This window comes from Erithacus rubecula (genome assembly GCF_903797595.1).
Source record: "Erithacus rubecula genome assembly, chromosome: 29".
In the NCBI taxonomy this organism is placed as follows: Eukaryota; Metazoa; Chordata; class Aves; order Passeriformes; family Muscicapidae; genus Erithacus; species Erithacus rubecula.
This window is the reverse complement of record NC_136681.1, coordinates 4471436-4539888: the sequence shown is the minus strand read 5'-3', so window position 1 is coordinate 4539888 and position 68453 is coordinate 4471436. Positions and strand designations below refer to the sequence as shown.

The 68453-nt window shown below is 54.6% G+C and overlaps 1 protein-coding gene across 2 annotated transcripts; it reads left to right on the top strand.

Annotated features, from left to right (window-relative positions):
* Positions 1 to 19346: 19346 nt before the first annotated feature.
* Positions 19347 to 68171, top strand: ZMAT4 (zinc finger matrin-type 4). 2 transcript variants are annotated; one of them, XM_079328840.1, is made up of 9 exons: positions 19410 to 19511; positions 33951 to 34052; positions 45636 to 45725; positions 50146 to 50302; positions 55405 to 55454; positions 55571 to 55610; positions 56110 to 56325; positions 63012 to 63108; positions 67735 to 68171. In XM_079328840.1, exons 2-9 carry the CDS (start codon positions 33951 to 33953, stop codon positions 67748 to 67750), a joined length of 768 nt encoding a protein of 255 aa, XP_079184966.1. In that variant the 5' UTR covers positions 19410 to 19511; the 3' UTR covers positions 67751 to 68171. The 2 variants fall into 2 exon arrangements, with proteins under 2 accessions (XP_079184967.1, XP_079184966.1); XM_079328841.1 differs by lacking the exons at positions 55405 to 55454; positions 55571 to 55610 and having other exon boundaries at positions 19347 to 19511.
* The last annotated feature ends 282 nt before the right edge of the window (positions 68172 to 68453 follow it).

Genomic DNA, 68453 nt, shown 5'->3' with positions numbered 1-68453 from the left:
TGGCCGAGCCTGCCCGGGTGATGATCTGTGCCCGGGCTGGGGCTGAGCCTGCCCGGGTGATGATCTGTGCCCGGGGCAGGAGCCTGGCTGAGCCTGCCCGGGTGATGATCTGTGCCCGGGCTGGGGCTGAGCCTGCCCGGGTGATGATCTGTGCCCGGGGCAGGAGCCTGGCTGAGCCCGCCCGGCTGATGATCTGTGCCCGGGCTGGGGCTGAGCCTGCCCGGGTGATGATCTGTGCCCGGGGCAGGAGCCTGGCCGAGCCTGCCCGGGTGATGATCTGTGCCCGGGCTGGGGCTGAGCCTGCCCGGGTGATGATCTGTGCCCGGGCTGGGGCAGAGCCTGCCCGGGTGATGATCTGTGCCCGGGCTGGGGCTGAGCCTGCCCGGGTGATGATCTGTGCCCGGGCTGGGGCTGAGCCCGCCCGGGTGATGGATCTGTGCCCGGGCTGGGGCCGCTGCGGCTCCCCGCGGGATCCCAGCGCTGCAAACAGCTGCAAACAGCTGCAGACAAACAGCTGCAAACAGCTGCAAACAGCTGCAAACAAACAGCCGCAGACAGCTGCAGACAGCTGCAAACAAACAGCTGCAGACAGCTGCAAACAGCTGCAAACAGCTGCAAACAGCCGCAAACAGCCGCAAACAGCTACAAACAGCTGCAAACAAACAGCTGCAAACAACCAGCTGCAGACAGCTGCAGACAGCTGCAAACAGCTGCAAACAAACAGCTGCAGACAGCTGCAATCAAACAGCTGCAAACAGCTGCAAACAAACAGCTGCAAACAGCTGCAATCAAACAGCTGCAAACAGCCGCGCTGCGAGCAAGGGGCGAGCACGGGGATCCGCTGCTGCCTGAAGCGCTCTTCCTTTAGAGACACCCAGCAGATATTCCCAAAGCATTCTGTGGAGAGGAGGGAAGCCAGGGCATGGCTGGAATGAGCCATCCCTGATGCAGGCGATGCAGCGTTCTGTGGGGTGCAGCACTCTTTGGGGTGCAGTGTTCTTTGGGGTGCAGCATTCTTTGGGGTGCAGCGTTCTGTGGGGTGCAGCATTCTTTGGGGTGCAGCGTTCTTTGGGGTGCAGCACTCTTTGGGGTGCAGCACTCTTTGGGGTGCAGCGTTCTTTGGGGTGCAGTGTTCTTTGGGATGCAGCACTCTTTGGGGTGCAGTGTTCTTTGGGGTGCAGCGTTCTTTGGGATGCAGCACTCTTTGGGGTGCAGCACTCTTTGGGGTGCAGCATTCTTTGGGGTGCAGTGTTCTTTGGGATACAGCACTCTTTGGGGTGCAGTGTTCTTTGGGGTGCAGCGTTCTGTGGGGTGCAGCGTTCTTTGGGATACAGCACTCTTTGGGGTGCAGTGTTCTTTGGGGTGCAGCACTCTTTGGGGTGGAGCGTTTTTTGGGGTGCAGCACTCTTTGAACTATTTGTGGGACCTTTGATGTAATTTAACGTGTCTGAGGCCATGTGCAACAGCGATGGTTGCTTTGGCCTGGCCAAACTGATGGTGCTGGCTGACATGTTCAAATTTGTATGTTAAATGGTCTTTAATAAAATATTAATGTCAGGCTAAATTTTTATCAGTCCTGCTTCTGGATTAACTCTTGCCAAGAGTAGAGGCATGACTGTGTGTGACACTACATAACTGATTAAACACTGTCCTGCACAGCTGAATTGGTGCAGCCCCATCTGCCTGCTGAATTTCTCCACCATTCCATAGTCCTTCATTTGTCCTAAGTGTTTATTTAATAGTCCTGGAAAACCTTTTAGGCTTCCTGGGTTTGGTGTGTGCTAAACAGCCTGTCACTTCCAGTGGTGCCTGCAGCCCTGTGCTCCCCAGAGCTCAGGATCTCTGCAGGGTGTGGGGCTGGGCTGGTGCAGCTGCATCATCACGTTACCTCAGCCCTGTGCTCTCCGTGGCCCCACAGTATTGGGTTCACAAATTCATTTTCCTGCACAAAAGCTTTTGGTTACTTTGGGATTAGGGACTGTTTGGAGTTCATTGTTTTCCTGAGCTGCCTTGTTTTGCTGTAATGCTGAGACTCCTGGGCTCCAGGAACCTAATCCCCCTCCTCCTCCAGCAGCCCTGCTCTGCGAAAATCTGTTCTCTGCTTAAGTGCAAATTGTTGATGGGAGATAGCAGCGGGTCTTTCTGCTTCCATTTAACGTGTCAGCAGAGAAGGACATCTGCTTGCAATTATGGGCATGGCCTTGCTGAAGGATTGGCCTGGTAGATTTTATAAGGTAATAGGAAATCTTTAGCAATTCATAAGTCCTTGTGTCAAAGAAAGGAATATGTTTCATTTAAAATTTTCATGTTTTATTTTTACAATTCATGGGATAAAGCATGAGATTGATATCAAGGGAAGGATCCATGTGCTCTCTGCGAGCAATGAGTCCTGGATTTCCTGTGCAAAAGGCTCAGAGCAGGAGAGGGCCCGTCTGGGGAGCTGTGGGCTCTGCTGCTGGTCCTTTGCTGCCCTCTGTGATCTGCCCACAGAGCAAATAATTTTGGAAATTATTTGGTGTTGGCTTTGCAGCATGATCTGAAACAGGAAAAAGGTCCTCAGCACAGTGTAGAGCTTTGGAATCTCTTGGCTGGGGCAGGTGGCTGCAGAGGAGCTGCTGTGCACCGGCACATCCTGAGCTGGTGGGAGCCCTGTGGGCTCATTCCAGCACATTCCCAGTGGCTGCAGGAATAGCCCTGGGTGCAAACCCCTCTGTTCTCACTTTCTCCCACCCCAGAATAAGCAGAGCTGTCTCAGTGCTGCCTGGAGCAGTAGAGGTGCTCCCACTCTGTGTGTGCCCAGGGAGTGCAGCCTGGGGAAACACTGGGACAGGTCTGTGGCCATGGGAAGGGCTCCCAGAGGCTGGAGGAGGCTGCCCCTGCGCCCTGCTCCTTCCAGCTGGGTGGGAGCTCCTGCCTGGGGCATGGGGAGGGGGCTGCTCCCTGCCCCAGTCCCTCCACCTGCCCCAGAGCTGCTCCTGGCAGGACACGGCTGTTCTTGGCTGTGCTCAGTCCTGTTTGTCAGCCCACTGAGACCTGCTGGAATTTCCTCTGAGATTAAGGGTCTTAGAGCACGTTCAATATCATTAAACAAACAAGAAAATAATGACAATAATGATCTGTGCTCAGGAATGCTCCCAAGAGTAGCTAGAATTGCATTCAGTGCCTTTTAGCTAAGAAAGCTCCTGACGCTTCAGCTTTGGCAGATTCACAGGGACAGCATCCCTGGCTCTGGGAACTTCCTGTGCTCTTTGGTCCATCAGTTCGTGCTCCCTGCTGTGTCTGGATCTGGAGCTTCACCTCTGGGGAGAGGTTGAGAAGTGTGTCAGGCTGCAGAGACAGACATTCCCCTAGGAATGGCAGCAGGTGGAGATGCCCACTGTCCAGAGGGGCTCCAGGTTCTGGCAGCTGCTCTCCTTGCTGCTGTGGAGTTGCTCTTCCTTGCCACAAGATCACCAAGGTTTGGCATTGTTCTGCCAGCACATCTGGTCTGCTCTGGGGATGGGAGCGTGTCCTGGGCTGGCAGTGCCTGCACACGTGTGGCTGCCAGCCCAGGGAGATCCAGAGGCAGCACGGGATTCAGACAGACTTGGGAACAAAACAAAGACATGAGGAGGGTGGAGGAAATTCTGAGCTAATTTCTAAAATGCCACGAATTTCTGGGGGCAGCTGGAATGGCCAAATCTTTGCAAAGGCCAGGACAGAAGCCCCAGCCAGGGATGCAGTGTGCAGTGCCCACAGCAGGACAGCAACTGGCTGTGTGTGCCAGGGGCTGGTGGCTGCCCAGCCTGGGGACAGCTTGTTCCTTGCAGAGCAGAGACAGTCTGGTTTAATTTTAAACTCCCAGATGTTCGTTGTGCTACCAGCATTTCTTTTTACTGAAGTAAATCCAAACTATTCATCTTTAAGTTCTCAGACATGAGACGTGGGGAGGTTTGTCTGCAGAGCCCAGCTAAGCCTGGCCTGGTGGGATGTGCTGTGGATGTGCTGTGGATGTGCTGTGGCATCCCTTGAGGACCCAACACCTGCCCTGGTGCTTCTGTACCCTGGGCTGGCAGCCTCCACCTGAGTCTGCAGGGCTGCACCCAGGGAAGGTGCAGGCTGGTCACCTCCTGCTGATCTGGAGCATTAGACTATGCAGGATTGAGTTGGATTTCTTCCCCTCTCCCCAGTTTTTTAGTAGCTGACAGTTGTTACCAGCGTGAGGTACTAACTTTTTATTTTGAACATGAGTTCAGGCTCGTTAATCACTTCCAAATGTCCCTGTCTAAGGGCGATATTGTTTCAGCTTTCAGCCACTAATTTTTTGAAATCTCTGAAATAAGACTCTGCTCTTGAACATGTGCTGGAGAGTTGTTCTTTTCCGTTGTATTTTAAAAATATACATGTGGTTTAATTCAACAAGAGGGCTAGAGGGGACATTTTTCCTCCAGTTCTTTCCCCCTCTTTTTCTTTAGGGCTGTGTCTGCCAAACCACCCAGGTCTGTGCCAGCAGCAGCCCCTGGATGATCACAAATGCGTTTGGGGGCTAGAGGTGTTTCAGAGCTGCTGCCCTGGAGCACAGGCTGAGATGTCCCCAGGGCCAGGGAGAGCTGCCACAGCCGGGACAGGGAGCAGGGCTGGCTCCAGCAGCTGCAGCAGGAGTCCTGCTCCTCACTCCTGCAGCAAGCAGGGCTCTGCTCTCTGGCTTTGGCATCTGCTGGACAGGACAAAGCCCAGCTGTGGTGGGGAGTGAGGCTGCTGGGCTTGGAAAGTCGGTGAGTGCTGCAAAGGACAAACAGCAGTGAGCAGCTCCAGCAGACACTGAGGATCTGGGGATGTATCAAAACAATGGGATATGGTTATTCAAAAATGTGAACTGCAGGAAGGAGTCCTGCCAGGCCTAAAGCCCCAAAGGGACTTGGTTGTGTCTGGGCTCAGGGAACCCAAGGAAACATTCATTTCTGTGGCTAAACTGGCTTTTATGTGTCCTGGTTTTGGTAGGGCTCTTTAGGAGGTTTGGGTGCTCCACAGGGTCTGGCAGTTGCAGGAGCTGCTTCAAACCCAGACATCAGTCAGGGACCTCTGGCTTCAGGGAGACAGAAATATTTTAAATTATTTCCACTTGATTTGTAAAGAAGGGAAGTGGTAGGGGAGGGAGACGGGGAGAAGCTGTTGGTGCAGCATCCAGCAGGAGCAGAGTGGGAGCAGAGCTGGGCTGGGTTCCACCCCAGCTCCCTCCTGAACAGCAGAGCTGTGTCCTGGGCAGAGCCCCAGCCCAGCTGGGCCACTGTGGGCTGCTCAGGGACCCACAGAGCTCTGCCCTTGCTGGGGAACTGCTGCTAATGGAAACTCATTCCTGCTCCAGCCCCTGAGCCTGCTGAGGCTGCTGTGTGCTCTGGTATGGTGGATATCATAAATAGATGTTGTAACTGAACACGGAAGGGTTTGTGCTGAGCAAGGGCTCTTCTCATTAGATGAGAGCAATGAACGAGGAGGGGACAGCTCCTGCCCAGGCCACGGTGTCCTCTGATGGCTCTGACACCCCACAGCCTCCCTGCAGCTGCTGGGATGCTCCTGGCACAGCTCTTCTCACCAGCCAGCCCTGCCAGTCTTACTTCTACCTGCAAGAAAAGGGTCACTGGTGCGTGTCTCCAACCAAATTCTTTTTTCTGGGCACAGAGAGCAGCCAGCAAAGCAGCCTTCCCACCCCCATGCCCCGGGGCTGTAGCTGAAAAGGGCTCTGCTGTCCAAGTGAGAGCTGGATGCATGCTGAGGGGAAACAGATGGTCTCAAGATCAAACCCATCACATGAATGAGAAGCCAAACTGCTGATGGATGGGGCAGTGTTCAGCCCAGGCATGGAGCCATATGTGCTGCTGTCCTTCCCAAGATGGGTCTGCTGGTGACCGAGAGCCTTGGGAGGGTCCAGAGGAGCCTGTCTGAGCAGAGCTGACCCGGCTGGAGCTCCTGCTGCACCCCAGCACTTCAGCTCTGCTGCAGGGCCACTGCTCAGCACAGAGCTGCAGCTGCATTTACTCTGCAGGGTAGGCTGGGCTCGCCCATGCCAGGCAGGTTTGGCTGCCAGCTCTGGTCTCTGGGCTGACACCCCCACTGCACCCCTCCCCAAAAAAGCCATGTTTCTGATGCTGAGCTCTGGGCAGCAGCCCGATGCCACTGGGAAAACGTGCCCTTGGCCAGAGCCTGGGCTGGTGGGGCAGGAGTGTGGAATGGCAGAAGTGCCACTGGTGCTTGTGTGTGACCATCTGACGTGTGGCAGACACTTGGAACAGGCAGCAAGGCTGCACTGGGGAGCTGGGACTTGGCCTGTCTCAACAGTGTGCTTTACCCCAAGCCTCAGCAAACCTCCAAGAGGAAATTTGATTTAAAATGGTTCTTCCTGACTCCCAGAAGGCCCAGGAGGGAAGAAGGGCTGAGCAAGGGTCACTCATCACCAGCTCATTAAAGGCAGAAACCCAAAACCCCGGGGAACTGGGGCTGGAGGCAGCCCCTGACACGGGTCATTGGCTGCTCCACGCTGGGATCTGGCACTTGGGAACACACAGTGTGCCCCAGAGCCACCTCCAAATGGGATGGGTTTGTTATTTTTAGCATTACACACAAAGTGTTCCCTTTTCCATCTCATAGGACCAAATCCAAGGTGGTGTTTACTCTTGGAGATGCAGATGCTTTGTTTCTGTAAGATCTTTGGATAGAGTTTTGTATTTTCATTTGCATTTCTCATTTATAACTCAATGCAGGGTTTTGTGTTGAGAGTGTGCACGGCCTGGGGGAGGAACATCCCTTAGCACTGTTCCTGTGGCCTCAGTGGGATCGCAGTGGGACTGAGTCAGCTGGGAAGGCAGGGGGAGAGGGGGTGGCTGCTGCAGGGGCACCTGTGCTGCTGCCCACCCCAGGGCAGAGCAGGGACCTGCACGGGCACTTTCCCACGAGCATCCTCTCCTGACAGTGTCAGCTCCTGCTCCTGTGCCTGCCTGGGGACGCTGCCAGCTCTGAAGCTGCCTCTGAAATCCTTCATTTCAATCCTTCAATCCTTTTTGACCAGGAGCATCATCCCCTTGCACTGCCTCTGTGCAAGTGCAGTTTTTGAGAAGGAAGAGGGAAGGAGCCACCAGCATCCCTTCTCCCCATCACCATTTGCACATCAATGTGCTCTCCCTTACGGGGTGAATTCAGAAAAAATCACATTTGCACTTGAATACCCAGCTGACATCTGGGCCAGCAGTTGATGTCTCAATCCATCTCGGAGGCTCACTGCTCCAAGCACTTAACCCTTGCCCAGATGTGCCTGTTCTCTGCACTGTGCAGAAAGGCAAAAGTGGCACAGGGTGGAATGTGTTGGAATTGGCACTTTGGAAAATGCTCGCTCTGCTGGAATGTGCTAACATCCAGCTCACACAGAAGGGCAATTAACTCTATTTATGTTCATGAGCCTGAATCTAAAACTGGCTTCAGAAAGCAGCTCACTCACATTAAAGGGCTTTATAATCATTATGCTAAAGTATTTCTTTTGAAAACATTTTCCGTTTCTTAAACAGTTAGGATATTTATAAAATATGGCATCAATTACTACATATTTCTTTATTCTTACTGATTAAACAACCTATAATTATATTTAAGCCTCTTATTTGTATATCATGGCAGCATTAAGAAAAGCTCTGTGATTTGTCTGCATGGGCTTTTTTCCAAATATCAAAGAGCTGCAGTGTCTGTGCTCCCTTGGAGCATTAAGGTGGTGGTGCTGCCCAAGCAGCAGCAGCAAGGTGCCACTGCCCCAGGCAGCTCTGGCAGTGCACTGGGACAGGTGACACTGGGCTCTGTGCTTCTTGGACTCTGGGTGCAGGGTTTACAACAGCTCCTCACAGCCATTTACTCACAGAAAAACATTTTCCTGATCCCTTTTGCTTGCTGTGAAACAGTCAGTGTTGGAATGACCAAATGCTCTCTGGCAGAGCATTGTTCACAAAGGCAGTGTGGGCTCAGCCTGGCTGCAGGCACGGGGTGGGACAGTGTGGGGACACGGTGTGGGACACGGTGTGGGACAGTGTGGGTGTGGGGACACGGTGTGGGACAGTGTGGGTGTGGGACAGTGTGGGACAGTGTGGGGACACAGGGTGGGACAGTGTGGGGACACAGGGTGGGACATTGTGGGTGTGGGGACACAGTGTGGAACAGTGTGGGGACACAGTGTGGGACAGTGTGGGTGTGGGGACACAGTGTGGGACAGTGTGGGACAGTGTGGGGACACAGTGTGGGACATTGTGGGTGTGGGGACACGATGTGGGACATGTGCAGGGCCACGGTGACTTCCAGCTGGTGGCACGGCCAGGTCAGGCAGCAGGAGGGACGGTGGAGGGGTGAATGTGCTTTTCTGGGCAGGATTCATGGCTGGGGCTGATGCCTGCAGCCTTCCTGCAGCTCAGGGGGACCCTGACAGGCACGTCCCACACGGCAGCAGGGCAGAGATGCTGTGAGTCCAGTTGGCTGAGTTCAGCAGATACAGAGATTTTGGTCTGCCCCGTGTCTGAGAGCACAGGGCAGTGTCACCTCTAGACCTCCAGTGGTGGCTCTGCCCTGTACCTCTGATAGAAGCAGGAGCTGTGCTCAGCTCCACTTTCTGAGTGTTTCCTTCCCATCCAGCACAGAGCTGGTGCCTAATCCTGGTGGTTTGTCCAAACAACCTGCAGGTCTCAGGAACAGGGCATTTCTGTGCTCAGTAGGATTTGGAACCGTGTGTGCCTGGGTGAGGTAAGGGCCTGTGTGCCGAGGCAAGGCTGGCAGAGATCAGCTCAGCACGTGCTCTCCCAGTGCAAAACTTCCTTCTTTGTCTGGGAGGAATTCCCAGCTTGTCCTGGTGCAGTGGCAGCAGCACGGACTGGAGGTGGTGGAATAGGGAGTGGAGGCAGCAGAGGCTCAGCTGAGTTTGGCTCCTTCTGCTGGGATCTGTTCCCAGCTCAGCCTGGCCCGTGCTGTGGCTGGCAGCAGAGCAGCAGTGTGGAATTCCCGATGGCAGTCTGGGTCTGCTGGGCTGGAGAGGCACAAGCCATTGTTCCTGTCGTGGCTGGAGAGTCCCAGCACAGCGACTCCCTGCTCTGCTCATGGCTCTGACGTTGTGCATTGTTCCTGCTGACCTTTGTGGCCCAAACACTTCCCCTTTCTTGTGAAACTAGGGCTCTCTGCCTTAGAAAATCTTCAAGATGGAGAAGTCTGTACAGTAGGAGAACTGAAACAGTTTCATTTTTCCACCCTGTTTTTCTTCAGTGGCCCTTCTGCTCACTTGGGATGGAAGTGATGCAGTTATCTAGCAGGAGCAAACAGGCTGCTCCAACTGAGAACTTGAGTGACTTCCAAAATCCCCATACTATATTTCACAAGCCACATCTGATCCTTGGAGCTCCTTGTTTTCTGTGACTACACCTTATCTGCTGTCTTTAGTCATCCTGTCCTACCTGGGGCTTCTTCTAAGTGCCCTTGCACTGGGCTCCTGCATCTGTGTGGTACAGGTTGAGGCACTTCTGAAGAAGGGCATCCTCAGTTCATCCAGGTGAGCACACGTGCTTTCCCCCACAAGGTCCTTTTCCTCGAAGCAGGGCACCTTAGCTCCAGCTGGGAGCACAGAGCTCCTGCTCTTCGATAAGCATCTCTCAATACCTGAGCTGTTTCCTCCGAGGAAAAAGGATTCAATGGCAAGATACTTGCATCACTTTTGTGCAAATATCAGATTACAGCATAGAAACCTGATTGTCTGCAATTAGATGACTGAATTAATAGGAAGACAGAGAGAATCCTGTAAAAGATGAAAGAGGTTCATTGTCTGCCTGCAGATACTGAAATTTCACTCTCAGAAAAGCACTGTTATGTCTTCCAGAGTGGCACAGAATTTGATCTGCTCTTTCTTTCAGCCTTGGGATGGGGTCCAAAGTTAATTCCCTGCAGATCACCTTTCCTTATGAATAAGAAGAGCTCCTCCTGCAGTACCTGTGCTGGGGAAAAGCAGCTGCGGGCGCTGCTGGGGCTGCGCACTGAGGACGGGGCAGTACCGGGAACGGGGCAGTACCGGGAACGGGGCAGTACCATGGACGGGGAGCAGTACCATGGACGGGGCAGTACCGGGGACGGGGCAGTACCGGGAATAGGGCAGTACCGGGGATGGGGCAGTACCGGGAACGGGGGCAGTACCGGGTTCGGGGAAGTACCGGGGACGGGGCGGTACCGGGGACGGGGCAGTACCGGGAATAGGGCAGTACCGGGGATGGGGCAGTACCGGGAACGGGGGCAGTACCGGGGACGGGGCAGTACCGGGAACGGGGGCAGTACCGGGAATAGGGCAGTACCGGGGACGGGGCAGTACCGGGAACGGGGGCAGTACCGGGAATAGGGCAGTACCGGGGACGGGGCAGTACCGGGAACGGGGGCAGTACCGGGAATAGGGCAGTACCGGGGACGGGGCAGTACCGGGGACGGGGGCAGTACCGGGAACGGGGCAGTACCGGGAACAGGGGCAGTATCGGGAGGAGGCCCCGCCCCGGTGTAGAGGCCACGCCCCTTAAGGGGAGAGGCCCCGCCCCAAGGGAGAGACCACGCCCCAAGGGCGAGCGGGGATTTTCCCGGTTTCATCTTCCCTGGGCTGTGCTGCCTCCTGCTGCCGGCCTGGGGACTCCCGGCACGGTCCCCGTCCCGTCCCTGTCCCCTCGGGATCCTGTCCCTGTCCCCGCCGGGTCCCTGTCCCTGTCCCCGTCCCCGGCCCCGTCCCCGTCCCCTCGGGATCCTGTCCCTGTCCTTGTCCCCGCCGGGTCCCTGTCCCTGTCCCTGTCCCCTCGGGATCCTGTCCCTGTCCCCGTCCCTGTCCCCGTCCCTGTCCCCGTCCCTGTCCCCTCGGGATCCTGTCCCTGTCCTTGTCCCCGCCGGGTCCCTGTCCCTGTCCCTGTCCCCTCGGGATCCTGTCCCTGTCCCCGTCCCTGTCCCCGTCCCTGTCCCCGTCCCTGTCCCCTCGGGATCCTGTCCCTGTCCCTGTCCCTGTCCCCGTTCCTGTCCCCGGAGCCGCGCGGTGGCGCGTTTGTCCCGGGAATGGCATCGCCGGTGCCGCCCCCGGCCGGGGCTCCCCCGGCTCCTGCTCACCCCAGCTCCCTGTCTTTGCCAAACTTCCTTATTTTTGTTACTTATAATGTATTTATATATTATCTGTGTGCATATGCAATGCATTTATAATAGATTTCATTATTTTTAATTGCCGCTGTGGAGTGAATCTTGGCAAGATCCATTTGCCCTAAATATTGTATTTTTTAAAGAATAAGCCTAAACAGCAGCAGCAGCACTTTGCTTCTCCTCTGCCCAGGTAGTAAGAGATAATTCGTGAGGGTGAGAAAGCGCCGCTAAATTCTGCACCTGTCCCGGTTTTTGGGATTGAGCACAGCTGTCAGAGCTCCCAGGCTGGCCTAATGAGGTCGGTGCCTCTCTGTGGTATAACCAATCTGGACATACGAGCTGCTGCTTTATTCCTTTCACTAATTGCTTGTGGCTGTTAAAGCTTTTCATGCTTTAAAAAAGTGAAAGTCAATCCCCAGAAAATTCAGGAACTGATAACAGTCTCTGTGCTGGAAGGAGTGGAGATGAAAAGACTTTTGATTTGTAATTTGTGGTTCAACAAACTAATTAAGAAAGCACAAAAAATAATGGAAGCTTTGTTGATTTTACTTCGCAGAAAATCCAAGCTGGTTAATTTTTGCTACGTGGATTTAAATGCAGAATGTTGTGTGCCTGAGACCTCCCCAGCCTCACTAGGGAGAGGGTGGGGAGCTCCCCTAAAAGCTATAATTAGAAAGGCAGAGATTTCCACACGAGTTTTTATTTTTGAAGTGTTTTAAATGGCCTGGTCTCATCCACAGAGCTCCCTCCCTCTCTCCTTCCCGCCTTCTTCCCTCTCAAGTTTCTCTAATGTGGGTCATGCCTCCACGCTTGCAGGTGGCACAGCACAGAATCTGCATTTTTCTTTTTCAAAGTTAAAGTGTCTTTGAAATATGGTTTTGCATCTAATGCAGAATGTAATAAAAAGACTTTAAAGAGCTTCTGATGCCTCGTGGAAAAGTGAAAAACATTCTGTTGAGAAACAATCCTGCTAGGCTGTCTTATCTGCTGCTCCCTTTGCTCGTTTTTGATAGCAAGGGGCACTATAAATATATGTAACTATACATAAAAATGAGAAACCTTGGCAACCACAGAGAAGGTTGGCTGTTTTCTCATGTTCCTTCACTGTGGGCAGGTGGGTGAGGGTAGACAGAGTTCATCAGCCTCGTTTCCTCTCTGCAGCTCCTGAGCCGGTGCCGCAGCCGTCGGTGCAGCGTCGGACTGAAAGGGACTCACGTACCAGGGGATTATTTTTTCCTAGACGTATTTGTTAACCCTCTAAAAATAGTGACAGTGGTTTCTGGAGCACTCTGACAAGGCTGGAACAGAAATGAAGCGTGGCCTCAGAGCCAGAGGACAGGAGCTGCCATATGGAGATGGAGCCAGGGCTGAGAGCTGCAGCTCCCCGGGGAAAGGGCAGGGAGGCAGTGCAGGGGATGGGGGTACGGGGGGATGGGGGGATGGGGGGATGGAAGTGAAGGAGTGAAGGTGCAGGGGTGAAGGGGTGAAGGTGCAGGAGATGTCTCCCTGTCTCACTGCAGAGCAGTGCAGTGTCCTGGTGTCACACTGGGCTGCTGGGTCACTCTGAGGGTCCTGGGGACAATCCCTGCAGGGCACACAGACCTCAGGGACTTCCCTGTGATGATGTCAGAAACCCACAATGGTTCCTTTAACCTGCTCTGCAGAACACAGGTATGGCCTTGTGGAACTAACAGAACTGTTTTCATCATAAATGGGACCCCACACAGGCAGATGTCTGCTGCAAGGAGCAACTTTGATTGTTTCCCAATGACTGGGCAGAAAAACCTGCCTGATCCCTTCCCTTCTGCTGGCTCTTGCAAAGAGCAGCTGTGTCAGAAGTGCAGAGTCTGCTGAGAGGGGCTCAGCCTCTGTACTGTGGGTGGAAAATGCCCATCTTGGGGCCCAGGCTGCAGAGAGGAGCTGGGGTCCCCTAGCCCATTGCTGGGATCCCCTGCCCCATTGCTGGGGTCCCCTAGCCCATTGCTGGGATCCCCTGCCCCATTGCTGGGGTCCCCTAGCCCATTGCTGGGATCCCCTGCCCCATTGCTGGGGTCCCCTAGCCCATTGCTGGGATCCCCTGCCCCATTGCTGGGGTCCCCTGGCCCATTGCTGGGGTCCCCTGCCCCATTGCTGGGGTCCCCTGCCCCATTGCTGGGGTCCTGCAGATGGATCCCACAGTGCTGCATTGCTGAGCTCAGCGCTCCTTGGATGTGGAGTTTTCCAGTAATTTTCCCAGGCAAATGATGCACCTGCCATAGCCTCAGGAGAAAATGTTTATTGCCATATCCATCCACTGTTCAGGAAAAGAAAGCTATTTTGGCACTGAAATACTGTACTCCCCTCCAAAACTGCACCTGGTTCATGCTGCCATAAATGGTAAAACTTAAACCACAGAAGGGGGGCTGGAACCTCCATCAGGTGTTGCAAGAGGTGCTTTCCTGGCATTAGCATTTTCTGAAGTAAGAGCCCTTGTACAGAAATTCTTGAGTGGATTGTTAGCAAGTTTATGGAACAGAACTGTTTGGACACAGGACAGCTGGTTTCCAGCTGGGGTCTGCCAGGACTGCCACAAGTGGCTGAATGGTGTGTGACAGTGTGAGGGTGCAGGCCACGTGAGAAATGCAAAAATGCCCCTTTTCAGTAGGACAAAGCAAGCAGTTGCCTGGTAAAGAAGGGAATCCAATTTAAAAATCAATGTGAATCAGGTCTGGACACTGCAGAGTGGCACTGTGAGAGGGTACAAAGCATGGGTAATGTTTACATGGATTTGCAGCTCTGTGAGATGCCTCCCAAGGCTGATGGGATTCCTTTTAGGACTTGAAGTATGTATGGTTTCCAGATGTCTCTTATTTAATATTGAGAAAGACCCTTTTCTTTTTTTTCTTTCCTGCACTTGTGACTTGATACTCTCTGAAATTATGAGGTGACATACAGGTATGTTTTGCACAGAGCAATCCAGCCGTGCTGGGTGAGTGGGTACAGACATCTGCACAGTATCATTCCCCTGTCACCAGCTAATGGTGGCATAATTAGAAAAGTCATTAATCCTTGCTCAGCAGTGCTACAAACTATTTATAGCAAGGTAGAAAGCCCTGCACATGAGGCTGGGGCGGGTATGGAAATTGCTTCTGATGCCACGTGTGTCGTGGGGCCCAAATCAAGAGGGTAGAAATTTGCTTCCAGGAGAGATCTTCCCTTTCTGCCCCTATGGAGACAGTGCAAACTGTCTCCTCTGACTGAGACATCTCCCTCCGGGCTAGCTATGGGCAATTCCTTTCCACATCCCCTGGCTGTCACCACCCCTGGCTTGGGGGTCCCTGTCCCCCCAGCTGCTCTGCATCTCCCACTGCTGTGGGCTGTCCTGGCAGAGCACTGATAGCCACCAGCCTGCTTGCCCAAAGCCCCAGGCACTCCCTGAGCTGGCAGCACTGCAGCAGAGGCAGGGAGAGCAAACCAGGAGCACATCTTCGTGTCTGCACTCTGCCCGGGGCTGGCAGATTGCACCTGCATCCCACCTCCTGCTCCTACACCTGGGCTCAGCCACCAGGGAGCTTTGGAGATGCTTTGGCTGCTAAGAGCCCTTTGCTCACTGTCTCCCCTCCTGGGGGCTCCAGCAGCAGCTGTACCTGTTCCTTCGGTGTGACACTGCTCCAGGCTGGCGCTGGTGGCGTGGGCAGAGGCTGCTCCCGCCTTCCTGAGCCACAGGAGAAACTGGGCCACCGGCGAAGCTCAGTGAGTCACAGGCAAGGGAAGCTGCTATTTACAGGCTCCAGCTCAGATCGGCCTAAAGTCCATGGCTTTCCTGTACAGGAGTCAGTATCTCTGCTTGAGGGGTTCAGGCATCTCCCCATGCCTGGGCTGCACCTTGGTGAGGGGTGGGAGGAACTTGGAACTTTGTGCAGCAGCCAAAGAGGCGGCAGGGGAGAAGTGCGGGGTGCTGGACAGGAGCGAGGAGCCTGCGGAGCTGGGGCAGGGGCGGCACCGCCTGCGAGCAAGGGGAGGGGTGAGGAGGGGCTGGGGAGGGGATGGACAGGGGATGGACAAGGGATGGACAGGGGATGGACAGGGGATGGGGAGGGGATGGACAGGGGATGGACAGGGGATGGACAGGGGAATGGACAGGGGATGGACAGGGGATGGACAGGGGATGGACAGGGGATGGACAGGGGAATGGACAGGGGATGGACAGGGGATGGACAGGGGATGGACAGGGGAATGGACAGGGGATGGACAGGGGATGGGGAGGGGATGGACAGGGGCTGGAGCCGTGCTGGGGTCAGCTGAGGTGCCATCCTCCAGAGAAACGCTCCCGCTGTCAAGTTAAACACTTCACTGGGTTTTGCCTAGTGAGGCACAAATCGCCTGGCTGTGTGCTGGCAGTCAGGCAGCAGCACAACCACAAGGGAAATATGTTTCTGTCTGGGCTCGCTGCATCTTCCAGGCTTTGCTGGAACGATTTCTCAAAGAAAGCATAAAATTATTTCAGCCTCTGAGATTAGTGGATCAAGCCTTGCCCTCCTCCGAGACTGAATCCCTCTAGAGAGGCCGGTGGGCAGCTGCTGCTGGGGTGGGACAGGGCAGGAGGGACAGGACTGTGGTGGGACAGGGCAGGAGGGACAGGACTGCTGGAAATGGGGCGCCCTGTTCCACGCTGCTGGAAGTCCCTGCGCTGGCCGTGCCTGTCAGAAGCAGCACTCGGGCTCTGTGCTGTGCCTGGATCATAAAAGGTGACCTCGGAAATTGCATTTCCAAACATCTTCCCGTCCCTGGGAGCCGTGGCATTGTTCCCGGTGTTTCAGGCTGGGACTGCCTGGGGCTCTTTGTTCAAACTCCCCGGGTGCTGCAATTCGAGCACAGCTGACGGTGCTTTGCCAGGGCCTGGGATCCTGGGAGGCGGCTGCGGATCAGCCTTTTGTTATCCCGGGGATTAAACACTGCAGCTGGGGACGAGCTGATGGAATCACTGTAACTTATCCAGGGACATCCCGCGGGCACGTTTAGCAGTGTGCTGGAGCCAGGGTCAGCCACTCCTTCAGATTGTTTCAAGCAGCACGGGGCGGCAGGAGAACCCACGAACCTCGGTGAAGAGGCACAGAATATTTTAAACACGCTCAGCAAACTTTGTTTTGCAGAGAACCTGCTGCTGCCGGCTCTGCTCCCAGCGCTGAATGTCCGAAAGAAGCGCCAAGGGCATCAGCAGAGACTCTGAGAGGGGCACAGGCACGGGAGGGATGCTGGGCACACCTGGGCAGCCCCACACCTGCTCACGGTGCAGGCTCTGGGGGATCTGATGAGGTTTTCTCAAGCCTCTGCCTCCTTCCAGCTAAACCCAAGAGCTGCTGTGCCCAGCAGCAGCGCTGCTTTGTGCTCTGCTTCCATCTGCCACCTCTGCTCTTCCTGCAGACAGGAATTGGATTTGGGAAAGGAGTAGAACTGCAGGTAGCTTTCATCTGCCCACGGCTGCTTGCACTGGTGGCTGCTGTGTTTGTCCCACGTCCCACTGGAAATGGGGTCCCAGCTCAGGCAGGGTTTGCTGCAAGGATGTCTCTGATAAACAGGGGAAGTAACTGTGCCCTTGCCCATGGTTTCTTCATTCCCTCATGGCTGAGAGAGCAGGCAGTGGAACCTGGAGAGCCCTGTACAGGCCAAGGGAGGAAGGGGAAATAGAAAATGCCATCAGGAACAGCAGATGTTGCTGCATTGCCAGAGCAGCGTTTCTCCTCTCCTCAGAGTTCACAGGCTCCGAATCCACAGGCTGATGCCTGACTGTTCCAGGGGAAGGCCTGGAACCATGTCCCCTGGAGTATGTGCATTCACCACATGCCACTTGTTTTAGTGGAATGAGATAGGAAGTGGATTTTTAAGGTGCAAGGTGCAGCTCCCTGCAGTAATCCCCCTGTCTGACAAGGTGACCTGCTCCCAGTCCTGGTGCTGATGTGCTTGGGCAGGTTGTGCAGTGTCCTTTGGTGGGTCTGATGTGCAGGCACTGAGGTGTGAATGCCACAGGAGCTGAGCACACAGCATGTCCACAGCCTTTCCAGAAAGGAATCAGCTCCAGTTTGTGATTTGCTTTGTTCCATGTCTGTGGTAACCTCTCCTTCTTTAGAGAATAAGATTTTAAAGAGCTTATGAGAATGATCAAACCCTTCAGCTTCACTACTGTGATTAATCAATCACAGCTGCTGCTTTACAGCTCCTTGTTTTGATGTGTTTTGGGTTGTTCCAAAGTTAGCCCATCTCAGGGCCAAGAAATATATTCCTGAGCCCTGCGGGGTGCTGGGATAGAGCAAAAGCTGAGTTTTCAACATAATTTCCAGCATTTCTTGTGCCTGTGCCAGTTTATTGTTTTATTTACTGTTGTTTTATTTATTGTTTACTGCCAGTGAGCATGGGGAATTATGCAATCCCCTCAAAAATGTGAGGAAAGGATTTGAGAACCAGTTCTTCCCTTAATGGTAGCTGCATCATTGCAAATATTGTCTGATCTGCCCTTCTTAGCACTGAAGTATCTGAGACTCCAGGTGGCATTTCTAAAGAGTTTGTGTCAATTTTGGAGGCTTAGTTGCATGGCTTAAACACTCCTTAGTACTTATTTTTTTTACAGCTAAAGAGCCAAGCAGGATCATGAAGCTCAGATAGTTTGTAAAACTGCTGTCAAGCAGATTAAGCTGGAAATGGAAAATCTGTGGCAAAGTCTTTTCTTTCTAATATTTGTGTGATAGAGGGTAATTTAAAGTCCATTTCACCACTGAGGTGAGGCCCCAGGTACCAGAGTACCAGAGGTATCTGGTAGCAAAAGGACAGAGACGTGGCTCAGCCTGCTGCATTGCACATCCAAAAACCTTTGATGGGAGAGGAACCCGTCCCGTTCCCTGTGACAGGAGAGGAACCCGTCCCGTTCCCTGTGACAGGAGAGGAACCCATCCCGTTCCCTTTAACAGCAAAAGAACCCATCCCGTTCCCTTTAACAGCAGAGGAACCCATCCCGTTCCCTGTGACAGGAGAGGAACGAATCCCGTTCCCTGTGACAGGAGAGGAACCCATCCCGTTCCCTGTGACAGGAGAGGAACCCATCCCGTTCCCTGTGACAGGAGAGGAACCCATCCCGTTCCCTGTGACAGCAGAGGAACCCATCCCGTTCCCTTTAACAGGAAAAGAACCCATCCCGTTCCCTTTAACAGCAGAGGAACCCATCCCGTTCCCTTGGCGTTTGCTCTGCTCCAGCTGTTTTGGGGAAGCCGCTCCTGCCTCGCACTGTCCCCACGTGCTGAGCGTGGTGGGCGCCTGCAGTGCCAGGCACGCTCGCTCCATAAACCCAGGGTGTTAAAGAGTGTGTCATCTGCAAAAGTAAAGAGTCTGGAAGGATGCTCTCCCTGGCGACTGTGACACCCTTCACAGCCCCTGCCCTGCGAATCAGATATGCACATCCTTCTATTTTCGCAGTGGGGAAAATACAGACTCACAGAATGGCTTGGCTTGGAAGGAGATCATCCCGTTCTGACCCCCTGACAAGGGCAGGGACACCTTCCACTGGATCAGACAATTCCAAGTCCCGGCTGAGCTATCCTTGAGCACCTCCAGGGATCCAGGGGCAGCCGCCGGTTCCCTGGGCACCGTGTGCCAGGCTCCGCACCGTCACAGGGAGCAATATCCCAGACACCTCATTCAAATCTCCCTTCTTTCCCTTCAAAGACATCTCCTCGTGTCCGGTTGCTCTCTGCCCGTGTCAAACCTGTCCCGGGGGTGGCGGCCAGACCGGACAGGTCTGCTGCGCCCCGAGCTGGGGGGACTGGGGGCGGCGGACCGCGACGGGGGTGATGGGGATGGGGGTGATGGGGACGGGGATGATGGGGACGGGGGTGATGGGGACGGGGGTGATGGGGACGGGGATGATGGGGACTGTGAGGTCGGAGGCGATGGGACCGGTGGCTGCGGGGGCTGCGGAGCCGGGGGCGATGGGGGCGATGGGGGCGATGGGATCGGTGGCTGCGGGGGCTGCGGGGGCTGCGGAGCCGGGGGCGATGGGGACTGTGGGGCGGGGGGCAATGGGGCCGGGGGCTGCGGGGTCTGCGGGGGCTGCCGAGCCGGGGGCGATGGGGGCTGTGGGGCCGGGGCGGCCCTGCGGAGCCCGGCGGAGCCAATGGCGCTGCCGGGGAGGAGCCGCGGCCCCGGCCCGGCCCCGCCCGCCGCCCCCCGCCGCACTCGGCCTGGGCTCCCGGCGCGGCGGGACGGAGCTGCGGCTGCGGCGGCCCCGACCCGCACCGGAGCCGCACCGGAGCGGCGCCCCCCGCCCGGTGAGCGGGCTCGCCGCCCGAGGCGGCGGCCCGGCGGCTCTGCCCATCGCCCCCGAGGCTCCGCCGCACCCCAAGGTACCGGGCGCCGACCCGCCGGCCGGCGGGGGCGGCTGCGGGGATCTGTTGATGGGAGTTGCGGGAAAGTTTGCAGAGGAATCGGAGTCCGCCAGTGGCGGTGCCGGTGCGGCGGCGGGAGGATGCGGTACCGTGGGATCGGTGCCGGGGCGGCGCCGGCGCCGGTGCGGATGGAGCCGGGGTGCGGGCTCGCCCCGCCGGGAGCGGCCGTGCCCCCGCGACGCCGGTCGGTGCTGACCGGCGGGCGCTCCAGACCGCGCCGAGCCCGGGGCGTTCTCCGGCGGAGTTTTTGGGGAATGCTGCATCCACCTGTGAGGCGGCGGCCGGAGGCAGCCGGGCCTTCGGTGCGGGACTCGCGGGGAGCGGCGCCGGTGCTGATGGTGCTGCGGCTCGGTGCCGGTGCGGCTCCCGCTCCGTGCCGCTCGCTGCCGGTGCCGCTCGGTGCCGCTCGGTACCGCTCGGTTTCGGTGCAGCTCGCTGTTGGGGCGGTTCGGTGCCGGTGCAGCCCGGTGCCGGTACAGCCCGGTCCCGGTGCCGCTCGGGGTTCTTCACCGGAATGAGCTCTGCACAGCTGTCCCCGTGCTCCGGCGTGGGAACGGGCGCTCCCGGGGCTGCGGGGTACGAGCATCCATGTCGGTAGATGCAGGAAAACAAGCCCGTTCTCTGCGTTATTTGGGAAGTTGGGAGAACTTCGAAGCCGCCGGGGCTTGGAGACCAGAAGCGCAGTGTCCGGGCGGCTGTGGGCCGGGGCCCCGTGCCGGGGGCAGCCCGGAGCGGCTGCGGGAGCGGCTCGGTCCCTGCCCGGCCCCACCTGCTGCACTGGGGCTGTCCGCGGTCAGAGCCCAGCCAGAGCTGGAAATGACCCCTGGTTCGGGTCACAGCTGACCCCTGAGCTGTGTGCATTGCCAGCGGTTCGAACGCCTCAGTTAGTGACCCCGGGCTTGGGCAGTGCCCCCCCGGTTTCTGATGCCAGTCGTTCTTGGGTGCCTGTCCTTGGGGCAGTCACACACTCCTTGTAACCTCCCGTGATGCTGAAGTGACCTGAGCGTGTGGCAATTGGCGAAGAACGAGATTTGCACAGGGCGTTGAGTTCAAACCCATCAGTTTGCATTTTCTTTGTGGGGTTGTGCAGTTTGCTCCTGTAGGAGCACGTGCAGTCAGACACAGGACGGCCCCCGAGGGTGAGAGGGGAGCACAGGGATGCTCCGGGGCAGGAGCAGCCCAGGAAGGGGAACGCTGGGCAGAGGAGCTGCAGCTTTGGGGAAGGCAGGGGATAGTGACCTGGAGCTTTGCCTGACACCCACTGCACTGTGCTGTGGGCCTGATGAACAATAGAGGTGCTTTGCTAAAGGGTCTAGACTTACTTACTGTAGGAAGGGACAAGAAGGAGAGGCAGCACAGGAGCTTTCTAGAGTACAAATGGGTCTTTCCCCCTGGTTTTATCAGAAGCAGGAGGTGAGGAATCCTTTGTTACTCTCAGAGCAGTGTAGACCTGTAGCTTATAAACCTCCTGATGTAAGTGTCCCTGTACCAGCACCTCCTGCATCCCTGTCCCTGGAGAAGATCCTGCCTTTGGGCCACATCCTGGGGTGGGACAGTTTCAAAATTTGGGGTAATTTCCAGTCCTCACAGTTGATTTTAGCTGACCATTCTTAGTCACTTCTGAGTCTGAATAATTGATCCTTGTCCATACATTGCACCGAAGTTCTCTGTTTCAGAACTCATTTCCCTTGCCTCTGGGTTGCTCAGTCTTAACTTTCCTTCTGCATCCAGCCTTCCTCCCTTGGGCTTTTCTGCCTTCCCCTGCCCTGGACAAGCAAGAGCAGGTGCAGTGCTGCTGCCTTTCACTTTTCCAGGTGTGCTGCACCTCGAGAGGCCTCCCCAGCCATTTGCAGCATTGCTGGCTGCCCCCACTTGAAAAGCGTCTGTGTCAGGAGTTGTTTTGCCGATATTTGCCTGGATTTGTTTCATTTGCTGCTTCCAGTTTGCAGAGGAGTCGGTGCAGCCCGTTGGTCCTTGCTGACTGAGCACCTTGCTCACAGCTGCCTTCCTCTCTCTGGGGATTTACAGCTCCTGCACCACCTCTCCCCCTTTGCTGGGGATTCACCTGGGAGTGCTGATGCCTGGTCTGGTTTGGTGGGGGATTTGTAATCCCTCCCTGCAGGGAGGGAGGAAAGATCCCCAAGCCCCCCAACAGGCAGCCAGTGGTTAAGGGCAGATAACAATAGTGAGGGCTTGCTGAGAATTATTCCTTTGCAAGAAGCAGCTTCTGGTCAGAAGTTGGAATCTTTTTGAGACCCATGAGTCTCCAATCAAACCCTTTTCCATTGCAAGGTGCTCTTTTATGATTAGGTGGACTCTTCAAATCCTCTTGGGAATGGCTGTGGGGTCCTGGGGCTGGTCCTGGCTGGTCCTTGCACTGGTGCCCTGGGCACTTTTGGATCTGTGACTCTCACTTTATCTGGGTTAAGCTCCCAAGGAAAAAGGTGTGCCTTGAGATCCAGAACTGGTTTGAGGGATCAGAACTGGGCCAATTTCTAGGCCAGAACGGGGCTTTGGGTGTCCCAAGGGCAGATTTGGGTACAGAAGCAGTTGAAGGTCGAGGTTCCCACCTCCCTTCCTTGCACAGGTGGCTCTGCTGAAGCAGTGGATTTATCTCCCTGACATCTGCTGGGCAGGTAGCAGGACATATGGCAGGACACAGCTCTAGTGCTCCTTTCAGAGCATGAAAAACACCCCTTGTGAGGAGGGCTGGAGCTGTGAAATGCAGATGAGGCTGGCCCAGGAAGAGCAGCAGCCTCGGGGAGTGGAGAGGAGCTTTTCCCGTGCCTGGCGCCTCGCCCTGTGAAGGGAGCTGTGTCTGCATGCCCCGGGGCGAGTTCACCAGCGCGGCTTTGCTGCAGCCCTCGGGCACCGCGGGTGAGCCTGGATGGAGGGATGGCTGAACGGGAGAGAGCACCTCTGCCTCTTGCTTTCTGTGATTTCCTGGGTGCTCCCCGTGCCCTGCCCTGTCCTGCAGCAAGCTTGAGAGCTTGAGTTGGTTTGGAATGGTGAGTGCATTTTAAAAGTCAAGAGGTATTAAATCCATGTTTTTCTGGGCTGTGGCTCGTTTCAGAGCTGTGCACAGGAAAGCAAAGGGTGTTCAGGGGTGGTTTACACTCTTGGCTTGTGCCTGCTCAGCCCGGCTCGTTCTCAAGAGCGTTTGGGATTTTGTGTTTCTGCTCACCCTGCAGCAGACACAGGCAGTGCTGTCTATTCTCCCTTTGCACCCTGTTCTGCTGACACCTGCGTTTTCCTGGGCTGGAGGTGTGAGTGCTTTACCTGCCACCCCCTCCTGCTCCTGCAGAGCAGACGATGGATTTCTGCAGGGGCCAGGGGAGCCGTGCCACTCACTTCTTCCTTATTCATTAGAAAGGAATAAAGTAGCAGAGGGATCAGATTTTGAGAAAGACCCAGAGTTCCAAAACGCTCCCAGAGGATAGATCCCTAATTACTCTCTAATTGCATTAGAGTTTAATTTGTTGTTGTTTTTACTGTAATGTTCCCATTTTCCTCGACAGTTTGCTCTGTTTCATTAACTAGAAATGGCTGGAGATGAATATTTGCAATATGAGAAGTTGCCTGTTGTGCAGTGCCTGACAGGTTCCAGGCCTGTGTTGTGCTGTCAGGGTGACTCTGCCAGCCCTGGCTGCCTGACCCAAGCCTGTGTGCAGGGCTCACTAAGGGCAGAATCTGCCTGTACACACAGCTTTGGTCCTGCTCTGGTGTCTGTCCTGCTTCCAGGAGACATGGGCAGAGCTGAGCTGAGTGTCCCCAGAGCAGCTTATGGGCAGCTGCTCTTCAAAAGGCTTGTTTAATCCATTTCTCCTGAGCACAGCAGGGAGCAGGTCTGGAAATGAATTTGGGAAGCTTCAAAAAGGGTTTTCAGGAGCTTCATTTAGAAAGCAATAGGGGAGAAGAACATTGCTGCTCTTAATTCTGAAGCAGAAATATATTTGCTTTGCCTTGTTTAAGGGGAAATGGTGTAGAAGGTATAGCTAAGCTTGGACCTGCTTTTTGCCAGCGCATCTTTGTTGGTGAAACAAATCCTGAAGGTGGAAGAGTATAAATAAACCTTTCCAGTTCATCATCCTCAGCCCCTGAGACCTTTAGAGACATCACTTGTCTCCTGCTTTGCTTGCTTATGTGTCCCATGCATGTTCCTTGTGTGTGCCACACAGGGCCCCTGGGTCCCCCTGCCCGTGTGGCTGGAGCTGCACCCACAGCCTCAGACAGTGACAAGAGCCACGAGCAGACACGGGGAGCTGCACTGGGAATCAGAACTGCTCCTAAATTTGGTCCAGCCACCTCAAAACAGTGGGTGGACCTGGTGGTGAAGTGAGACATTGGTATTTAAAGCTGTCTTGGGGGATGCAGCCAGAGACATGGCACTCAGCAGCGAGCTGTGAAGGTGAGACATGCTCTGGTTTCAGAATCACTGAGAGAACGGGAGAAGCTCGGGGTGCTGGATCTGCAGCACCTAGAGCCCAGGAATGGGATGGAATTGAACGCTGCATTTGGAGCCATAAATGAGAGGGTTAAAGCTGCTGCTGTGCAGAATGCTGTGCAACCCCTCCATTATTTGATGTACAATAATCACCTGTGAGCTGGTTGTGTGAGGCAGAAGCTGTTGTGGTCTCTGTGGTACCAGGGGCTCAGGCTCCCTGCTCCCAGGGCACTGCTGGTGTCTGCCACGTCTGTGCTTCCACCTCCGGGTTTCAGTCTTGGCTTCAGTGACACCACGGGGCAGAGGGAAGCCAGAGTGTAGTTTGACTTAAAATGAAAACTAATTAATCAATTCTGTGTTTCCCACCCTACAGTGCCACTGGTGAAAGCATCAAGATGATAACTGCAGATTCAACTGCTCATTTGAAAATACCGAGCAATTAGACAAGTTTATGACAATATTATTTCCTGCCACCAGAGATGATTCACAATACTACTAATTGTAGCAATAATTAATCTGTCTAATTTTCAAGCACGCAGCTGTGGTTGGTGGTAGTCTGGCGGGGACAGGAGCCACACAGAGTGTGGGACCCGTTAATTTCTCTGTTTAATTAGCAGAGCTCTTTCCTGCCCTGGCAGCTTGCTGTGCCTTTGTGGGAGGTGTGGGCTGCTCCCCCTGCTCAGCCTGGGGGTCCCAGCAGCTCCCCTCCCCTGGGAGCTGAGGACAGAGGGTGTGAGCAGCCAGGTCACAGTGCTCTGCTCCCACAGTGGCTTGGACAGGACATTACAAAGCAGCTGGGATGTTGTTGGGATGTACAAGAAGCATTTTTGAGACCCTTTTGCTCCCAGCCAGACCGTAAGGCTGACAGCCAGGGGTGCAGGGTAACCTGCAAGCTCCACTTGGAAAACTGAGGGGATATGAAACACATTCATTTATTTTAATGCCTTTCTGTTGCTTCTGAGTACCACAGGGGATGCCTAATAAATGCTGTAGGAATTGGAGTCCCCGGACTGTGCAGTGAAAGGGAGACCTTTCCAAATCTCTGAGTCACAGCTGGGCTCTGAAAGGAGCAGCCCCAGAGCGTGCCCAGCTCCAGCCCTTCTGCACTGGCAGTTTAATTTCTCACAAAAATGGAACAATTTCTGTTTCTGGACACCCTCTGGCACATGGGGCTGGAGCACTGTGGTGGGCATTGATAAACCATTTCTCATCACTCTTCTATTGATAAGGGGCAGAATGTTGGTTTTATCCCAGAGGAGAAAATGAAACATGAATTATCTGAGCGGCTTGCTGAGATGCTCCCAAGCACAAGGAAGACAGGTCTGACATAAAACTTAAAAGTCCAGCATGCTCCTATTTGTGTGGCATAGTGGGAGATGCTTCTGCTTCTTAGAAGACAGCAAGTGCAAACAAAAGGAGGGATTTGGTTTTTTTTCTTTTTTAAATCAAAGATGGGCAAAGACACAGAAGGTGCTGTAGGAAGGATGTAAATGTTTATGTTTTATTTAAGATAAAGCTCCTTGCTTGCTGTTGCTCACAAAGCTAATTGACAGATTACATGATAATAAGAAGGAGTTTAATGAAATCTGCTGATACCGTTCAGAGGATGAGGAATTTGGATGTGCAGTTAAATGAGGCCAGAGCTGCTCTGTGCTAACTGGGGGGCTCTGCAAGCATTTGTATTCCTGGTATCTTGTTTCTAAATCATCTCATCGATGACAAGAAGCTGTGCTGTAGCAGGGAGCTGTGGCTGAAGGCAGCAGAGTCTGTCAGTCACCGCAGGCCAGAGCTGCTCAGGTGGCACCTGAGCTCCTGTAAATCCTCACCAGGTGGCACTGGGTGAGTCACCTCTGGCTGGCAAATACAGGGTGGGAAAGGAGCTCAGCCTCGCTGCAGACCATGGATAGCCAGAGCATCTCTGCCTCTGCTGCCTCTGGCTTGGTTCAGCTCTGCTGGGCAGGGAGTGCTCAGTGCTGTCAGTAACCTGGCCTGGGGTCAGTGCTGCTGGGGCTGGTTGTGGTTTTGGGAAGAGGTGCTTTAGCTTAGCCAGCTAGGCAAGCATGCAGGCTTTTACCAGGGATCCAGAATTAAAATAATCCCCCCTCAGCGATGGACAGATTTGTTCTCTGGAGGCTTCTCCTAAGTCTGTTGCCACCTTACATGGCTTTTCCTCTTGGGTTTCTGAGCTGAAGCTGATGGGGACTGACAAGCCCTGATTATGCAAAGTACCAGAGGCAGGGCTGGCATTCGGCTTGCCTCGCTTCCTGCCGTTCTGTACATTGTTGCGAGCCCCTGGAAAAAGTAGGTCCTGCTTTTCCAGAATGAGCGGTGGGTGCAGGGCAGGGCGGCCTGGGAGCCCGCTGTGTCCTGGCTGGTGCTCCCCTGGCAGTGCCCAGCCGTGCCCATCCCTCACCGAGCCCATCCCGCCCCGTGCCCATCCCTCACCATGCCCATCCCGCCCCGAGCCCATCCCGCCCCGTGCCCATCCCGCAGTGCCCATCCCTCACCATGCCCATCCCGCCCCGTGCCCATCCCGCCCCGTGCCCATCCCGCCCCGAGCCCATCCCGCCCCGTGCCCATCCCGCCCCGTGCCCATCCCGCCCCGTGCCCATCCCGCCCCGTGTCCATCCCTCACCGTGCCCATCCCGCCCCGTGCCCATCCCGCCCCGAGCCCATCCCGCCCCGTGCCCATCCCGCCCCGTGTCCATCCCTCACCGTGCCCATCCCGCCCCGTGCCCATCCCGCCCCGAGCCCATCCCGCCCCGTGCCCATCCCGCCCCGTGCCCAGCGCACAGTGCCCATCCCGCCCCGTGCCCATCCCGCCCCGAGCCCATCCCGCCCCGTGCCCATCCCGCCCCGTGCCCATCCCTCACCGTGCCCATCCCGCCCCGTGCCCATCCCGCCCCGTGCCCATACCTCACCGTGCCCATCCCTCACCGTGCCCATCCCGCCCCGTGCCCATCCCGCCCCGTGCCCAGCGCACAGTGCCCATCCCGCCCCGTGCCCATCCCGCCCCGTGCCCATCCCGCCCCGAGCCCATCCCGCCCCGTGCCCAGCGCACAGTGCCCAGCCCGCCCCGTGCCCAGCGCACAGTGCCCATCCCGCCCCGTGCCCAGGTGTGGGTGTGTGTTTTTGTTTTTGGGAGCTCCGTTTCCATGGTGACTGTGGCATCACGGCAGCCTGGCTGTGCTGCTCCCCGCGGTCCGGCGGTGGGAAGGGTGACAGGGGACAGCCCTGTGCAGCTGCAGAGCAGGCTGGGCTGGGCAGGCATCCTCCCCGGGCTGGGCAGGCATCCTCCCCAGGCCTGCCTTCTCAGGGGAATCTGCTCCTGCAGGAGCTGAGTTTGGGTCAAGGTCCCTCGTGCTGAGCCCTGATGCACCTGCACCCGTCTCTCCCCTCTGCACCCGACTCCTGTCTCGGGTGCAGACCCTGCAAACCTGCACAGCTCTGCTTTAACTTCCCTTCAGGAGCTCTCTGGGCTGTCCCCACCGTGAGGGTTGAGCTGTGCCACCTGGCCGTGCTGGAGTCAGTGACAGAGCCCCGTCCTTGAACTGTGCAGGACACGGCATTGACACCCTGTGGCATGAGATGTGATTGCTCTCCCTTGAGTTATTACAAACTGTATTAAAACAGTCACAATATATCAATCTCGTTTTTTAAAAAGGTATTTTTATTCAAATAAATGCGTTTGCAATTAAACCCTGCTACAGAATGTCGTGTGAATAATCAGAAAAATTCATGTGCTTAGTGGGATGGTTGCATTTGTAGGGAAGGAATGATGCTGCTGGCAGGACTGCAGCGTGGCTCCCCCTGAACTTGGCAGTGCCCTTCCCTCGTGTCCCCTGAGGCACTCGGGGGCATGGAGGGCTTGTCTCCGCTGCTCCTTTGCTCTCTGATGCTCTGACTGTAATTTGCGTTTTGTTCCCACTTCAAACAGGCGTCAGGTCACAAAGTCTCTGGCTGGGTTTAGTGCTGCACGTAGGCTCGAGTCTCTTGCCTTTGCTCCTGGTTCAGGTGGGGCTGCAGGGCACACCTGGGCCCCTGGCCCTGCCCTGCTCTGCCTGCAGGGAATTCCTGCCTCTCCTGGCTTCCCTCTGCCTCAGAGCACTGCTGTTCCTGATGTGTTCATCAGGCTGCTCTCTTGGTTCTATTTGTGGAAATGGTACCTTGATGATGAGGTGAGGAGATGGGAACATCTGGCAGCTTTCTCGCTGGCCCAGAGCTCATGAGTCTTGGGAAATCAGCAACACGTCCCTGGCAATTTCCTCCCCACAGCAGCAGGAAAGCTGAGAGGCTCTTTTCAAAAGCACCATCTCCATCCATGGAGAGGGCACTGCTGTTGTGTCCTGGCAAACACAGGATCCCAGAATGGTTTGGGTTGAAAAGACCTTAAAGATCCTCCTGTTCCAGTTCCCTGCCAGGGACAGGGACACCTTCCACTAGCCCAGGTTTCTCCTGGCCTGTCCAGCCTGGCTCCTTGGGCACTTCTACCGAGAAGTCAACCCCAGTAAATATCAGCTTGCCTGGTTTCAGGGTTGGAAATGGTGTGAAGTGAGGCACTTGGGGTGCTGAGGCTCTGTGTCCCCATGTTCTCCACAGCCTCTCCTCTCTGCTGACACATGCAGCAGCCACGTGCAGGATCTCTCCTGCTCCCCAGCTCATGCCACACACAATCTTGTTCTGATTTTCAGGGCTCCAATAAAGCGTGTCAAAATGCATCAAAGGCTCGGTGCAGAAGTGAAGCAAATTGACTCTGTAGAGGGTTTAGGGAGTGGAGGGAGTTGGGATAAACCCCAAACCAAACAAGAACTGCAGGGAAGGTGGAGCATGGTGGAGACAGCAGATGTGAGCACAGCTGGAGGGATGTGGAACATCTTTGATTCGGCAGAGGATGGGAAAACCTGAAAATAGAGCTCACATCCTGTGGAGGTGGGCTCCTAGGGACACACTGCCATGGCTCTGGGACTCAGGATTGTCTGAGCTCTCCTGCACTGCCCTGCTGCACCTCTGGGCCTGTGAAGGGACAGCAAGCAGACTCAGGTGAGGTTCAGGCTGTGAATTTGGGCTCTTGCAGCAGCTGAGGCTGGGCTGCAGGTCCAGTCATCACCATGGGCTGTCCTTTCTGTCTGTGCTGCCAGGGAGAGCCAGAGCACAGCATTGCCTGGACTGCCCCATGCCAGCCCTGCTCCTGGCTGCTGGGGCCTCCAGCACCCAGCCTGTCTCAAGGCAATCAAAGCAGGAGGAGAATTTTGCTCATGGGACAGGCTCAGCCATTGTCTTGTCACGCTGGGAAATCAGGCACTTCAAAAGGCAGTTTTGCATTTCTTCAGATGCCTCGATGTAAGTGCAGTGACAGAGTTGCTCAAAGCACATTAATTATTAGTAAAGGCTTTTTCTCTTTTTATTGCAAGACAAATTAAACAACAGACGAAAACAGGAGGTGTTACATGAGATGTTAATCCATGTGAGAGTGACAGCAGCAAAAGCCACAAATAATTTATAACATGAAAATCAGGACATTTAATTTTTGGCTTGTTGTTGGCGTTTGGCATCTGTACACGTGCTCAGTTGCCGCTTCTCTTGAGCTCCAGTGGCTGTTAATTTTGGAAAAAGTGATTATAGGCCTTCAAGAGTAAATCACATAAGAGACCACAATTTTTTTAGCTCTTCTTGACTGGAAAAAACCAAGTTGCTGAACCCTGTGTTTCCTGTGGCCCTCCCTGTCCTCGACTAGCAATAGAAGAAATGAGTGTGTCCAGGAATTTCAGGGCACCTCCAGCACTCTCCTGTGTGCCAGGGACACATTCAGAACGTGACCCCACCTGGGGGGATTCAGCTGCTGAAAGCATTTCCTTGGAAAGGAATTTGGCTTTGCACGGTCTCTGATGTCAGCTGTGGGTTGCTATCCCTAAAATCAGTGCAGCTTAGTTTGCACCTCAGTGGACATTGCCCAAACCTGGTGCCAGTCTGATCAAATGGATTTTTCCCTGAGCTGCTACAGTCCCTGAGGCTGCTGAGGGCAATGGAGCCATGTGGCTCCAGGTGTTGCAGGGAGGGTTTGTGGCACCTGAGCCGTCCCTGGAGGTGGGCAGGGCTGTGGGTCTGGAGCAGGGAGGGCACTGGCCCTGCAGGGTGGCACAGGAGGCTGAGATAACCCCACTGGAGCACACAGAGCAGCTGCCATCTCTGTAGAGACCCCCCCATGTCCCCACCTGGGGAGCCAGCAGGAGCTCCAGGTGTTAATCTCAGGTGCTCCTCTCGGTGTCAGCGTGTGCCCAGGTGACAGGGTTATGGCCCCCACGTTAATTCCTCAGTTGTCAGCAAGGAAAGTCTCTGAGAGCATTGAGGGCCGTGTCCCACCCTGCCAGCCCTGTGGCTGCCCCGAGTGCCCCTCACAGCCAAGGACGTGCTGGTGGCTGGGGCAGCAGCCCCCCCTCCCCTGCTGCGTTCTGGCAGATGGGTGGGGGAAGAGCAGCTGGGGCTGGGCAGTCCTGGAGTAGCTGGGCATGTGTGGGCAGGGAGAGAGCCACAGTGGTATTAAGTGATTAGAAATACATAAATATTAATTGCTTGTGAACTCCCTCTATCACACTTGCAGGCAGAAGAAGTTAATAAATCACTGCTCGGATTAACCCACAGAAGGGCAATGCAGAATGTATCTGAGATGAGGCAGAAATGGGGAGGGGGCTTTTCTGGAGAAGGGGGAGTGCTGGTTTTAGGCAGGCACCCACAGCACGGAGCTGTGTTCTTCTCTTTTCAGGCTTGTGTCTGGAGCCTGCCTCCTGCTGCAGGGGGAGCCTCATCCAGCCTGCCCGTGGCATCCTGCCCCTGTCCTGGAGGCTGCAGGTGTTTGGTTCCTGCACAGATCCCCAGGGAAATCCAGCCCTGCACAGATCCCCAGGGAATCCCAGCCCTGCACAGATCCCCAGGGAAATCCAGCCCTGCACAGATCCCCAGTGAAATCCAGCCCTGCACAGATCCCCAGGGAATCCCAGCCCTGCACAGATCCCCAGGGAAATCCAGTCCTGTACCTTCCCTGAGCTCTGTGCAGGTGCAGCCAGTGCCACCCTGGGCACTGGGGCAGCTTTAAAACCTCTGTGCTGGGGAGGGGTATTCACCTCACTGCCCCTGCATGCATTCCTGCATTCATTCATCTCACTGCCTCTGCATGCAGCCATGCATTCACCTCACTGCCTCTGCATGCAGCCATGCATTCATCTCACTGCCCCTGCATGCATTCCTGCATCCATCTCACTGCCCCAGCATTCCTGCATGCATCTCACTATCTCTGCATGCATTCCTGCATCCATCTCCCTGCCCCTGATTCCTGCATCCACCTCACTGCCCCTGCATGCATTCCTGCATTCACCTCACTGCCTCTGCTGCATTCCTGCATTAATCTCACTGCCCCAGCATTCCTGCATTCATCTCACTGCATGCTACCTGGACATTCTTTGCCTGCTTTTGCTCCTCTGTTGCATTTCTGTGGGACAGGTAATTATCTGTTTTCTCAAGTGTTTGAATTTAAACTTGTCCTGGGGCTGTCTTGGTTTCAGTGGCAAGTTTGCAAGGGTGATTTCTATAAATGGGTACTGGTAGTGTGTGGAAATCTTCCTTGCTAAGGTGAATATATTATTTTTTGTCAAAATTTAATTTTGCCTAGAGCAGCTATTGTTACCAGAGCTTTCTAATTATTTTAAGTAGCCAAGCTTACATATGCTTGAATCCTCCCAGCAGTTTAGCCTAATATATTCATGCAAAAGCATGAAGGAGGTATTGCTTCCATTTGTTCTTTTGTTCTTCCTAATCCCCATTCCTCTCTGCTCTGCCTTGCTGAACTTCCCATTGCCATGAAAAAGCAGCAGTGAAACCCTGTGCCAGAATCCCAATTACCCAGTTACATTTCTGTGCCTGGACAAGGGACCCTGCCATCCTGCAGGCTTTGGCAGTCCTGGGGACACAGGGGGCTTTCATTGTGCCAATTCTCCCCTGTGCAGAGTGCTCATCCAAGCTCAGAGCTGCTCCTGGGACAGCAGGACTGGGAGCAGGGCAGGAGAGCTCCTATCACGTCTGGCTGTGCTATGGGTGTGTTAAGTGAGGCTCTCCTGCTCCAGAGAGACTTTATTAGGTAACTCGAATATTTACACATGAATTGAGGTGAACCAGAGTCACATCAGCAGCAGAAGCACCGTGTTCTGCTGGTGCTGAACCTGTGATATGGGGGGGACACGTCCCACACCTGTGTCAGAACGTGCAGCTTGGGGAAAAAGCCTGAGATGCAGCTCCTGGATAAGCCTGTTCAGCCCCTGCTGCCACAAAGGAGGACAGGCGATTCCATTTGAGGAAAATAGACTTGTGCTCTGTTATCAGAGCACAGAATGCTGAACTAACACTGAGGAGCTTTTGATTTACTCTGGTTTTTGCAGTGAGGGTTTGTGCCAGCGTTGCAGGCTGCATGCAGATGAGGGTGGTGTTACCTGTCCCTGCCTTGGTGCTGGATTCAGCTTTAATGAGATTCTTGGTTTGCTTCGTGTCAATCTCTTGGAGTTAAGTGCCATTACTTCCTCCCACTTTGTTTTGCCTTTGATGCAATTTTGCAACACTTCTTGTATTCCTAAAAGGGTCTTTTGGTGTCTTTGAAAGTTTCTCAATGCAACATCTCTCTGGACAGAGTAAATGAAGATTAAAACTAGGCAGATAGCAGGAGAAAACAAGCAAACGTCTTTGTGGAATCAAACGGAGAGCAGGGCAGCAGAGGAGCTCTAAGATTTGTGTTTTTGTCTGGTGAACCAGAGCACCTGAGCAGACCTTTTCCTGAAACTGGGGTCTCTCCAGGCTGGCAGTCTCTGGTGTCAGCTCAGCTGCTTTTCATGGGATATGCAGAGGCCACGGTGGCTGTGGGGGTTTGGGATAAGAGCTCCCCTGCACAGCCCAGCAGAGACCACAGAGCCTTTCTCCACCTGACTCTTCTGCTGATCAGATCTCCTACCTGCTCACTTCCCTGTTACTTTTCTTCCCAGTCTGTGGAATGAACTCTACAAAACCTGTGTTATCAGTCTTCATTATGCTGAGGTTTGTTATGATTGTGAATTAGTAGATTTTATCTTGGCATTAATGAAGACACCAGACTTTCTTTTCCCTCTTACTTTTCATAGGGGTTGGTTTTAAATATTCTCTCTTTGTAGCCTTTTCTGTTGTTTTTTGGCTGTGCTTGGGTCCAGTCTGTTGTAAGCCTCAACCTTCCTGACCCACCCCTTGATTGTGGGCTCAGACCTGTGTACCTGCAGGGGCAGGAGAAGGCTGTGAACAGAGGAGCAGCTTGTTCCTGTGAATCAGAGCACTGAGAAAGCTGGTTTTAAAGGTGCAAGTGTCCTCGTAGAAAGTTCTGGGCAACACATAAATATTTAAACAGCATTGGAGAACATCACAGCCCAGTAAATCATCCAAACAATTCTCTTCCACATCTAAACTGAGAAATACAACAAAGTGCTCTTCCAGCTTAAAACCACCTTCCTGCAGGTTGTGATGCTGTTTGCCTTCTCTATAAAAGTCTTTATGAGCTCTTCTATTGTTGTATAACCAGTGGTCAAGCCCGTTTTGAGCGGTGAGCAGCCTCTGCCACAGCTGGTTCTGTGTGTGTGTCTCTGGACAGGGCAGGGGAGCAGCTCACAGGTGCTGAGCAGGAGCCATGGCACTGTCTGTGCCTGTGGCACTCAGAGGAGGGCTGTGCTTGGCCCCTTGTCCAGCTGCTCTGCCCCAGCAGCTCCCAGGCACTGCCCAGGGCAGGGGAGTGAGCACTGGCACTGTTGGTGATAAACCTGAGTGGAGGGGACGGGGCTGTGCTGGGGCTGTGCGTGTCACCTTTGCACCTGGGTGACACTGCTGGGCCCCTTGTCAGACACACCTCCTGCTCTCTGTGTCTGATTGTGCTGTCTCCTCTCTGTCGTGCCCAGATGAAAGCCTCTGACAGCGACCAGGAGCTGTTCACGGAGAGCTACTGCAAGGTGTGCAGCGCCCAGCTCATCTCCGAGTCCCAGCGCGTGGCCCATTACGAGGTAGGCGCTTGCTGGTCTGCCCTGTGCCCCAGCTCTGCAGCTCAGGAGCTGCTCTGGCTGGGCAGCTCACCCTGCCCCTGCTGCCCCTGCTGCCCCTGCTGTCACTGCTGCCCCTGCTGCCCCTGCTGCCCCTGCTGTCACTGCTGCCCCTGCTGCCCCTGCTGCCCCTGCTGCCCCTGCTGCCCCTGCTGTCACTGCTGCCCCTGCTGCCCCTGCTGCCCCTGCTGTCACTGCTGCCCCTGCTGCCCCTGCTGTCACTGCTGTCACTGCTGCCCCTGCTGCCCCTGCTGCCCCTGCTGCCCCTGCTGCTGCCCCTGCCGCCCCTGCTGTCACTGCTGCCCCTGCTGCCCCTGCTGTCCCTGCTGCCCCTGCTGCCCCTGCTGCCCCTGCTGTCCCTGCTGTCCCTGCTGCCCCTGCTGCCCCTGCTGTCCCTGCTGCCCCTGCTGTCCCTGCTGCCCCTGCTGCCCCTGCTGCTGCCCCTGCCGCCCCTGCTGTCACTGCTGTCCCTGCTGTCCCTGCTGCCCCTGCTGTCCCTGCTGCCCCTGCTGCCCCTGCTGTCCCTGCTGTCACTGCTGCCCCTGCTGCCCCTGCTGTCCCTGCTGCCCCTGCTGTCCCTGCTGTCCCTGCTGCCCCTGCTGCCCCTGCTGCCCCTGCTGTCCCTGCTGTCCCTGCTGTCACTGCTGCCCCTGCTGCCCCTGCTGTCACTGCTGTCCCTGCTGTCACTGCTGCCCCTGCTGCCCCTGCTGCCCCTGCTGTCCCTGCTGCCCCTGCTGTCCCTGCTGTCACTGCTGCCCCTGCTGCCCCTGCTGCCCCTGCTGTCCCTGCTGTCACTGCTGTCCCTGCTGTCACTGCTGCCCCTGCTGCCCCTGCTGTCCCTGCTGCCCCTGCTGCCCCTGCTGTCACTGCTGCTGCCCCTGCTGCCCCTGCTGTCCCTGCTGCCCCTGCTGCCCCTGCTGTCCCTGCTGTCCCTGCTGTCCCTGCTGCCCCTGCTGCCCCTGCTGTCCCTGCTGCCCCTGCTGTCACTGCTGTCACTGCTGTCACTGCTGTCACTGCTGCCCCTGCTGTCACTGCTGCCCCTGCTGCCCCTGCTGTCCCTGCTGCCCCTGCTGCTGCCCCTGCTGTCCCTGCTGTCACTGCTGCCCCTGCTGCCCCTGCTGCCCCTGCTGCCCCTGCTGTCACTGCAGCGCTGTCTGCTGCATGTCTGGCTTCCTCTTGTTTTTGCCAAGTCAGCCTGCAATTTGATCAGGACTCAAGGAAACACAGTTAGCAAGGAGAGCAATTAAGAGAGCAGCAAAACAAGCTCAGGTGGTATTAAATGTGCTGCACTGAGGCTTGCTGAGTAGGAATCACTGATGGTGCAGAGAATAGATGAGAGTTTGTGAATGTATTTAAGCACTTAAGAGGTAGTGAGCAATGAATAATTAGAAAGGATGGATTATTAGAGACATGTTAGAACAGCAATTAACAGCACTGCATATCTTCAAAACAAACTTAAAAATATTCCTATTAAGCAAGGAGGAAATTATGGAGGGATATGTAAAATCCTTCGGGGAAGGATAGCCACTGCCTGGGTGTAGATCCTGCCACGGTGAGGGGCTTTGGGAGGTGGGAGAGCAGAGGTTCTCAGGGTGAAAGGCAGGAGAGGGCAGGGTCGCTGTGTGGTGCCTGTGCACAAGGGACTGTCCTCCCCTGAGCATGGGAGATGCTCCAGCCTGTCCTGGGGGACCCCAGGAGTGATGCATGTCTGCATTATCTGTATTGCATGCTTTGTATATAGAGAATAAACTATATTAACTCTGTATAATCATCATATATAATATTGATGTTTGGATAATATGGAATTGGTGGTCTGGGAGGTCTTCTCCAACCTGAACAATTCTGTGATTCTGTGTGATGAGCCAGGGATGAGGGACTCACTCCCAGAAGGTGTGTTTTGCTTCTGGTTTTGGTTACATGGAAACTTCCAGTGTCTGCAGAGCTCCAACAGATGCAGAGTTTGTGCACAGGGACCTGGAAGATGGAGTTATCCCAAGCATTTGCTTGACTCGAGTGTTCTGCAGTTGATTTACGAGGGAGACAATTGTGAGGCCAGTGGAGAACGTGCAGGAAGCTCAGTGTCCATGATCTGAGGATGCTGTGCTGCATTAATTAACAATGGGAACAAGGATGTACGTTTGTTGTAGGGCACTTTACAAGTCTGTTTGGTGAATTTCTCAGGAGCTCTTAGCTGCTCCTCTGGCTGCCCTCTGCATGCAGCAGAGATCCCTGGCAGCTCGGGGAAGTGAAGGCTGCAGTTTTAGGGACACCTTCCAGATCTTGGTGCTGGGCACCACGGATGCCAAGTTTTGCCTACAGGAGCATTGCTGCAGAGCTGGTGAGCCACAGGGTGCTCAGCCAGCCTCTCTCTGCGCCTGTCGTGGTGGCTACCAGCTGAATCATTAATTCATAGCAGATGTTTTGGAGATGTGGAAAACAACACTGCTTTCTGTTGTATATTTTAGCGTGAGGTGTTGTGCTCGTTTGTCATCCGCTGTGAAATCCCAGCAGACGCCGTGGATGTCGGCACAGAAATGTCATTCCCAAGGCCTGGAGGGTTGTGTAACACAGCAGAGCCCTGGGGTGGGGGGCTGGAAGGACCAGCTGGGGTCCCCTGGGGTGCCCCTGGCCCCTGGCTGTGCCACACCTTGCTGCTCTGCACAGGCAGCAGTTCCCTTCTGTCACACTGTCACTGTGGGGCTGATCTGTGGGGCTGATTCTCCTGGTGACCTTCTGCCACCCTGGTCCCAAGAGGTGAGAAGGTGAAAACCTGCCCTGAGGTTTTCTGGGGAGGTGGAGCTGGGGGCTCCACCCTGCCTGAGGCTGCCAGCTTTTGCTGGCATTGGTTAATAGCAGGAGTCTAAAATTCACTGTTTCCTTCTAATTATCAAAGTAGCTGGTCACAATTTTCACACCTTTCTTTTTATTTTTTTTTTCCTTCTTATTTTTAGGAAGTGCTGTGTATTTAAAACCTGATTTTTTTCATAGGGGAAATATGAACTTCAGGATTTTGTGCAAATCCTTTTCCAGGAGCCCTGGGGTGGCCCGGGGATGCTGAGTGCCAGGCTCTGTCTGAGACGGGTTTGTCTCGGGCAGCAGAGCCCTCATCCTTCTGAGTGAGCCTGGAGAGAAAGGGAATTGATCCTGCCTCACTAGTGCAGTCAAGGGAGCTCTGCAGCCCCTGTGCCAGGGACTGGAATCTTGGCTCTCTGTGCATGCAAAATAAGACATTTCTCTGTAAGGAAATAGAGGGAAACAGCCTATGAAAGGGGGACGTTTTTATCTTGCCAAACAGGAATAGTCGGTTCCAATCGCTGTCTCATCTCCTTCTCCAAATCACCAACCAATAACTTTTCTTCTGTGCTGCTTTGCCAGGAATAAAAAATGATTTTCTGCCAGTCACGCAGTATTAAGCGATATCATTTCCAAGGGCGAGCGGGTGGGGAAGCCACAGAGGATCAGAGTGTTGCAGCAGTTCTGCTCTGACACACTGCAAACCTGCCTTTGTTCCACTGTGCCTCTGGCTGTGCCTGATGTGCCACGTCTGAAGCTGCCAGGACCTGCCCTGCTCTCAGAGGTCACCCCGGGACAGAGCTCAGCCCAGGAGATTGGCTGGGCTTGAGCTCCCAAATGAGCAAAATGGGGAAATGCCTTAAGGAGCTGGGTGCCCACAGCACCTCCAGGGCTGGTGGCAGCTCCTGAGCCATGAGGAGGAGAGGAGGCAAATCCTGCTGCTTGGTGCTGATGCTCAGCAGAGTGTGCATTTGCATATTTTAATTCTGAAGGCAAATTGATATTTTAATTTGTCCCCTGAAGTATCAGCAAACTCGTCTCCCTTCTGTTTCTGGAGCAAAGCAGTGGAGTGTGTGTGCCTGAGGCAGTCCCTGGTGGCTCTCACTGTGCTGCTGTGCCATGCCAGGTGTCCCCCAGGTACCTGCTCCCTTTCCTGCTGGGGAGGGACAGCGGGGTGCCTGTTTGGGTGAAGAACCCAAAGCTGCAGGTGATGGGAGGGTGTTTCACACCTTGGTTGCAGGGGTGACAATGTGCTGTGCTTCCTGCAATGCCATTCAAAGTCTGTGCCCCAGAAATGAATGTTTTCTGTATCTCTGCATCTTTCCTTCCTCTGGAGCTGGAAGCCTCTTTGGTGCTGAATTCTCTCTGGATTACCTGTAATTTAACACTTCCTTCCAGCTCTGTCTTTGAGAGAGGTTGTATTAATCACTTTGGTGAGCTGCTCAGTAAATTAAAAAGCTGAAACAAAGAGAGCTGAGGTTTCTTAGTTAGCTCTGAGTCCGTATCTCTATGTAGAAGAGTTCACAGCCATTAGGAAGATGTTAACATTTATTTTCATGTTTCCCCTTGAAAATCCTGCAGGAAAATTACCTCATATATACAAAGTCACTCTCAGATTTCACCCTGAGCTGCACATTCATCACCACATTTGCTCCTCAAGCTGCTGTAATGCTCTTCTCCATTTTCTCCATAATCTTTATTGCTTCAGATGCTCAGAGAGTGCCTGGTTCTTGCATTTAAGATGCAGGAAGATGCCAGGTCTGGAGGAAGAGCAGCCCAGGAGGGGCTGTGGAGTGTCTCACCTTATGGGATGAGCAAATGCTGCTTGGATGCTCCTGGTGGAGCAGCAGGGGAGGGCAAAGTTATTAAAATTCAAACGCAGAATAAACTGGGGAGAGCAAAGCAAGGGCCATGGCCTTTGGCTGCTCTGCAGAGCTGTGCTCTGTGGAATTTCTGCTCTGTCTCTGGAGAGGGGCAGCGAGTGCCCTCCACAGCTCCTCCTGGTCTGCAGTGCTGCTGGGGTTAACCTGCTCCCAGGGCTGTCCTTGGCTGGAAACACGGAGCCAGGGCTTGTCTGAAGGAATAATAAACATTGTTTACTATTGGCACATTAGTGCCTTAAGGATCGAGGCGTGTGTGCTCAGAGCGGCGGTCCTGTGTCTGAAATATTAATGTGCTGCAAGAGCACATACTCTGTTTAACAAAATAAATGCTGTGCTAGAAAGCAAGGAGCTGGAGTGCTGCTTCTGCTCCCTGTGAGATGCTGCTGGTGTTTGCAGGATGGGGCAGAGGGGAGGCTGTGCTCTAGTGTGGCCACAGGCTGCCCAGGGCTGTGTTGGGTTCTGCTGCTGGCACTGGGCGTGGGAGGGAGCCTGGCATTTGCTGGCCATGATCTCTGGTGTGTTCTGCTGCTCACCTGCCTGTCTGGTGTGCTCTGCTGCTCACCTGCCTCTCTGGTGTGCTCTGCTGCTCACCTGCCTGTGCTGTGCTCTGCTACTCACCTGCCTGTGCTGTGCTCTGCTGCTCACCTGCCTCTCTGGTGTGTTCTGCAGCTCACCTGCCTCTCTGGTGTGCTCTGCTGCTCACCTGCCTCTCTGGTGTGTTCTGCAGCTCACCTGCCTCTCTGCTGTGCTCTGCTGCTCACCTGCCACGCTGTGTTTGGGTGGCAGAGGCATTCAGAGGATGGAGGAGCAGGGGACACTGCAGTGTGCTGTCCTTGCCCAGCTGCTGCACTCTGCTCTGCTGGGGTGCTCATGCTTTGGGTGCTGCTCAGGCATTGCTGTTATCCTGCTGCTGTTCCACAGAAGAACCTTGGCTTGAGGAGGAAAACCTAAAGAGAGCATATTTGTGTTGCAGAGAGGGTGAGGGTGCTGCTCTGTCCTTTTTGTGTGCACATGCAGGCTTGCTGTGGATATTCCTTGGCAGTTTGTGTTGTGGTAACAGCCCCAGGTAAAATACACTGAATAAACGTGGCCACCCGTGGGGGAGATGGGTGGCTGCAGGTTTTGGGGCACGAGGCTCGTGTTCCTCTGTGCACACAGGATGCATCAGTGGGCTGTGGGAGCAGTGGAGATGGGATGGGACTTTACAAGGCTCTGTGTTAGTACTCTGTTGTCAGCCTTAATGGCTGAACATTATTTTTAATGCACTCCCAGTGTCGAAATCTATTGCTAAACAGGAACAGCAGAGCAGATGAAGCCCTGTGCAGAGCTCCCTTCCTGGGTACTCCTGCACAGAGCCTATTGCTGTCTAAAAATAGCTGGAGTTAAAAGGTCCTTCAGAGCAGCAGTGAAACACTGGGACCCCAGGGTTAGCAGTGGAGAGGCATAAGGGAGGTCACCTCAAAGCTGCACGGAATAAAGCAAAGCAGAGCAGAGCCTGGCCAGTGTCCCTGGGGCACGATTCTGCCCTCCTGCAGCAGTGCATCCCGTCCTGCTGCACAGAGGGCACCTGTGCAGCCATTCACTCTTGCTTGCCCTGCAGCCCCTGTTTGCAGGGGGCTCTGGCTGTTTGGGATCTGTGTCCTGTCACTGTGTGTGTGTTGTGGCAGAGCCACCCCGTGCTGGGGCTGCTCCAGGCAGCGACTGCCACTGGGGCTGGAGCAGGGATTTGTGTCACACAGGGAGGGTGGAGGGCAGCAGAGCACAGCACACACTCTGTTTGTGTTAACCCTTGTGCTGCCTGCCTGGTGCTGGGGCTTGGGGCTGTGCCAGCCACACCTTGGGCATCCATGCCCCAAAGCAGCGTGGCTGGGATGAGGCACTGGGGCTGCAAGGGTTTGGCTTGGTGTGTGGAGAGCATCTCAGGAGTTCCCAGCCTGCTCTCTCTGTCCCTGCATCCCCTTTCCCTGGCACGTTCACAGAATCACAGAGTGGGTTGGGTTGGAAGGGACCTTTAAAGGCCAAGTCCAAGCCCTGCCAGGAGCAGGGACACCTTCAGCTCAGGGAGGTGCATTGCCTGGAAAAATCCCATAATACCAGCAGAGAAGGAGATGCCTGGTTGCACTTGTGTAGAGGTAAGATGCACCTGCAGAAGGATTGTGAGGCAGTGGTTTAAGGAGGGGCTGCCAGGGGTTTGGGGAGCAGCAGTACCCGTGGTGCTGAGCCCAGCTGCTCCTGCCCTGCTGCTCTGGCCACAGCCCCAGGAAGAGGGATTTCCCCTCCACAGGGCACCCAGCAGAGTGTTGGACAGGAGATACTCTGACTACAGTCAAAACCAACATGGGAAGCAGTAAAGCTAAGGATCACAGCTGAAATGGTGACTCCTGGGACAGAAAATCATGCTGAGGATCCTCAACTGGAATCAGCCTGGTGATCACAGATGTAAGGAAGTGGAGCCAGTGATTGCTTGGCTGAATGGATCCTCAGTAGTTGCCTTATTGTGCAAACAAATCAATGTCCAAAGCAGTGATGTGGCTCTCTCTGCTTTAGGGCAGCCAGTTTGATGGGGGTGCAGATTCAGCTGAGCACTCGGGAATTGCAGATACATATCTGTGTGCCCAGGAAGGCAAAAGCATGAGCAGACACTTTTTAAAACATTAACTCGTGGAGGAAAAAGGGTAAGTTGATAGAAATGACCATAAATTATAAATGAGGCTTTTCAAAAATTACAAAGGGAGAAAAAGGACATTGGCATCCAGCAGTGTCTGGAATAACAGCCGGGGAGTTCAGCTCCGCAGCGAGCCACAGGGATCTTGACAATGTTTGTTGTGTGGGTAGTAGAGGCAGAAAAGGGAAGGCATTTGCTGAAAATACTTCTCCTGTCTATTTAAAAAACGCAGAGGATGTTGTTATATCACAGAGGAAGGAATAGCTTGGTCCCATTCCAACAGAAATCAGGAGGGCTGTTGGGCAGCGGCTCCGCTCCAGAGTGGTGCTGTCTGGGTCAGCAGTCCAGCAGCTCCCAGGTGGGTGCTGAGTGAGCTGGCACCTGCTGTGCCATCACTGCTGACCCTCTGTGCCCGGGGAGCTGCAGGAGGATCCCAGGAGGGAGCAAGCACAGGGCCACGGCAGTGCCAGGCCAGCTTGGCACAGCTCTGGGCACAGCGTGCTGGGCACAGGGGCTGCACGGGGGCTGGGGAGCTGGGCCAGCCAAAATAACTTCCTCCCTTTTGATGAGATTGCAACTAGGGCCAATACAGATAATAAAATTGGTGTCATCATGTGACTGCGTGTTGCATGGCAATTTAATTAAGAAACTGCCAGCGCACAAAAAAAAAAAAAAAAAATCAACACAGTGTACACTAAAAGGATTAAACCCAACCAGTGGCCTTCTGAAAAGGAATTTATTAGAGACTGGGAGAAGCTGCAGCCATTTGGGCTCCGTGGTGGTTCCTTCCTGCCTCTCATGCCTGTGTGCTGTGTGCTGTGCTCCTCAGCGTGGGGATGCAGCCCTTGGCTGGAGAGGAGCTCACAGAGCAGGAGAGGAAAGCTGAGCTGCCCAAAACCATAAAGCTGGCAGCACAGCAGGAGCAAGGATTGATGAAGGGATGTATGGGGAATAGGGAAATGAGATTAGATGCTAGCACAGCCCGAGGGGAGCTGCAGAGAGAGTTGGTTTGAACCTGACAGGAGATGGGAAGAACCCTCACAAGCAAAAGTGCTTCAGACTGGGTCAGCTGGAGCCTGTGGGGCACAGTGGGGGCCATGGGGGGCAGAGAGGGACCCCTGGCCACAGCCTGGGCAAGGGAAGATCTGTGTGTCCGTGTGTCAGTGTGTTTGTGTGTCCATGTCTGTGTGTGTGTCTGTCTGTGTGTCTGTGTGTGTGTCTGTATCTCTGTATCTCTGTGTCTCTGTTCCCTGGCCACCCCAGGCTGCAGTGGCTCAGCTGGTGGCTGCTGGCCGTGTGCAGGTGATGGTCAGTGCTCCCCAGAGGGCATGAGGAGCCCCTCCCTCCATCAGATGGGGTGAGCAGGGCTGTGCATCCCAGACTCATCCCAAATTCATCCCAGACTCATCCCAAATTCATCCCAGACTCATCCCAGACTGGCAGGGCAGAGACCTCTCTGCCTGCTCCTGCTGCTTGCTCCAGGCACAGCAGGCTGCAGAACCCAATTCATGCAAAATCTAATTGTATTTCATTGCACAATTTAGCTCTGCTCTGCCCTTTTATGTTTTAGGGTTGAATTGCCTGAACTTTGCTGTCTCTGCCACGATCTTCAGTGTTAGAGTAGATTTGATAGAGATGGAAATGATCCATTTGTTTACTTTTATGATGAGCCTTACAATAGCAAATGAGTTTGCAATGCAGAACTCTGCAGCAGCTGTGTGAAAACAGACTCTGAGCTCCCTGCATAGTCAGGGCTGATTTTCAAACCTGCAGTGTTAAACCAGACTTAGTGCCTTTAAAAGGTGCTGTTCCCACTAGAGACCAGCAAGTGAAAATGTCTTTGACACAACACTTTGTACAGCTACAAAAGAAATATTCCCATGCCCAGAAACACCTTGTTGCAGCCAGAATGAGGCGGTGGCTGGTGGAGCAGTGTGCTCCTTCTGCTCTCTGGAGTTACAGAAGGGACAAGGCTGTGCATGCAGTGAGATGGGTCAGGGTGGGAGCTGGAGGTGCCCTAACCCCAGTTCATCCCAGTTTTGTGGCTCCTGTTCCTGGCTCTTCCTTTGCCCCTTTGCTTTGCCTGGCCCTTGCCCTCCCTCTGCCTTGGGGCTGCAGGTTTTTGGTGGGAGAGGATAACCAGCAGTGCTGTTTGTGAGCAGCACACTGGGAATGATCTCTGTGCTCCTGCCTGCTCCTGCTGGGCTGTTGGGATGATAAATACACATGTAAATGTAGAAAATGCCAGAGATAAAATGGATGACAAATGGGCTGTGCTCCCTCTGCTCCACGGAGGGAAGGAGATGCTCCCACATCCGCGCCGAGGCCAGGGATGATTTTAAGCTCTGCTTTTATGATCCTAAGATAATAAGGTTGCATAAGGAGCTGTGTAGTTTTGAGTTATGCCAAACATAAGGAATTTCTTCACCTTGGCTTTCATGAACCCGAACAAATGTGCCAAGGAAGGTGAGAGGTGTTTTACAGAGGGCTGAAGCTTTGCTGGGCGCGTTTCTGGTGCAGCTGAGAATGGGAGGGATGATTCCTCTTTCCATCCCTGCAGCTCAGAACAGCTCCCAGCGCTGTGCCCTGCTCTGAGCTGGCTGTGGCTGTGTGTGGGCACCGTGACGTGCTGGGTGCAGGCACTGGGGGAAGCTCGTGACTGTGGGGAGGGGGCTGGGGGGGTGGGTGCTCTGCCTCTGCTGTGCTCCAGAGCTCTCAGCTCCTGCCTGCTGCCTCCTCGGGTTACCCCAGATCACCACAGCAGCTCTAGGTAGAAAGGCTGTTTATCACAAAGCACATCTTATCACAAGGCACATCAGTCTCAACAGGCAATGGCAAAGCAGTGGCAAAAGCCTGTGGCTAAAAGCACCAACTCTCCCCATACAAACTCTTATATAGGATTTTTCCTACAAGCTAAGATGCAAACTCAGACCACCACTCCTTAACCTATTAGAATTCCAGTTTCTTAGCATGCCAGGTTACATATAAACTACTCATACAATCTGTCTTGTTCTATCTAAAAAATGTCAGCAATATTCTTACTATAACTCTATTATGTCTCAGTCCTGTCTACCACTCTGGGCCTGGAGCTCCCACTGAAGATATCAGTGTGTTTCAACCTTCACTGGAACTCACTCTGCTGCCCTGGCATTTGAAACCTTTCACTTACTAAAAGCATTAGAATTCACCCTAAAACTTACTAACTTACTTCTGCTTAAATGTCTACTTTATGTGTGAGTGGCTTAATATACTTCAATTCATCCAAGGGAATTAATTCAATCCCTGCACTCTGATTTCCCTCTGAAGAATTCAGAGAGACCCCTGACTCAGTGACTCCAACAAGTGCCCAGGGAAGGATTCAGCTGAGAAAGGTCCCATTTGCTACATGCAGCAGGGAGGCAAGCTGGGGACACATATTGGACATTATTTATCTTGACTGATTCGCTCTGTGGAAAAAATTATTGCATCGTCACATTTCTGCATGGGAATACAAATATAGCTGCCTGCAAATTTAGCTTCAAGTTTACACCACAGGAAAAAGAATGTTCCAGAACATGCTAATGATAATTTAATATTTTTAAATTGCAGCTCTGTGATCTGAATGATAACATTACAGTGCTGCTGTTGTTTGGGGCAGTTGGAAAGGGGGATCCAAAGGAAACGTGCACAGTGGCAGCTCCCTGTGTGTGCAGCTATTTTGTGGCTGCAGGTTTTTCTGACAGGACCTGATGCAAGTCAGGGTTTTGGTGGTTTATGTCTGTGCTCCTGCTTTAAAATCTTCTTTTAAGTCTTGCAAGTCCCAAGGCTTTGCTTTGGCTGCTGCTGGGGGTCTCCTCTGTGCTGCCCCTCCCCTGCCTGCGGGTTCCAGCCGTGCCCAAAGTGAAACCTGCTCCTGTCTCCCTCACGGGGGTTTTATCATTCTGGAACTCTGGGTCTGGTTTGTGTGTGTGCCTCTGACACCTTAGGATGTATTTCAGCTGGGTGCAGAGCTCTGTGAAAATTCTGAGAAGGGCAAATGCTCCTCACCTGGATCCTCCCCCTTTTCTCCTCTGGTGGTGGATATATATGGTTAAATATATATAAATATATATAAATATGGATATACCCATCAGGGGGACGTGAAATCTGTCTGTGGGCTGGGTCAGAGGGCACAGCAGCAGAGCCTCTTGCTCCCTGTAACTGCATTCTCCCCTCTCCTTCCCCCAGAGTCGGAAGCATGCCAGCAAGGTCCGCCTGTACTACATGCTGCACCCCCTGGATGGAGGCTGCCCAGCCAAGAAGCTGCGCTCAGAAAACGTGGGTACCCCCCAACCCTGCTGATCCAGCTGCTCTGGGTCACTGGCTCTGGGCTAGGCATTCTCCTTACAGCCACACACCATCAGGGGCCCGAGGTAACACTTCCACTAGCTGGAATGCAAAGTAACTGGAAATCATTTTCAATGAACTGCACAAGAATTATTATGTGCATCAGCAACAGTAATTGTGTTTTTAGTTATTTGAATGTTCTTTCATAGGAAAAAATATGCTGATGGCAAATACTCAGGGCTTGCTCCTTTTCAGTGCCATGGCTGGTGAGCAGCTGGGGCTGGTGGTGGTGCCTCCAGGGGTGGGGTGATGGCCACAGTGAGGTGCTGGATGGCCACCCTGGGGTCCCCAAGAGCAGTGTGGGGTCCCCAAGAGCAGTGTCACCTCCCCAAGAGCAGTGCCACCTGCCCAGGGCTCTGTGCTCACTGCTCTGGGAGTTGCTGTGCTTTATCCAAGGCTCCTCACCCCTGTTTGCTCTGTCTGCCCATTTGGCCACTGATTCCTCAGCTGTGTTCAGATAAACAAGGGAAGGTGGGGAATTGGAGCAGCTCACAGTTTGTCAGGCAATAGATGGAAGGAGGCTGAATGTTTAAGGGAATTAGGGATTTGTGTCCTTCCCTCATTGTGGGCAGTGTGAGCTGCAGCCAGGCTCCCAGCACACCCAGTTCAGTGTGGCTGGGCTGAGGGCTGCTGATACTCAGTGTGATATCTCATAATTAAAAAGAGAACCATGCAAGTTTTGCCCAAGGAGTCTGAAAGCTCATTAATGTAGTAATTAAAACACTAGAGAACTTTGTGTTGCTCAGATTGCAGATGCAATCTGCCCCTCCACAGGAGGATCTGGCAGTGGTTTTATTGAGTTATTGGTGCCAGTGTGGGCAGTGCCATGGGCAGGAACAGGGTCCTCTGAGGAGTTTGCTTACATCCAGCAAGGAGCCAGGGGCTGCACGTGCACCTCAGCGTGGGGTGTGCAGGACAGAGAACTAATCAGACCTCAAATAAATCAAAGCTGAACTATTTCCCACTGCTTTTGTGAAAGGCAGCACAGAGAAGGAATGTAATTCTGTGTTTGCTGGTGCTTTTGCCAAGGGCTGCCCTAGTGGGGGTGGATTAACGTGTCCTCATGTTCTAGGTGAATGCTAGGCTAGGCCAGACCTAAATTCTAAAATTATTTCTGTTATAAAAATATAGCAGGGAAGATCTGCCAACGTTTACAGCTCCAAGTGTGCCTGTTGCTGCTGGGATGTTACACAAGCCTTTGCATTCAGAGAGAACAGAACTATTCAGGACGTGTCTGGAGCATCCCTGGCACGTCCAGGTGCAGGGCAGTGCACTGACCTTTCCTGAGCTGCTACTTGCTCTTTGGTGATGCCATGGCAAAAACAGGTTCCAGAGTGCAAATGGCCTGAATTTCCTATGGAGCAGCACAGAGAGCAGCTCTTTTACAGCAGCACCAAAAATTAATTCAAATTTAAAAGTTACTTTGCAGCACTTTAATGCTGTGGTTTATGCTGCTGTGTTCTAGGGTTTGTATAATATTTTCTTCTTAGTAGAACTAAGACAGCAGATTTGTATCTGTGGAATAAAAATCCTTGCTTTTCCTGTGGATTGCTTAAGGAACATCCAGCAAAGGACTGCAAGTGCCTTGCCCTGTGTGAGGATTATTTCTTTAGCAGTTTGTTAACAGGCAGGCAGATAAGTGGAGTTAATTTTGTTGGCTATAGGAGACTGGAGCTGCTAATATTACAAAAGGAAGCTCTATGAATTGGGCTGGCTGCAGAGCAGGGAGCAGTGGGGCTGTCAGTGCTGGAGATGGATGCTCCAACTCCAAACCAGTGATGTGTTCTGTTGTGCTCCAGTTTGTATGAAGCTTCTGTGCTGCAGTGTAGGGAAGGTTTTAGAGGCAGGATCAGCTGGAGAAAGCTGCAGAAACAGAATGTGGAGATAATCCTTGGCTGGGTCTGGCAGCACGGGGTTAAGGAGCTGCCAGTGGATTTGCAAGCTCAGAGGGGCTGTGGGTGCTGGGCTGTGCTCGGGGGGCTGGGTGGGTGCAGGACACCCCCAGGGAGCAGCAGAGCCTGTGCAGAGCCCTGTGCCCAGCTGGGGAAGCAGCCCTGGCATTTCAGCACCTGCACCATCCCATCGGGGCTGGCACTGAGCAGGTGACAAAAGACACCCGGGTCAGCTTCCCCCAGGCTCTCTGGTTCCAGGTAAAACAGCCCCTGACAAATGAGAAGGCATAATTACCCTTCAGGGCTGGGTTGTGCAGGAGGGCAGGAGGAGAAGCTGCTCAGGGATGGTCCAGAGCTGGGCAGGCTGAGGGCAGCAGAGCCCAGAGGAGCACTGGGGCACTCCCAGCCGAGGGCTCTGTGTGTAGGGTGGCTGTCACAGCTCTGTCACTGTCTGCAGAGGGGCTCACACACCCCCCAGGGTTTGGGGACCCCCCTCTGCTGCTGGCACACACCTGGTGCTCACCCAGACACCTGGCTGGGCCCGGGGAGCTGCACTGTGAGCTCTGGGTCAGGGGAGTGGGACTCTGCAGGAGCTGGCGGAGGCTCTGTGAGGGGACTTTAATTTTTTATTTCTAATTGCAGTCTAGCTGAGAAAGTAGGTTGAAAAGGGAAAAATGTCACTGAGGAGCAGCCCTGGCAGAGGAAGAGACCCTGGTGCATTAGCACCGAAGTGTATCAGCTTTTCAGACAGCCCTGTTGGAGGCTCTTTATATGTTGCCACTGATGATCAATAGATACTGGAAATTTTCTACTCTGCTCTTAACTTTCAAGTGATTTCCCTTTGAAGACATAAAATATCTTGAGAGAGAGCTATTTAAAAGAAGTGCAAATTGCACTCAGAACAGTACTAATCACCTCTTGAGATTCCTCCCTTAGGTTTGATTTACAGTTATCAACAACAAGAAAGTGGAAATCAGTCGTTTTTCTAAAAGTGCTTTTTTAGGTGAAAACATGACCTTCCAGTGTTGGGCCAGGTGTCCAGTCTGTGCTGGGTTTGCCCAGGGCTGCTGTGGATCCTGTGGAGGGACCTGTGTGATTTCACTCAGTTCATTTGTTCTCCCCCTGCAGGGAGGGTTGTGCCCCCAGCTGTGTCCCCCTGCATGTTTTGGGGTCTCTCCTCATCAGGAGGGAGCACTGGGGGGGTGGCAGGGACAGCTCTGGGTGTGTGACTCCCTCCTGGGAGCAGGAATGGGGGCTGAGGGAGGGAGATGTGCTGGGAGCTGCACAGGGACAGTGCCCCCAGTGCCCCCAGTGCCCCCAGTGCCCCCAGTGCTCCCAGTGCTCCCAGTGCCCAATCCCAGTGCTCCCAGTGCCCCCAGTGCCCCCAGTGCCCCCAGTGCTCCCAGTGCTCCCAGTGCCCAATCCCAGTGCTCCCAGTGCCCCCAGTGCCCCCAGAGCCTCCAGTGCCCCCAGTGCTCCCAGTGCCCCCAGTGCCCCCAGAGCCCCCAGTGCCCCCAGTGCTCCCAGTGCCCCCAGTGCCCAATCCCAGTGCCCCCAGAGCCCCCAGTGCTCCCAGTGCCCCCAGTGCCCCCAGTGCCCCAGTGCCCCCAGAGCCCCCAGTGCCCCAGTGCCCCCAGTGCTCCCAGTGCCCCCAGTGCCCCCAGAGCCCCCAGTGCCCCCAGTGCTCCCAGTGCCCCCAGTGCCCAATCCCAGTGCCCCCAGAGCCCCCAGTGCTCCCAGTGCCCCCAGTGCCCCCAGTGCCCCAGTGCTCCCAGTGACCCCAGAGCCCCCAGTGCTCCCAGTGCCCCCAGAGCCCCCAGTGCCCCAGTGCCCCCAGTGCCCCAGTGCCCCAGTGTTCCCAGTGCTCCCAGTGACCCCAGTGCTCTCAGTGCCCCCAGTGCCCCCAGTGCCCCAGTGCCCCAGTGTTCCCAGTGCTCCCAGTGACCCCAGTGCCCCCAGAGCCCCCAGTGCCCCAGTGCCCCCAGTGCCCCCAGTGCCCCCAGTGCCCCAGTGCTCCCAGTGACCCCAGTGCCCCCAGAGCCCCCAGTGCCCCAGTGCTCCCAGTGACCCCAGTGCTCCCAGTGCCCCCAGTGCCCCCAGTGCCCCCAGAGCCCCCAGTGCCCCAGTGCCCCCAGTGCTCCCAGTGCCCCCAGAGCCCCCAGTGCCCCAGTGCCCCAGTGCTCCCAGTGACCCCAGTGCCCCCAGTGCCCCCAGAGCCCCCAGTGCCCCAGTGCTCCCAGTGACCCCAGTGCTCCCATTGCTCCCAGTGCCCCCAGTGCCCCCAGTGCTCCCAGTGCCCCCAGGCTGGGCAGTGGGACAAGGCTGGGGGGATGAGGAGGGGAGAGCCCTTGGCAGCCCTGGGTCACAGCCTGCACTCCTGTGCTGCTCCTCTCTGCCCACTGTGGCTCTGCTGGGTGGGCTCACGCTCCCCTTTTGTGGTTTGTGTCTGTCTCCAGCAGGGCAGTGACGGTGACTCGGTGGATAAGAACAAATGCTGCACTCTGTGTAACATGTCCTTCACCTCGGCAGTGGTGGCAGAGTCGCATTACCAGGGGAAAATCCACGCCAAGAGGTTAAAACTGCTGCTGGGGGAGCAGCCAGCACTGAAGGCCACAGGTAGGGAGGAGCAGGAGGGGCTGGGGCAGGTGGGCTGGGGAGCAGGGCTGGGCTGGCAGCAGCTGCTCCTTTGTGTTGCTGTCATAACCACCTTTGAAACCTCCTGGTGCTCATTGCTGCCTGCTGTGAGCAGATTAGGGGTTTATCAGCCAGGGCTGCCCTGGTGCAGCCTGTCTCTGCTTCCACACTTCCAGAGGGTTTTCTCAGTGGAAGGCAGTGGCTGCACTGGCTGCAGATAGCCTGGCTTTAATTATCAGCAGTTTAATTATCAGCTCAGCTAATATGTTTAATAAACCTCTGGTGTTGCTGTACAGTACAGAGCATCATCTGCTCTTACCACAGAGGGAAATCCAGGCTTTAAAAACCCTTGGATTGATTGTCTCTTGATTTTTGCCCAGATGGGTTTCATGCTTTCCTCCACAGTGATTCTAATAATGCAGCCTATTAACTTTCACATTTAAAAAGTCAAATGTTGAAATCGGACAATTTAACCATCTCATTGTTTGCTTAACCATAAGTCCCTGAAAACCACCAATAATCTGTGAAAAAAGAAAAACTCCTCAGTGGTTGTGGAAGCAGAAAATGCTTGAACAAAGCACTCACCTTTCTCCAGGAAGGATTGCTGGGCTGGGTCCTGCAGACAGATGTGACCCAGAATTGCTGCCAGTGGCACTTCTCTAGCACAGAACACAAATGGGGCTGAGCACTGGGCCCTGCCTGGCTTGTAAATCCTGGATGGGGTTTGATAAGGGGCTGGCACTCTGGGTGGGGGGTTTTGCCTTTTTAGCCTCTCAGGCTGCAGGCACTGATAGAATATGGTTTGTCCTTTGCCAGGGGGCTTGGGAGCTGTCGGCCCCTTTGCCCAGGGGCGTGTGGCGAGTTGTTAGGAGTGTTTTGCTCAGTTCAACTGGCTGGGCACCAGAGTGTCCGTGGGAGGTGAAGGTCAAGCCCTGGGTCCTCTGGCACCCAGGGACCTGCACAATCCCTGGTGCTCCCGCTGGTCCCAGGTGAGCTGCTGTCAGAGGAGTGCTGCAACTCTGCATGGGCTGATTCCCGTGTGAGGTGACAATTGGGATTCACCCTTCAGCCACAGGGCTGGCTCAGAGCTGCAGCCTTGCATTGTGGTTTTGGTCTCACCTTTTAATCACCCAGCTCAGCCTCAGGAGGCTCTCAGCCCTGCTGATGCTCTGGAGTGATGGGCTCTTCAGCCACCCTAATCACTGCCAAGGAGCAGCTCAAGGACTCTTCACTCTTGCAGCCACTCCACCTGGAAGATGAAGCTGAGCTCAGGAATACATTAATAAGCACCTCCTTGCCCTCCAGGAGTTCTCATGTCCAAATGCCTTTGGACACTGCATTTTTTGGGCTTCCTACAGTCACCCATTAGTTTTCACTGGATTTTGTCCCAGCCCTCTGTGGCTGGCACTCAGAGAGAGCTTTGGAGCCTCCACTGCCCGTGGGTCCTGAGAGCCAACCCAGCACAGCCCTGAGCGTGCTGGATGCTCCTGGGGAGGATATTCTGCTGCTTGATATTCTGGAGTTTCTGTCTCATCAGTCCCGAGGAAAATCACATCTATTCTTAGACCCCTTGCAGAGACCCACGTTCTCCTTCAGTTGCATCCAGATGGAGCCCACATGTCCCGTTCTCTGCCAGTGCTTGCAGCAGGAGAAGTGGCCCAACAGTCGGGCTGCTCACAAAAACCACGTCTCATCCTGACAGTGATCTTCCCCGTGCCTCTGCCGTGCCCTCAGAGGCTTTGTGTCCCCACTGCTGCTGATGAATTCCTCTGGGCATGTCCAGCATCCCCTGTCAGCTTGTGTCCCATCGCCACCACGAGTTAAAAACCAGAGAGCTTGGGGGAGTCACCATTGTCATCATCAATCCCAGCACGAGGAGCTGCAGGTGTCACTCCAGGAAAGTGGCAATGGCCCTGGCTTTGGGACATCAGGAGGGACTGAGCAAATGGCTTTTTGGTTTGGCTGCAAGGATCTGTGCAGCAGGGCTGGAGTTTTAGTCCTAGTTTCTGGGATTTCTTCTGAAGAAAACCGAGTTTCCCCGTGCCCCCTTGTTGTGGCTCGCTTGGTTTCTCGTCCTCATGCTGAGTTTCTGGAGTGTGCCAGTGGAAAAAGTTGGGTGCCTTTTAAATCCAAATTGGAATAAAAAGCTTTGGATGTGAGAAAGAAGTCAAACATTAGTTCATTGCTGGAGTGCTAAAGTGTTTCTAACTTAGTATTTTGCCTCTTGCAGCAAAGTAAGACTTTCTCACTTCCCTCCCACAGCGAAAGGGAACGTAAGGCAGACTGTCATGAGCTATTTAGCATTTTGAAATACTTGAAATAGTCAAACTCACAGCTTTTATGTTTGTGTTTTAGATGGAGAAACATTTTTAACTTTTGACGTTTCGTGAGTGTTTATTATTAATTTTCATGTCGCTGCTCAGGGAGTGATGGCATTTGCTGTTCTGTAGCAGTTATGTGGAGCATATCAGGATGATAAATTCACATTTGTGGAGAAGTCAACTTCCATCTATTTTTCTTTGGGAGAATTTGGTAGACTTGGGATGCTTTCATTAATGCCAGGCTGGGTTCAGCACACCTTAGGACTTCTGGGGAGTGTCAGTGGGACCTGAGGAATGTGACTATAAAGAAAATACTTTGTGCTGTGAGTGTTGAGGGAATCCTTGCCCCTGGCAGCCCCCATGTGATGCAGGCAGGGGGCTCATGGTCTCGTGGGAGCCAGGTGTGGATGTGGGCTTGGAGCAGGGCTGGGGGCTCTGGTGCCATCCCCTGGAGCAGGAGCACCAGTCCCCCTGGCAGCCTCCCTCCTGCCTGGCCTGGGGGGCAGCAGAAGCCCCCAGACTCAGGGAGAGGGGCTGAGAGCAGGGATGGGCTCAGGGCAGGGATGATGCTCTGTCAAGTTCCCTCAGTGAGCAGGAGATGTAACTCCTGTGGACATCACCAGCTCTGTGAGCTTCAGCCTCCCTGGTCCCCCTGGGGCAGCAATCGAGGGGAAAGCTAGCCAGGAGATTGGGTAGATGTGACTTCATAGCCTGGGGCTGGTGGCACTGCAAGGCAGATCTGTCACAGAGATCCTGGGCTGCCCAAATTGCTGCTTGTTTATGATGCTCCAAACGTCTCTGCAGCTCAGTCTGGCTCCCTGTCTCAGCTGTCCTGGGGTCCTGCAGGGGCTGGGCCCCCCTGGCATCCCCCTGGCATCCCCAGGCTGCTCCAAGCCCCTGTGGCACTGCTGGGCTCTGGGCATGGGCCATTCCTGCAGGGAGATCCCTGGCCAGTGCAGGAACACGTTTGCAAGCTGTGCTTGCTTTTCATGAGTCAAGCACGTGCAGAGTCTGTGTAATCCCAGTCTGAACAGGAGGAAATACTGCAGTTCCCTAATAAATCCCAGTTTGAGCAGGAAGTATTGCAGTTCCCTAATAAATCCCAGTCTGAACAGGAGATATTGCATTTCCCTAATAAATCCCAGTTTGAACAGGAGATGTTGCAGTTCCCTAATAAATCCCAGTCTGAACAGGAGATGTTGCATTTCCCTAATAAATCCCAGTTTGAGCAGGAGATATTGCAGTCCCCTGATATTCCTGCTAGTGACTGTGCTGGTTTTGCTCTTTGCTCACATGGGCAGTTCTGCTGCATGCACCTTGCAGGGGCTGGGCTGTGTCTCTCCTGCTGGAACCATAGAAAGACTTATTTTTAGGAGCAAAATCCAGCCAGACCCTGCCTGGCCCTGCCTGGAGCAGCTCTTCAGAGGCAGCACCATTGCTGCTGGAACTCTGATACCTTGGCAGTCATCATCAAAAACAATAGAAGGTTATAAACCCCTGGAAATTGATAAGGTTGTAAGTAATGGAATATGTAAGATAGAATTTCCTCAAAAGGTGTCCCTTACTGAGGAGGTCAGCAGAAGATTTGTGACAATATTAACTTTCTCAAGCCATGGAACCAATCACTGACATCATCATATATCTAAATATATCCCTGTGGTGTTGTTGCTGGTGTCAGGCACTGGGGTGGTTTGGCATTTGCTGCCCTGTGCACTCGTCAGGGCTCAGCTGGATCATCCCTGATCAAAGGCAGCCACCACACACCTCTTGCCACCTCCAAATGTGCCTCTGCCAGTCCCATGGAGAGAGCAGGTTGTTAATTATTTAAAGAGCAGACATTTCATCTGGAAAAGAAAAGAAAAGTAAAGCTACATAAAAGGGAATTTTTGAATGAGGCGTGATAATTAAGTGCTAGTCATTGTATATTTTTGTATCCCAGTGTTATCTGAACTTTATTTTACTTCAAACTCTTTTTTCCATGAGTTTGTGACTTATATTGTACGAAGCTGGGAAACAGTTGAACAAAGTGCATTCCATTGTATAAAGACTAATCACTCACTTTTCTTTGGAATGATTTGGGGGTCATGTTTGTGTTCCTGGATGGGCTTTTGATGAATCTGAAGGCAAATAGAATTAAATTAAGGTAGTGTATGTTGCTGGTATCTGACAACAATTCATAATGTGAAGATCTTTGAAGGATGGGACTGACTATTGAGTTGGTTTTTTTCATCTGCGACAGTTTGCAATGAATATGGCTTTCCCCTTCTTTCTGAGACCAATTAAATTGAAAAACAAGAATCCTGAGATAATGATAAATATGTCTCTGTAACCTGAGAAGATGGCTCTGCATGTTGTTTTTCTTCTCCGCTGGTGATTTTTCCTGGGAGTAGCAGTTAGAGCAGGGTAAGTTTAGCAGATTTAGTCAGAGCAGGGATGAGGTGTGTAGCTGGAAGCATCCTCCCTCCCCGTTAGGGGAGTGCAGAACGTGAGGAGCAGTCCTGGCTGTGCTTCCTGCAAGGAGAGGAGGTGGCTGTGCAGCAGCAGTGCAGAGTGTCCCCTGGGATGGCACAGGATGCACCTGCAGCTGCACCTGACCATCCCTGGGCTGCTCTGGGCCCTGGGCTGTGCTCGGGTCTGCTGGAGCTCAGGCTGCCCAGGTGAGCTCACCTGAGCTGTTCCTCTGCTCAGGCTGCCCAGGTGCCTCACTGTGCCCGTTCCCTGCAGGGGCTGCCCAGGTGCCTCACTGTGCCCGTTCCCCTGCAGGGGCTGCCCAGGTGAGCTCACTGTGCCCGTTCCCCTGCAGGGCTGCCCAGGTGAGCTCATGTGCCCGTTCCCCTGCAGGGGCTGCCCAGGTGAGCTCATGTGCCCGTTCCCTTGCTCAGGCTGCCCAGGTGCCTCACTGTGCCCGTTCCCCTGCAGGGCTGCCCAGGTGAGCTCACTGTGCCCGTTCCCCTGCAGGGGCTGCCCAGGTGAGCTCATGTGCCCGTTCCCCTGCTCAGGCTGCCCAGGTGCCTCACTGTGCCCGTTCCCCTGCAGGGGCTGCCCAGGTGAGCTCACTGTGCCCGTTCCCCTGCTCAGGCTGCCCAGGTGAGCTCATGTGCCCGTTCCCCTGCAGGGGCTGCCCAGGTGCCTCACTGTGCCCGTTCCCCTGCAGGGGCTGCCCAGGTGCCTCACTGTGCCCGTTCCCCTGCAGGGGCTGCCCAGGTGAGCTCACTGTGCCCGTTCCCCTGCTCAGGCTGCCCAGGTGAGCTCATGTGCCCGTTCCCTTGCTCAGGCTGCCCAGATGCCTCACTGTGCCCGTTACCCTGCAGGCGCTGCCCAGGTGCCTCACTGTGCCCGCTCCCCTGCTCAGGCTGCCCAGGTGAGCTCACTGTGCCCGTTCCCTTGCTCAGGCTGCCCAGGTGCCTCACTGTGCCCGTTCCCTTGCTCAGGCTGCCCAGGTGCCTCACCTGAACCGTTTCCCTGCAGGCGCTGCCCTGAAGGCGCCGCTCCCCGAGCGCGGGGCCGTGCCGCCGCCGCCGCAGCGCCGGGACTCGGACAGGCACTGCCAGCTCTGCACCGCCTGGTTCAACAACCCCGTCATGGCACAGCAGCACTACCACGGCAAAAAGCACAAGAAGAACGCGGCCAGGGCCGACCTGCTGGAGCAGCTGGGGAAAACCCTGGACCTGGGGGAGCTGCGAGGTGAGAGCTGCACTGGGGAGCAGGGACCTGTCCCTGTGGGACTGGGGGTCTGCACTGGGGAGCAGGGATCTGCACACACACACACAGAGCAGGGACCTGTCCCTGTGGGACTGGGGGTTTGCACACACACACAGAGCAGGGACAGGTCCCTGTGGGATCCAGGGATTTGCACACACAGAGCAGGGACCTGTCCCTGTGGGACTGGGGGTCTGCATTGGGAAGCAGGGATCTGCACACACACACAGAGCAGGGACCTGTCCCTGTGGGATCCAGGGACCCCTGCCCACCACAGTCAGCAGTGGAGCTCAAGATGCTCTTACTGCATCATGAGGTTCCCAGTTCTGTAAAAAGTCCCCTGCTCCAGAATGCCAGCTGCAGCTTTGGCAGCATCCTTTCAGAGCTGTTTCCTCGGTGTCTCTGTTTTCCTAGGTGTCTCTTTGGCCTCCTGAAGCAGTCCTGTCCCTTGTGCACAGCCCTGTCCTTGAGCAGGTGTGTCCCTGCTGGAGCAGAGCCCAGCACAGCTCAGCCCCATGCAGAAGAGCAGACAGGGCACAGCACTCCCCACATCTCCGTGATGGAGAGCAGGACAGCTGCCTCCTGTGGTTTAATTGGTGTTTGTAAAATGCTGCCATGGCCCTGGTCAGCAGCAGCAGCAGGAGCTGGGCATTTCCCAGGGGATGTTAAACACAAGGTTTTTGTGTTCTGCTGAAGGGGGAGCAGCCTTTCCTCATCTGTCTGTCACTCCATCCATGGTGGCCCCTGTGGGAGCTGTGCCCTGGGCTGGGACCCCTCTGGGAGCCCCTCAAGCAGAGCAGAGCCACAGCAGGGCAGGGCCACAGCAGGGCAGGGTCACAGCAGGGTCACAGCAGAGCAGGGTCACAGCAGGGCAGGGCCACAGCAGGGAAGGGTCACAGCAGGGTCACAGCAGGGTCACAGCAGAGCAGGGTCACAGCAGGGCAGGGTCACAGCAGGGTCACAGCAGAGCAGGGTCACAGCAGGGCAGGGCCACAGCAGGGAAGGGTCACAGCAGGGTCACAGCAGGGTCACAGCAGAGCAGGGTCACAGCAAGGAAGGGTCACAGCAGGGTCACAGCAGAGCAGGGTCACAGCAGGGCAGGGTCACAGCAGGGTCACAGCAGGGTCACAGCAGGGCAGGGTCACAGCAGGGCAGGGCCACAGCAGGGTCACAGCAGGGCAGGGTCACAGCAGGGTCACAGCAGGGTCACAGCAAGGTCACAGCAGGGCAGGGCCACAGCAGGGCAGGGTCACAGCAGGGCAGGGTCACAGCAGGGCAGGGTCACAGCAGGGTCACAGCAGGGCAGGGCCACAGCAGGGCAGGGTCACAGCAGGGCAGGGTCACAGCAGGGCAGGGTGACAGCAGGGCAGGGTCACAGCAGGGTCACAGCAGGGCAGGGTCACAGCAGAGCAGGGTCACAGCAGGGTCACAGCAGGGCAGGGTCACAGCAGGGCAGGGTCACAGCCCCCAGCCCTGGTGGGGAGGTGCAGGCTGTGGCTGCCCAGGGCTCAGTCCTGGCTCCTCTGGGTGTGGGGTGAGCCTGGGTTTCACTGGGTTACAGCCCCTGTGCCCACAGGGACCTGGCTGGGGCAGGACAGGTTTGGGTGAGGGCTGTGTGGGAGAGCTCTGCTTTGGCAGTGAGGTTTGCCATAACATTTTGATACACCTGGGCTTTTCTCCCTTGATAAATTGAATAATTTTTCTTTGGAAACTAATGGCTATACAGTATATTGTGCATTTGTTGATCTCCCATAAAGCTTGTAATGGTTATCCTGATCCTGCTGTGCTGCCTGGCGTGACTCATGGTGCCATCAGTGATTCATGCTGGCTGAGTCACTGCTGCAAGTGTGTGGGAATAAAGCCTGGGGCAGCAGCACAGGGGGGCTCAGGACTGTGACCTGTGCCAAGTTCAGCAGTGGCTGAGGATGTCATTAGCTGTCAGTAAATCACTGTGAACATTTGGCTGCTGGGAGCGTTGGAGTTGGTTTTGCCTGTGCAGGTTTCACCTGTGCAGGTTTCACCTGTGGTGCTGTGCAAGGCTGGGGTTGCCCTGGAGCCTGTGTGCAGGGCAGGAGAGGGTCAGCAGGGCTGTGTGCAGGTGGGTGTGCCTGGGGCAGGGCTGTGTGCAGGTGGGTGTACCTGGGGCAGGGCTGTGTGCAGGTGGGTGTGCCTGGGGAGGGTCAGCAGGACTGTGTGCAGGTGGGTGTGCCTGGGGAGGGGAGCAGGGCTGTGTGCAGGTGGGTGTGCCTGGGGAGGGGAGCAGGGCTGTGTGCAGGTGGGTGTGCCTGGGGCAGGGCTGTGTGCAGGTGGGTGTACCTGGGGCAGGGCTGTGTGCAGGTGGATGTGCCTGGGGAGGGTCAGCAGGGCTGTGTGCAGGTGGGTGTGCCTGGGGAGGGGAGCAGGGCTGTGTGCAGGTGGGTGTGCCTGGGGAGGGGAGCAGGGCTGTGTGCAGGTGGGTGTGCCTGGGGCAGGGCTGTGTGCAGGTGGGTGTGCCTGGGGAGGGGAGCAGGGCTGTGTGCAGGTGGGTGTGCCTGGGGCAGGGCTGTGTGCAGGTGGGTGTGCCTGGGGCAGGGCTGTGTGCAGGTGGGTGTGCCTGGGGAGGGTCAGCAGGGCTGTGTGCAGGTGGGTGTGCCTGGGGCAGGGCTGTGTGCAGGTGGGTGTGCCGGGGGAGGGGAGCAGGGCTGTGTGCAGGTGGGTGTGCCTGGGGCAGGGCTGTGTGCAGGTGGGTGTGCCTGGGGAGGGGAGCAGGGCTGTGTGCAGGTGGGTGTGCCTGGGGCAGGGCTGTGTGCAGGTGGGTGTGCCTGGGGCAGGGCTGTGTGCAGGTGGGTGTGCCTGGGGAGGGGAGCAGGGCTGTGTGCAGGTGGGTGTGCCTGGGGAGGGGAGCAGGGCTGTGTGCAGGTGGGTGTGCCTGGGGCAGGGCTGTGTGCAGGTGGGTGTGCCTGGGGAGGGGAGCAGGGCTGTGTGCAGGTGGGTGTGCCTGGGGAGGGGAGCAGGGCTGTGTGCAGGTGGGTGTGCCTGGGGAGGGGAGCAGGGCTGCCCCTCTGGCTGCAGCTCAGGGCTCAGCCTGCAGTGCCAGCCTGCCAAGGGGGGGAAACCTTTAATTTTTCTGGCCAGGTTGTGAGCAGCTGTCCCTGTGTCCATCTAGAGCTGCTCTAAGGTGCCCTTAGCTGCAGGGCTGGAGCAGATCTCTGCAGGTGCTGGGAGCAGCTCTGCAGTGGCAGCACACACTGATCCCCAGCTTGTGCTCAGCTGGCAGGTGGCAGCAGGACAGGGCTGTGCTGGGCCATCCCCACACCACAGCTCTTTGCTGCCTCGGTGTTCCCTGGATTGCAAAGTCATCTCCTTCCTCTGCATCCCAGGTGGCTTCTCCCATCACAGCTGAAATATTAATTCTATTTTGACTAGTGTGGGAGATGAACATTTGATGCATTGTGTGAGCTTGGAATAGGCAGTGTCAGTTGAAGTACAACATTTCAGCAGCCTTTGATGTTTTGATAATGGCTGTAATAAAATATTTATTGATAAATATGAATGTATATTTGGAGAAACAAGAATAGAGATATATTTTTGGACAATTGATATTTATAGAAAACAAAAACATTGATTCTTCTCACCAAGTGCTCATCCTGAAATTTTGAAGTCTTATTTTCTTCTCAGAAATAAGGAGAGCTAAAAAAAAAAAAAAAAAAAAAGGAGAAATGAGCATTGTTTGTGCAGTGTGTGTTGAGTTAAAGCTGCAGCACAGGGCACACATATCCCCTTCCTTGGCTGGATGGGGTGCAGGTCCAGGCCACTCTCAGAGCAGTTTTGGGGCTCTCCAGAGCTCAGGGCTGCTGTGGGACCCAGCTCTGGGCTGACCTGCAGTCCCTGCTGCCCCTGCACAGGTCACAGGAGGACAAACTGGGGATCCCAAACCCCAAATTCCAGGCTCTGCTCTGGCAGCTTGTGCCTGTTCAGAGCACAGAGGGGCCACAGCTTGGCTGGGCTCTGTCCCTGCCCAGCAGGAGTGGCACAGTCCCTCTGTCCAGCCACAGCTCCAGGTCGTGCCTGGTGTCCCCCATGGCCCAGCTGGACACTCCCTCTCCAGGCAGAGGGCTCTGCATGGAAGGGGTTTGAGGTGGCTGGTTTGAGGTGGGTGGTTTGAGGTGGGTTTTGCAGTGGAAGGGGTTTGTGGTGGGTGGTTTTTGATGGGTGGTTTGAGGTGGGTTTTGCAGTGGAAGGGGTTTGTGGTGGGTGGTTTTTGATGGGTGGTTTGAGGTGGGCTCTGCCTGCTGCTGGGGCCGAGCCCAACCCTGCAACAGGTGCTCTGAGTCCCTAAAATAAAGCACAGCAGCCTCTGCAGTACAGATGGACAAGGGCATAGGGATGATGTCACTTGGAGCCTTTGTGTTCTCAGGTAAATTGGTGCTGCAGATGCTTTCTTCCAACATCAGGCAAAGAGCTGTTTCCTTTTTCATTTCAGCTCATAATTTCTTTGTATGCCTTATAAATACTTCTCATTCTGTGCTGTCACTTGTGGTTAGTAAGAAGCAGTTTAACAAGAACTCCCCTGGAATGGGTTTTAATACATTTTATGCAGGATGACATTAATAACTTGACTTGTTAATATTTTATTTAATGGGGATAGGAGGACATTCAATTTTCCCTGAATGCGTGTCACGCTGCAGGGGAGGCAGAGCTGCTGAGTGGGGAGGATGGCACAGGGGGTGTGAGCACAGCCAGAGCCCAGCACTGCCAGGATCAGTGCCAGGATTAGTGCCAGGATTAGTGCCAGGATCAGTGCCAGGATCAGTGCCAGGGTCAGTGCCAGGATCAGTGCCAGGATCCCTGCCAGGATCCCTGCCAGGATCAGTGCCAGGGTCAGTGCCAGGGTCAGTGCCAGGATCAGTGCCAGGGTCCCTGCCAGGTGGGACCCCTTCCATTACAGATGGCTGTGGGGCTGAGCTAAGCTCCAGTGAGGTGAAGTTCTGGTAATTTTTATGTTTTCACCTGTGGTCTCATCCTGCTGTTCCTCTGAGGCTGATTCCCTCTCTCTGCCTCCACCCCAGCTCATCAGGAGCAGCGCTGAGTTCCCTGCACAGAGCAGGGAGGGGAGCAGGATTCCCCCGGTTCCTCACTGAGTATCCTTGACAGGCTGAGGGAGAAAATCACCATCCCCAGCCAGGAGCTGCACTCACTGGAGGCGTTTCCACCTACACCAGTAATTAGCACTCCCTGAGGCTGCTGTTAACTGGCTGCTAAATTGGCTGAGCAGCAGAACCTATTGCCCCAAATCACAGCAGTGCCTGGTTCCATTGCCCCGTCTGCTCTCACCTCATCCGGGTGGAGCTGCTGGTGACTCCGGGCTCTCAGTGTCTGCCTACCCTGCCAGCTGGGACTGCCCTTCCCTCTCCTTCCCCTGCCTTCTGCAGCATCCCTCTGCTCACTGCAGGAGACAGAGCACTGGGCAAAGGGCATGGCTGCAAAACCATCACTGCCCCATCAAGAGCAAACCCTCTAAGGACAAAATCCATATGCACGTTTGCAAATTGATTTTTGTTCTGTGCCACATCGTGGTGTGGAAATACAGAAACTACTTAAATCCCTCTGCAGTTGCTGGCTTGTTGTTTTCGAGCACTCATCTGAATGATTTTGAAATATTATTTAAAGATGATTTTCATGTTGTGCCAAATTCCTGAGTGACATTGTGAAGTGTTTGAGAGAAGTGGGGCTGTTGGTGTAGCTGGTGTCTGGAGTGCCAAACCAGCCAAGGGGATTTTTGAGAACCTGGAGGTCTGGCTGGGGAGAAGTCAGAGTGTTTATTACCTGTGCAGTTAATTATGGTGAGCGTGGACTGATCCAATTTGAGAATGCCACAGGTTATTTGTTCTAAATGAGTTGTTCTAACAATTTTGGCAAAGAATTAATACTGTAGAAAGCCAGAAGAGACTATTAAAGGGACGTTAGAGCTGTTCCTGAGGAGCACAGCAGTCCTGCAGGGAATCCCCTGGCTCAGAGTTTCTGAGCAGAGCCCTTGGGGACAGTCTACAGTGACAGCCCAGCAGGTGACACAGCTCCTGCCCTACCCTTGGTGGCTCTTGGACCTGCAGCCAGAGAGCAGCATCTGTGCTTGGCTGGCTCACTCTGGTGATGAATCAGAGTGGATCCCTCTGGGGAAAGAGAATGTACCAGCAGGGAATTGCTCTGAGATGTGATCACTGCCAAAAGCTGGAGGGATGAATGGTGCCTGGAGTGCTTGCTGCTGTGAGCACAGGGGAGGGCACAGAGGATGCTCCTCACCCTCAGGAGGGACCAGCCTTTGAACCTGCCTCTCCTCTGCTCACTTCTAAAAATACTGCTTGAGGTTTCTCTAATGCTTGGGTACCCTGGCCTGGAAAAGTAAACAGATGGGTCACTGAAAAGAGAAATGTCTCTGAAACTGGAAATGAAATGTGGGGTCCAAGTACTTTGTAATTAACTAGAAGTTTGCTTGGAGTATTGATTACTGCTTTTTTCTTTCTCTGTTTCTCCCCCTCTCTTCAGTCCTTCTCACTGATTTGCACTGTGTAGCTGCCACTTGGACACTGGATAGTCCACAGGCCAGCACAGGGCTCATTAACCCTTGAGGGCTCATTAACCCTTGAGGGCTCATTAACCCTTGAGGGCTCATTAACACTGGCTTTTCCTGGCAGGCCTGAAGCGCAGCTACACCTGCAGCGTCTGCAGCGTCACCCTGAACTCCATAGAGCAGTACCACGCACACCTGAAGGGCTCCAAGCACCAGGCCAAGTGAGTATTGCTGTGCCAGTGGCTGTGCCAGTGCCAGTGCCTGTGCCAGTGCCTGTGCCTGTGCCTGTGCCAGTCCCTGTGCCAGTGCCTGTGCCTGTGCCTGTGCCAGTCACAGTACCAGTGGCTGTACCAGTGCCTGTGCCAGTGCCTGTGCTAGTGCCAGTGCCTGTGCCAGTGCCTGTGCCTGTGCCTGTGCCTGTGCCAGTCCCAGTGCCAGTGCCTGTGCCAGTGCCAGTGCCTGTGCTAGTGCCTGTGCCAGTACCAGTGCCTGTGCCAGTGCCAGTGCCAGTCCCTGTGCCAGTGCCAGTGCCAGTGCCAGTGGCAGTGGCAGTGCCAGTGCCAGTGCCAGTCCCTGTGCCTGTGCCAGTACCAGTGCCTGTGCCAGTGCCAGTGCCAGTCCCAGTGCCAGTGCCAGTCCCTGTGCCAGTGCCTGTGCCAGTACCAGTGCCAGTCCCTGTGCCTGTGCCAGTGCCAGTCCCTGTGCCAGTGCCAGTGGCAGTGCCTGTGCCAGTGCCAGTGGCAGTGCCTGTGCCAGTGCCAGTCCCTGTGCCAGTGCCAGTGCCTGTGCCAGTGGCAGTGGCAGTGCCTGTGCCAGTGCCAGTGCCAGTCCCTGTGCCAGTGCCAGTCCCTGTGCCAGTGGCAGTGGCAGTGGCAGTGCCTGTGCCTGTGCCAGTGGCAGTGCCAGTCCCTGTGCCAGTGCCAGTCCCTGTGCCTGTGCCAGTGGCAGTGCCAGTCCCTGTGCCAGTGGCAGTGCCTGTGCCAGTGGCAGTGGCAGTGCCAGTGGCAGTACCAGTGCCTGTGCCAGTGCCTGTGCCAGTGCCAGTGCCAGTGGCAGTGGCAGTGCCAGTGGCAGTGCCAGTCCCTGTGCCTGTGCCTGTGCCAGTGCCTGCCCTCCCTCCTGCCTGGCACCCAGCAGCTCCAGCTGTGCTCTGGGTGCTGTAAATCACAGCTCCAGCTGTGCTCTGGTGCTGTAAATCACAGCTCCAGCTCCAGCTGTGCTCTGGTGCTGTAAATCACAGTGCAGAGGCACCTCCAGGGTGCACTGCAGGGCTGCACCCACAGGGGCTTGCTGGAGTCCCCTGACCTGTGATAATATTCTGAGTTTGCAGCTTCTTCCATGTGTGGAAGCTGAGAGGAGACACGGTGATCTGGGGGGATTAGGTGTTCCCAGTGAAACAGTTTTGCTGTGATTTAGGGTAATTATGCATTACCCAGCTCTGAGAACTGGGGGGAGTCTCTGTCAATTACTGCAGATTATTAGAAGGAAGCGATGGAGATTCATGATAGCAGAGACTAGATTAATGAACTAATTGCTCTTAATGCACTTTTATGTGAGCTTTGGGGACCATTTCAGGCTGAATCACTGGGAACTGCCCAGATTAGGAGAGGAGTATAAAGGGATGTGCCTGAAGTGCTTCAGGTGTCTGAGTGTCTGAACAGGAGCAGAGCCAGCACTGGCTGCCAATGGCTCCTTGTGCTTGAGCCAGCAAAGCACAAACCCAGCCCTTCCCCAGCTGATCCACACCTGCACAGGTCCCTGTGTTACTCCCAGGAGTGTGTTCTGTTCGTGCAGGGAGTGTCTGAATGCCTCCCACATCAGTGGTCAGCACCTGGCAGTGCAGGTGTGGGGCTGGGGCCAGGTGAGCAAGCCAGCCCTGCCCTGGGCTGTGCCAGGAGCAGCCTGTGACCTCTGCTGCCTCCCTGTCCTGGAGGGGCACCGTGCCAGCCTGGCTATGTGCATCCATCCCCAGAGCAGCAAATTCCCACTGCTGGAATTGCCCAGCAGTTCCTCTGGGGAGCAGCAGTGACAGCACCTGCTGCCCTGGCCCAGAAATGAGATTTATCCCTCCCTTGCCAGTCCTTGCAAATCTGTGTGATTATTGCTGTGGTTGGTGTTATTGTGAAGGATACAGGAGTTGATCTGAAACCAGAGCAGCCTCATGGGTGGGAGAGTGAGATGTGCACAAAGGTGTGTCACCAGTTCCCAGACCTGCTCCTCTGGGTTATCCCCACACCTGCTCTGTTGTGCAGTCTCCTGCAATCAGCACAGATTAAGGAATCTGAGTTCCTCGTGCTGTGGATGAGCACCTTGGGAAGTTGCTCGTGCTTTTTGGAAGCAGTGACAGATGACACAGCCCTGGGCTGAGCCCTCCCCCAGTGCAAAGGAATGTGCTGGGCAGCACAAACAACACATTTTGGCAGGGCTGCATCTGTGGCTCTCCAGCTTTTCCAAGCAATTACCTTTTCTATACAAAGAAAGGGGCTTTGGAAGAGCTGATCCCTTGCCTGGTTTCCCAGCCCTGTGTCCCTCTGCTCCCAGCTGTGCTGGGATTGTCATCGTCCCCTGCTCCTTCCTCAGCCAGGCCCCCAGTTTCTGCTGTTCTCATTACTGCTGGTTAATGTCAGGGCTGTCCTCTGCTCCTAACTCAGGCTGAAGCCACTGGACTGCAGTTCCCAAGGCAACAAAACATTTCATGTGGCTGTCACACTTCATAGAGACTAAACAAAGCTGAGGAAGGGACAGTTTGTGAAGGATGGGGCGAAGGGACACAGGGGGTTTGCTCTGGGACAAAGAGCAAAACAGGGAGCAGTGATTGCAGGGTGGGAGCTGATACCACCCAAAAAACAGCAGGCAGATGAGTTTCCTGGAAAGCTGTTTCAGGATTCAGGAGAGAGGAACTTTCCTGGGGAAGGAGCTGTGCAGTGGTTATTTATGTGGTTATTTATGTGGTTATTTATGTTGTTATCTGGCTGAGAGCTCTGCAGGGAGCAGCTCTCTGAGAGCCCCAGTTGGAGCTGCCCTAAATAGCCACATCAGCTTGGCAGCTGTGCTGGCAGGAGCTGGCCCTGCCCCGGGGGTCCTGGGGGTCCCGGGGGTCTGGGGCACAGTTTGAGCCAGGAGCCATCAGCAGGAGCTGCAGGGGCTCCCCTGGGGGCTCCTGAATGCATTTGTTTGACCAAAGGAGATGGAAACAGGGCTAAGGAAGGAAGCCCCAGGTGTCTTGGCTGGTGTTGGATAAAAGATGCAGGAGGAGGGGTCCAGCTCTGAGCTGCTCCTGTGCCCCCAGCCTGTGCATACACAAAGCTCCATCTGCCATTCCTTCCTCCAGGGTGCAGGTACTTGAGCTTGGTTTGAAAATTAAGGTTAAATGCCCCCCTGGGTGTGTGGGGAGTGCTGTGGGCAGGTTTGGGAATGGGGAGGGACTCTGGAACATCTGCAGCAGGGAGGAGCACTGAACCTTCACCTGGGGATTATGAACTGTTCCAAGGCTCCATAATCACTCATTCACACTTTGATAGATGCTAATGCATGTAAGGGTTTCCCTTTCAGGCTCAGGCTTCCTGGTTAAAATCAGGATTTTCCCAGAGAGGAGACCTAAACCTGCAGCCATTCCTGGGTGAAGCCCACTGAGTGGCCAGAATGAATTCTGAGGGGTTTGGGAGTGGTTGTGGGGGCTCTGCAGCCCCTGCTCAGCTCCCAGCCTTGCCTTGGGCCCTGGGGGAGCCCAGGTGGTTGATGTCCTGCTGAGGAGCAGGGACAGCAGGCTTGGGCCTGGGCAGGCTCCTTCCTCTTGGCTTTTTATTTCCAGGCTGAGAACACAGATGTCTAATTGGAACAGGGCATTTATCACCATAAGCTGCTTGGCTGTTCAGGAATGAGCTAATCAAAATATTGTTGATATCATGCCTGGAGAAATGTCCCCCTTGCCCCTGGTTTGGTTTGCATCACTTTTCCCATCTTCTGCAGGAGGTGTGACAAGCCTGTTGTGGCTGCAGTGCCCCAGGTCTGTGCCTGGCACAGCCAGCACAGGGGAGCCTGGGGCTCCCTGCTCAGCCTCATTGCTGTGGGTCACACTGGCTGCCAAATGCTCCTTCTGTTTCTCTTGGAGCCACAGGTTGGGCTCCTTCTGCACATCCTCGCTCAGAGGAAAGGTGTTCTCTGATTTTCCAGTAAATTTCTGGAAATTGGAGTAAATGAGCTGTATTGTGCACTTTGCACCCAAATCAAGGGATTTTGTTGTTCCCTTGGTGGCAGCAGTTGCACTTGGTAATAGCAGCATTTCTGTTGCTTTTTGGAATGTACAGTGGCTTATGGTATAGGAGCTTTTAGAGCAGTAACAGTTCCAGAAGATGAATAGTTACAAAAGGTAGATGGAATTGATAGGCATTTTAATTTGTCATAGTTTCAGTTCCAGGGAGCAGCTGAGTAATTACACTGCCTGTGAAGAAAGAGAATGTAATACTTCCCCTCATTATAGATCTGACTTGTCTCCATTCCCTTTTAATGCAAGTGGAAATGAAGAGATCTCTGATATCTTCTGTTTTGATCATAATTTGAAAGCCCCAGCAGCAGCCTGTTCAGCTCTGTGTTGTGGTGCTGGGTGTGCAGATTAATTATTTTAATGTAAAACCCAAGCACTGGGTTAATTGCACAAACCTGAGCTTGCCAAGGCTGAGTCCAGGGAGGAATTCCTCAACAGCTGAGCTGTGCAGGCAGGATTTGAGAGGCTCTGAAATTCCAGTTTAGGAGCTGAGGAAAGGAGACTTTTTCCAGTTTGCTGTGGTGGTTTTGTTTCATGAAACACACCAGGATGGAGTGACCTGGGCTCTGTTTGTCTCTTGCAGCCTGAAGAACCAATAGTAGCTCTTTTCTGGAGAGGAGGATGAGCACTGATGCTGCTTCTGTGAGGGGAGCAGGCCAGCAGGAGAGCAGCATTTTGGACAGTGATCCCATGTGGATTCAATAATTAACATGTAACTAACCTTCGCTTTGGACAAATACATGGATTTTTTATTTTAATTTTGTGGTGAGTTAAAATATTTCGATGGATTTTTTTACCCTTTCAAGACAATATTTATTCAGCACAGAGTCTAGAGTATGATAACTATCCTGTAAATACAGCACTTACTCATCAGTCATCTTCAGGGACAGTGGAAACAAACTATTTTACTTCTTCATATTTATTCCTCGATTTCTCCCAAGAGTATGAGATTATTCTACTACATTATCCATGGTAGTGATGTAATCAGTCTTCAATCAGAAATAAACACTTTCTTCACCTTCTGCAGCATGGTTTGTGTCAACACCTGCAGAGCACCAGCCCTGGACCGTGGGGATTGTGTGTGGATGAGTTCCCTCCTCCCCTATCTCTAGAGAAGCAAATGGTTCCATGAGCAAAGAACACATGCAAAGAGTGAGCTGTTTGTCCTGCTGGTGGGATTTCTGCAGGCTCAGCAGAAGAGGTTTGCTTTGTTTATTTGTTGTGAGCCCCAGGCTGGACACTGCTGGGAGCCAGAGCCCTCGGGGGGAGCTGAGGCTGGGAGGGGCTGAGCCCATCCAGGTG

Coding starts and splice junctions, on each gene's coding strand:
- ZMAT4 (XM_079328840.1), top strand. CDS start 33,951: ATGAAAGCCTCTGACAGCGACCAGGAGCTGTTCACGGAGAGCTACTGC. Junction 50,303..55,404: donor GCCAGCACTGAAGGCCACAG/GTAGGGAGGAGC, acceptor GTTCCCCTGCAG/GGGCTGCCCAGGTGAGCTCA. Junction 55,455..55,570: donor TCCCCTGCAGGGCTGCCCAG/GTGAGCTCATGT, acceptor AGGGCTGCCCAG/GTGAGCTCACTGTGCCCGTT.